Here is a 72,089-nt window from a genome sequence, read left to right as displayed (position 1 = left end):
CAAAATTCACGTGTTTCAACATGCGCGACTTTGCACGTTTCCGACATATGATTTCCCAATAACCTATTTTTCTTTGATGTTTTTCCAAAGGAATTCAACCTACATATCTACTTTATTTAACCCATATTTTATTATCCACATTCTTTCTAACAATTGAATAGTTTATTTATTATTTATTTCATCAGAATTAACAATTTACTAGACATTCCATTTAAACCTATTGCTCTTTAAAACTTATATCCAAGGTTCGATTCCTGCTTTCTCTCATTTGATTTTCATTTTAAGTAATCTCTCTATTTTTTATACTTACATGAAAAGGGGACAGCCCTTATCATGTAACACATTTTTTCTGGGATAAGTACTGAAAACGATGTTGTTAGAGAAGAGTATATAACGCAATAAAATATAGTGATAAACACGTTGCTACATTTAATACGATATAAACCGAGAAAAGTATACCACGTAATAAAATTCCAGTGACAAGTACACTGTTCCCGAGATCAGTATTGAAAACGGTGTTGTTTGGAGACAAACGCATTGCTACATTAAATACGATGTCACTAGAGAAAACAACCAGCAGGAAATGAGTTCCATAAACCTGCAATCATTGGAAAGAAGCTACTAAAATAGGAAGTTGTATTATAATTCGATATCAAACTGCAAATTGATGGAGACTATTAGATTCATGAGTCAAACGAGCTGGGTATGACATAGGTAGCAGGAAATAGATATGACCATTCTGAAGAACACGTGCCATAATAGTATTTCCAAAAAAGACTGAGACTAGCAATATCATCAGAGGAACAATTTTTAAGCAAATTCAACATAACCTCGTTCTAAAGGAATTCCCTAATTACAAACGTTAATTCTCTGTTAATCGGATGCCATGTATTTATTTATTTATTTATTTTTACATTTTCACCTCAAAACAAGACACAGTGCCCCTTTGATGTAGAGGCTACGATAAGGGACATAAGTTGGAAGAATATTATGTAGGGAGTTAAGCAGCAAAATGTCTGTTCACATTACACTTTAACTTCAAGAATTTCAAAGTCTAGCAGTTCTGGGGAAGAAACTATTAGAGTAGAAGGCTTTCTTACATCTAAGGATCTCTAATGTGTAAGGGCGGGACTTTGCTGCTTGTCGGGTTTGTCGGGGTATTTACAGCGAGGGGGTACAAGGACTTGTAGTTCGTCGGAGCATCCATCATTAAAATACTTGTAAGACAGATAAGAGAATGCATCATTTAGTCGATGGGATAGAGATTGAAGCTTAGATGATAGTTCAAGACCTATCAGGTTGGCAACTCTCTTTTGAACCCTGTCCAGGAGATACTAGTGGCAGATACACCAGCCCAAATAACTAGGCCTCTAGTTCTGATACGGACCAAGAAGAGAACAAAAAGGGGTTTATTCATTTAAGATCTTCTGTTCACTGAGCTGTGACCAGTGTAGGGAGAGAAAGATAGGCAGATAGAGATAGAGAAAGGGGTTGATAATTACTACTTAATATCTTATCCGGACATTTTTAAAACCAAAATTCACACGTGTGTGCTTCCAAGCTGCCTTATGACTTTTTTCTCCCACGTCCTTTGTATGGCTATGTGACGTCACACCCGTTTCTATTAATTTTCACAATACGTCGAGCTGACAACCGAATACAGGTTGGAACCATCTACTAGTTGGCCAGTTGTGTACAAATTAAAAGAGCGGTTGGTTCACATTGTGCCACTTTCAAACATGATAGAAATCATGATTTCTACCATGTTTGAAAGTGACATAATGTTCAACGAACGATCCAAGTTATTTTGCGATTGCCAGCACCATCAAAATGCATCGGTGGGTTGCTAGGGACGTGCACATGGTGATGAAAACAAAAGTTCCGGCCACGATTACGGGCTTTAGTGTGGAGTGAGGGTCACATCATGCCATCTCTCATCTTCGAAGTCAGCTTGAAAGTCAACACCAAAGTATACCTGGATGTGCTGATGAGTGTGGTGATCCCTGATGCAATCAGGTGACTGCTGACAAACCCTGAGTGTGGCAGTAAGATTTGGTGCCGGCCCACAAGTCCAAAGAGACCCAAACTTAGATTCAGAAAGAGTGCTACAACGTTGAACCTTCCTCTTACTGGCCCCCTCCTCCCCCGACCTGAACCTGCAGGACTACTTCGTTTGGTCATGCGTCAAGAGCAACATCAACATGATCTCCCACAATACCAAAGCCAGCCTGATCGCCGCCATCCGCCGAGTATTCGCTGAGTTCCCGCCGGCGCAGTTTCGGACACAATCGATGTGGTGATTGAGGCTGAATGCGGCTACATCGAATAGATGTACTACATAATCAAGTTACATGAATTGATTTTTTTCAATAAAACTTTTAAAATAAAGCTGTAGTGTTGTTTTCTTGAGGACGAAATTTTTATCGTTCCACCCTGTACACTACGCTGACCATTATTTTAATTAATAAAATCATGCTTGCTTCATATTTAACTATAAGGTGTGAGTGTCTATAGAGTGACACTTATAATAATCATGACATTGTGTTTGTGGTCTTCTTTCAATTACTACCAAATATGGTGAAATAGATAATAATAATAATAATAATAATAATAATAATAATAATAATAATAATAATAATATAAAATTAATTTCAAAGGAGCTAATCTTGATATAAACTGTAAGAACAACTCCTATAATAATTTCTAACAAAGCGGTCGTTATACAAGAGGAAAGCAAGTTATTTAAGTGGCCTACACCTTTGGGTGTAGGGTGCGAAAAGTTAAAACTGAAGAAAATAGAAGAAAAGGGCAATAAAGTTTGATTGTCGAAAGTTTTCCTGGGGCAGTATATCTTCAAGTGAAGATAACTTTACTCGGTATCTAAGTGACAGAAGCAGAAGAGAATACGTCGGAAGCTCTCTTTCTATCCTGCAATTCGCAAAGGGTTGGATATAGTCCTTTAAAGTTGTAAGGTTGTAATTTATACACGTTAATACGTCCTTGTGTGACTAAACATAGTCGATAAAGCTACTCTCTACAAGATGAAAGCCATGTTAATTAGACAGGATGTATTGAACATAATTATGTCATAATTTGTAAGTTATGAGTTCAATCCTTGTGTACGTGACAGTGTCCAGTTTTCAATTTTTCAATGTAAATTTGATTTTGTGTTATAGAAATCAAGACATTTACAGTAAATTAAATAATTTAATATATATTTAATCGTCAGCATTTTAGTTTGTCTGGGGTTTTTTTTGTCTTTATTTTAATTTGAAGTTTTCTCGTCTTTCTTATCTGATTCATGATTTATAATTGCTTAAATATGTCAATTTTCTACCGAGAAATTTTACATCTTTAAAACAACGTTTGACTCCTTTAAAAAAATATTTCTGATGACCCATTCAATTTGCATTCAATAATATATAGACAAAATTTCAGTTTTAAATCAAACGTGCAAATCAACTATATTATTGATTTATAACTACATTATTGATTTATGTTTTTATGGAGGCCAATGTTACTCGAGGATAATGGTTTATGAGACGGATGGTATTATTTATGACAAGTATTTACTGACAATCGATTTGATGACGACCATGTCATAGTCTACAGAGAAGCAGTCCGAAAATTATATGTTCCACAGATTGGAGTTTTTGGGAAGAAAGTATGCTCATGTAAAGTTTTTCTTGCAACTAGGTACAAGGAGGGAATAAATTACAAGTTATTTTCAATCGTGGTAATAAGAAGAGTTCTTGCCGTGAGTGTCTTACAAGAAAGAGGCAAAGATTGGAGCTCAGTCGAGCACTTTCCATGGAAATAACGATAGAATAGAGAAAGACTATCATGGTCGCTTCCATGAGAAAGAGTCTGTAGAATACGGAAGAAACTTTCTCTCACTAGATTGTAACGTCGGTTTTGGACTTTGTAAAGACAATATAAAAGTTTTCATTGGAGATTAAAGCGATTTTGTTTATTGATCTGCCTTTCCATTAGGACTGGATGAGACACTAGGATGAGTGTTATATGGGGCGTGGACATTCTTGAACTCCACAAGGACAACCATGGCCGGTAACGAATTACCTGTAAAAAATTTGCCTGCTTTGACCAATTAACATGCTCCAATGAGAGTAACTTGCCGACATACGATAAACTTACCCCCTTTCTTTTTTGGAGAAGGAAATGCGTGGGAGAATAATGTTATGTAAACAGAACAGAAATTACTTTACTCAAGGGCCGGATTTTGTATTCATTGCCAAAACAAGAAAGAGTGCTCTGTGCGACACATACTCAGATGTGGCAGCAGTACTCGATCTTATAACGTACCTGACTTTTCGGAGTGCATCAGGTGTTAAGCATGTTGTGTGGCGGTAGAATGGTTCAGCTATTTTATCAGAATCCTTAGCACAAATCGGATATAAGTCTTTCATTCTAGTTCTGATGCGAAAGTATTTTCTGGGACGATAGAATTGAAAAACAGTGTTTACCATACGAATAAACAGGCACTAGAAAAATATGCATTAAACCATAACACACATTAATTGGGGTTGGCAAATGGCAGTGACCTTATGGGAAAGTTAACAATTTGTGAACAGTCACCGTTTTTAAATACTGATGGCTCTTTCGTAACATTTCAGCGCGGTGAGAACGGCCGAGGAAATAGGTCAGCGTTTAAATGGTGAATATATGAATTTGTTAAAGATATAATAATGGAGAATGGAAACGCGTTTTTCCGCCGGAACATTCTATAATTGGAATGTTGGCTGGATCTTATATGAAAGTGTTTTTTTTTTCTTAATAGGGACCGCTGTGTGTTTACTTGTTTCCCAGGGTAGTATGATGTGACACAAGACCCCTGAAGGTGAGTAAAGCTCCAGTCACAAAGTGTTCTAACTGATGTAGCTCTGGACAAACTCGTCGGCATTCCCCGAAAGTAACGCCTCAGAGGATTCAATACTAGTTCCCAAGTTAGGTAGAGTAATGCCTAGGAGCACATCGAACCTTAACTTATCCCCTGGCCCATCGGAATGATGGACGAGTATTAATTCTTGGCTTGTATTAAATCCCTGTTTTTTGTTGATAGAAACAGCTTGTGGTTAATTACTTGCCTCCCCACGAGGGTTGAGTTAGACACAAAGTCAGTTCTTGATGTGGGAAACATCGGCTATCTAACAAGAAGTACTCTTGATTGAGAAAAGAAATTAAACTGCTGCACTCTAAAATGATTTCTCCGTCATTAACCGAAGGCAGAAAGGTGTAGCGCAATACCAGAACAGATACTACAATTTGCTCTTAAGGCTAATCAAGTCAGCTTTTCTAAAACAATTCAACACGCCACTAAAGTGCAAGCAATAGTACAAGATCAAATATAAGTTAGAGCATTTCGGCCCTGACATTTCGTATTGGGCATTGTGCGGGTTGTAGCGCCGGAACAGATGTGAGGTCTCGATCGGTAAGCTAGGCTCTAAGTGCAAATAAAGTTTTACTCATGAATATCCATCTTTGTTTTGTTACCATTTAATAAGTGAGAACACTTTGATCATCGTCTCATCAGTAAGAGGAATATTTCTGAATGGGATTCATACTCAGAATGATTTAACCATCACTCAATACCACGAATTATATTTGTGATGTTATCTCAATGAATGTCCATCAAAACTCCAAATATATATTGAATGCCGTATTAAACTTTGCAATAAAACAAAGAAGTACTTTATTATTTTTTGTATTGAAATCCTTTGAGATGAGTAATTTGTATTGAAATCCTTTGAGATGAGTAATGAGTGTATTTATTTGTGGACTGTTATCCTCATCTTTATATTTGTTGTTGTTTCACCATGTTTCGGCTAACTCTGGCCTTCTTCAGGTGATTAACCGCGACGGGATAAAAATGCTGAGTCTCTTAACTGCATCCTCAGTAATTACTGCCTTCCATAGTTGTTGTTGTCTCACCACATTTTGGCCAACTAAACCTCTGAACTGCTTTGGATAGGATTAAAACCGCTATCTTCACTCAATGCTCACCTGACACCGTAGAGATTCAACATTTCTATACACAGCTCCACGGGCCTCGAAGGTGCAGTGGATGGAGGCGTTGAATCTCTACGATTCTATGTGAGCATTGTCTGAAGATAACGGTTTCAATCCTACCCAAAGCAGACCAGAGGGAGGATTAGTTGGCTAAAACTTGGTGAGACGACAACTATGGAAGGCAGTAATTAATGAGGATACAGTTAAAAGACTCAGCATTCCTATCCCGTCGCAGTTAATCACCTGAGAAAGACCAGAAGATGGGTTGGCCGAAACGTGGTGAAACAACAACTATAAAAATGAGGATAACAGTCTGCAAAAAAATAAATAAAAACAAAAAAGGTTGAACATTCATGTCTGAAACTTGGTGAACAAATCAAGTATGGAACAAATATGTTTTGCACCAACCATGAACAGTTGGATTGGAGAATGGATTGTTAATTTTATTGTTCCACTAATCACCTTGTATCTTAAACTGAACACTGAATTCTTCAATAAGCTACAAAAGTAACGTAATTTTTTATGTAAGATTTTCATTTTTCTAAAATAATTTTTATCTGTCGGTTTTTTATCACTTCTCTTTTAGGTGTACAGAAAAGGAGACCAAGACGTTTGTTTGAACTTTTAGTTGAAGTTTATTTTTTAGAAAGAATTAGTTCACACAAAAGAGATACTATTATTCTCTTAACTAATTTATTAACTCTCTTATCAAGGATAAATAAGCGGGAACAGAAAACAGATCTTGGAAGGCATTTCGTTTTTCGTGAGTATCAAAGGTTTCCTTTCTGTAATCATAACATTATTAGCAATGTGTCTGCGCACGTCCATAGACAGATTCATCTGAAACCTTAATTTCTCTACCAACTCCGATCAGTTTTATTTCCCAAGATTCGTGTAACTTCGATCTGTACTGGACCCTTGTCAATATTAACACTAGCATTATGCAGCAGTAATATAGATGTGAAGACGAAAGAGTAATTTCGTTTCAAGGATATCTCTTTTTGATATAATAGGGTTTTGGATATAGAGTTGTGTTTTTTATGTTTTTAGAAAAGTGTTAAGTCCTCAAATGAGAATACGTGACCTCATCTCTAGTTAAATCACGAGGTTCGAAAGTAGGACCCTTTTCCTTCCTTTGTTTGCTCGCTCATCACTGATTGAACAGACCTACAGTTTCGGTCTGAAATATACGGACGAATATCCCATGGAGCGACTGTAAGTTATTCTTTCATTGTGTGTTTCGCGTGGATTTTTACCTCATCGTTAATTCAATTATTTTGAGACGTGTATCAACTGCATATATAATCTACTTTGTGTGCTTACTTATGTTAGGTTATAGTTTGTGAATACATTTTGTGAAGAATTCGTGAATATTAATAAATGTATATTTTTTTAATCGGATCAGAGTGTCGTCTTCTGTTGTTGAGGCTTGGAGTACTCGCACCCCTCTGTTTAAGAGACTCGTTTGTATTCCCAAACACTGCCTATCTTGATTGGATGAAAACATATTGAAGGAGTAATAAATGGGGAAAATGCGGAAAATATGCCATCTGTAGATGCAGAAACAATGTGCTATCCACTGGGACTTGCTTACGTAGTATAATCTTCTCCAATAACACTGTTTTTTTTTTAATACTAAACCCAGGAACACTCTGGTGAGAACTTCTTAAAATAATATATTCTTCTCTAACTGTTGGATACCTCCCCTCTTGGTGAGGGGGGATAACAAACGTCTTATAGTTCACAATCAATTAAATAAACGAGTTCATAACGTATCTTATTAGTGCAAGCCGATCGCAAGTATAACCGCGTCGTTCAATTTCGTCTCATGTCCGAGAACACTTGCAATTAATTTTAGCAACAGCTTGAGGAATCAAGAAATCATGGATTCGAAAAAAAAGAACCTTTATTGACGGTGTCGATGGGTCTTCTTTCCTGCTAGCGGCGGGGGCGCATTTCTGCGTTAGGGATCGTTGTTTTGATTGTCGTCGATGTTCTGATATTATCAACATGTAGTCCCCCACAATACTTCCACGTGACTCTTCACTTCTTACCTCCTCTCTCACCCAGCTGACGTAACGTCTATTTTCAATACACAGCAGTATCAAGATAACGCCCGAACGTACTTGGCGACCTGATGACCTGTGTACATGTCGAATTAAAATCATGTCACACGTACTTACTATTTTATATGACACTGTTTACAACACCACACTCGGGAACAATGTGTTCACCACTGGAACTTCCTTACGTAGTATACTCTTCTCCAATAACACCGGTTTCAATATTAATCTCTACTACATAGTGATCTTAGCTCTTCCACTGGCTGTCTCTAGCACACCGGTCACGTGATCGGCGCTCATCAATATTCTTTCGATGCGAACTTGTTCTGTCTTGCATTTAGGTTCTGCATTTCAGGCAAAGGCGAGCATTTCTATGGCGGCAATAAACTAAGTCAAGATTATTTCCAACACTTGATTCAGGTTTGTTTTCATCACATCCCGCATAGATACGCTATTCACATTCCCAAGATACAAAAAAATATCACAAGATAAAAACAGTATTGTTTTAAGAAAACATTAACTTCGACGCAACGCAATTCTACGAATAAAGAAATACTTTTATTTTTATTAAACTGTGTTTATATTTGTTTCTTGGTCACAGACAAACTGGACATATACCAAATGGATGCGATCACGTTAAACGATAATAATTCTTAAATAGAATAACAACAACAAAAAAAAGAGCTGGATGTATTCCTTCCAACATAGAAAGAGGATCCGTTTACTAACTGCAGAGTTCAACGTAACCTTTCGAATATAAATACTTACTGACGAGGTAGACAAATAAACACGTAGAACAAAGATAAACACAAAACTCTAATCAATCAGAATGTGTAGAAAGTTCGGTGACCTTCAATAAGCAGATGTAAGGAGTCGCCATTTTGGGATTATACAGACATTTTTTGTGTGTGAAATTCGAATGAAAAAAAATCGTTTCTGTTTTATTTTGTTTTGTTTTCATTCATCCCAAACAAAAGATTACTGTGAAAAGGGACAGATTTATAGTTATAAAATTTGTGGGATGTAAAGAAACGTATTTGTTCACATTACGTTGAAATTTCTGCACATTCTTATGTTCAAGGAAACAGTGACCTAAGTAAGCGGGCGTGAACAGATGTTATTTTGTGGGGATTTTTTGTTGTTTTTTTGTTTGTTTTTTTGTTGTTTTGTTTTTGTTTTTGTTTTGTTTTTTACTCACGTTCACCCCTAACAAGTCATATCGCCACTTGGATGTAAAAGGCTACTATTTGGGACCATGTCTAAGAAGGATTAACAAGATATTGATTTACGTTACGTTTAAACTTCTGCATGTCAGTACAGTCAGGAAAGCAGGTAGCAGCAAGGGAATTTCAGAGTCTAGCTGTTTGAGTGAAGAAACTATTAGAGTAGAAAGCTTTCTGGCATTTAGGGACCTCAACACTAAAGGGGTGTGATTTTGTTGCTTTTGTCAGAGATATGTTTATGATTTTGTCAGAGATATGTATGTCGAGGGGCACAAGTGCAACGAGTTCATCAGAGCACATTCCATTAAAACACTTGTAAAACGGACACAGAGATGCAACATTTCAGCGATGTGATAGAAGGTGGAGTTTGCTTACTAGTGCAGAACCTATTGGGTTGGAGACTCTTTTTTTTAACCCTGTCTAAAAGTGAGATGCTAGTGACAGATGCACCAACCCAGATGTGGCAACAATACTGCATGTATAGGTGAATTGTGGCTTCATAGAGATACAAGATGCTCTAAGGTTTGAACATAACCTTCTAGCACGGTAGAGAAAGCCCACCTTTTTCACAGCAGCCTTGGCAATAACCTCAATATATTTGTTTCAATTCATGTTCCATGTGAATGCTAAGCCGAGGAGTTTGAATCAAGTACTTTCAGGTAGTGTATCATTAGCCATGGTCATCATTGGTTGAGAAGGTGTCTTGTAATTATTAACGGAAAGAAGTTATGTCTTGTCAGCCTTGAATGTTACCATCCATTTACGTTTTCCTACCACTAAAGACTGGAGATCTTCTTCTAAGGTTTCAGCCATTTTCTTAGATATGTGTTCATCCGTTTTCCCCTCATGTCTATTATAGAACGTTGTGTCATCAGCAAATAAACCCATTTCACGGACACTTGTATCAGAGATATCGTTTATAAATATCAGGAATCATAAAGGTCCAAAGATCGACACCTGTCGCATACCCGCATTTATTTCATGTTGTTTGGGCTTACGACCATCGAGGACAACCTGGATTTTTTTGTTATCTAAGAAGAATTTGATTATATTAAATATGTGTCCAGTAATACTGTATGATTTAATTTTTATGAGAAGACCATCGTGACAAACCGTGTAAAAGGCCTTTGACTCGGGCTACTACCCTAACTTCCACTGCTTTTTTCTGTGCGGCGTGCTATATATGTTCGGAGATTACAGCTAGATTATGGACTAGTGATGCATGCACTAGTGTTTAATTGATTAAGAACCCAAAGATTTTCGTGAAGTGAGGGAGGAGACTAATAGGGCGATAATTTAGTGTGTCAGTTTTTTCGCGAGAATTTTTGAAAACTATATTATGGTGTCAATCGACTATTTTGTTCGTGATATTTAACTTTCAGGACGTCAAATTCCAATTTTGTTCAAATTATAAATGTTTTCCAATTAAAAAAAAATATATCGTTACTTTATCGTCTATCCCACTTCATTTATTAAAATAATATCTCGCTTTAGCCAATTTTGGGTCCCAAATACCTCATTATTAATTGAGTTTGAACTGACAAGGGGAAATAACTCCAGTCTTCTATAGGTGAATTAACTCCCTTGATAAGTATTTATATATTAAATTAAGAGAAGAATACGTTTCTCAGGTAGGATTAATTTCCTGAACAAAATATTTTTACACCATTTTATGTCATACAAATGTTAAAACCAAAATGAAAAACCTCATGCTTATATAAATGAAAATCATGATACAAATCCATTACATGATTTTGATTCTAGAAAATGTCAAAAATTGAAAGGGGTCTTAAAAAGAAATGTAATTCAGGGAATCTTGCTTAATTGGGTCTAATACCGATGGATCAAATTTAACGTATCTGATATATTTGAATAATTTCCCCCAAAAAGCTGAAATTTGGGAAATATATAGGTTATTTGATATTTAATACCTATTGTTTAAACTAGTGGTGGGTGGGACGATTAATCGGAATCAGAATCGGAAAAATCGGTCCATTTGGGGAGGGGGGGCATCGGAATCAGAAAAATGTGTGCATATTTTCCGATGCTAAAGCGATTCTTTTAACTGTTTTTTTTTTTTTTTATTTGAATGTGTTTAAAACAAAATCTTCCTTTGCTGGTAATAATAAAATAATAAATATTTATTGATTTTAACTACTAGTTAAACTAAAATCAATAGATGATCATCTACAAATATATTCTTTTTATTTAGGAAAATATCCCCACATTTAGCATGCATTTTTACGGTAATCGCGGGAAAATAACAACTCTATAGTTAAATATTTAGAGGTTTACAAAGATCAGAAGCGGAAGCAAAACAGTATTGTATGTGGATGACTATATATATATATTGGAATCGTTCCATTACTAGTTTAAATATTCACAAAAATTATAGATATCAGAGTTTTCATGGAGGGCTTCTAATTTTTCTTTGCGCTCTTTGCACAATACTAAATTAAACTAAATATAGCTCACATTTCCTAATCCTTATGCCTAACAACTCTGTATCAAATTCATAACGATTGGTAAATTAGTTTAGGGGTGAATCGTGTGTGTACAAATATATAAACATATGTACATGTCTAACTTTATATAAATGGAGATGGCTTTTTAAACAGTGTCCATAGAAGTTCCACTACCGTTTACTTACTATTCTGTGCCGTATATTATTTATCAGCTAATTTGTTTTTTTAAATAAAGCGAAAATTTTACTTTTTGTTTTTATTTATTTATTTGAGTGCTTATATAAAAGAAAGCGACAGATCGATTTTTTTTAAATGCGTGGTTTTAAGCAAAAACAACAGTACTTACTTGTCATGCCGAAAAAAGTAATATGTCCAAAAACTTAGGAAAATACATCAAGCATGTTTAGTTAAAAGTAATTTTTTTATGGAAAATGGGAGGAAATTACATTTTCCCTAGATGTGAAGGCTTTGAAGATCGAGAATACAGGGGGCATACTCATCTCCCTTTTTGCCAGTGTAATGGCTGATATTCTATTAGCCGCATAGCGATAGACTGTTTTTTTACTAAAAACACAGTAGCAGTTGTTCTATTCGATGAAGGTTCGGAATTTTTGGATATATTACTATTGTCGACATTGTTATTGCACCAACATAATATTTAAAAAATCGATCTGTCGATCATATCTTAACAAGCACTGATTACAGAAACAGGGCGCATAACTCAGATTGCTTATTTTAGAAAGCATATATTAAATTAATTTCTTTTTCATTAGAGAAACGTAATATAAATGTTAATACTCAAATATTTACTTTGTTTTTCAATGGAAAATTGGTCATTTTTGTAGCAATCACAGAGGTTATCGGCTGGTGGGATTACTTGTTCTTGTCAGAATGCTATGAGAATAGTACGAAGGAAAAAACTAGATGGTTGCATGTGGTTATGCAAAAACAGAACTTGTAATGAGTCCAAATCGATTTTTTTTTTTTTTCGAAATCCAGAATTCCTCTCAAAGCTTTATAGACGCCAAAACTGGAAAAATATTTACGAACATGTACATATCTTGCTTATTGTTCGTTATTTAATTAAATTATTATTTTATTCCCCCCCCCCAAAAAAAAAGCTTGTTGTTTAATTAAATTACTATTTTATTTAAAAGAAAAAAAAGAAAAAAAGCTTGTTAATACTTTTTATCTCCCTTGTTTGATCTGTCTCCTTTATTTGTACAAACATCTTTATTTGTTTATAGTAACACTTGAAATAATTTGGCTATAGTCAAGTTTGTCCTCTGGTTATAACTTCCTTTTTTTCATAAAATATTGTCTGCTAAATATTCTTTAAATAAATAAAACGAAGATGCATCTTATTTATCTCCTAATTTAAACTTGTAATAAGTTAAATATGTTTAAAACAATATTCTCTTTTTTACAATAAAAAGAAACAAATGATAGCAAAATATTTTCTAAATAAATAAAATGAAAGTTTAAATCTTTTGAGTTATTTATTGTAAAAAATTTTATCGTTTTAAAATGAATACATTATTGCTTCTTGCCGAAAAAATAATAGTCAGCTTAATGTTCTTTAAATAAACAGGAATGTCACTTTTAAATATACATTTTAAATTGTAACAATTTAATGTGTTATTAAAATTATACACAAAATAAAAAGTATGCAAATAGTAGATTATTAAAAAGTCATCAAGTTGAAGGCACAACAGAATTTAATATGAGACTAAGGTTGCACTACTGCCACTCCGTAGTTTTCATACAATACAGGTAAAAAGCCGCACACAAAAATAAGTGGTCGTGTCGAAACTAAGTTATCTCCCCTGCATTTGATGCAGGGGAGATAATTGTGTTTGACTAAGAGAATTACACGGAAGTGGTCGAGTAGTTAATTGAGTCTGTTTCAATTGTTAAATAATTTTAAAAAATAATAAAATAAAAACTAATAAATATATTACATGTTAATTAAAGATATTTCAATATAATTAAAATACCTTCAACTTGGTAAAACTTATTTTTTTAATTATGATCGTTTCAATTATTTTAATTAACAAAGAAAATGTACGCTAATTCTATATATGGTGTTATCAATATATTAATAGGGTAGATGGGTGCGGTGTGTTATTTATTTTGTGTCACGCTTACAGGCAAGTGACAGTCGTTTAATTGTTATGGATTTCCATTTCTTGCAATAAATAATTTTACCAAGAATTCATAAGTTTTGGTTTCGGTTTCGACTATAGCTGATGGTACTCAAGTCATGTATTTTTTTATGAAAAGAATTCTTCGTAAGTTTTGGTTTCAGTTTCGATTATAACTGATAGAACTTAAGTCATTTATTATATATATATATATATATATATATATATATATATATATATATATATATATATATATATATATATATATATATATATATATATATATATATATATATAAATGATTTTACTATGAATTCTTTATAAGTTCATAAGTTTTGGATTCGGTTTCGATTACCACTGAAGGAACTCAAGTTTTATATATATATATATATATATATATATATATATATATATATATATATATGAATGTAAATGTATAAAAAGGAATACGAAAAGTATATAAGTTTATAACTTTTCTTTATTCGTTTTCAATTTGTGATGTGCAGGAATACAAAATAATATGAAAAAAAATTTAAAAACATTTTTTTACAAGTACATAATTTTCGACCAATCCTTCAGTCTTCATCGATGTATAAGCTTATATACTTTTCGTATTCCTTTTTATACATTTCCATTTATTTATTTATATATATATATATATATATATATATATATATATATATATATATATATATATATATACTTTCTAAGGAATACGCGTGGATACAACATGCAATTCGGACTATATATATATATATATATATATATATATATATATATATATATATATATAAGCTTCGGTTTCGATGTAAGCTGATGCACCAAGTAATACGGATATATATATATATTACATATATATATATATATATATATATATATATATATATGTGTGTGTGTGTGTGTGTGTGTGTGTGTGTGTGTGTGTGTGTGTGTGTGTGTGTGTGTGTGTGTGTGTGTGTGTGTGTATATTCGAAATCGCAACTTTATAATATATAAAAATCGATAGAACATTAGCTCTATAATTATATATACGAAATCTGCAAGAATTAAAATATTATATTTAAGCACACTTTACGACCGGGCTACGCCGGGCGTCGCTGCTAGCTTCGATAAATACTTTTGCAGTTTTAACAAAAGAGCTACAATAATATCAGAGCGTCTCCATTTACACTGAACATCTACAGAACGCCAACATCAATATATTATGTATGAATGAGTCCCCTGTGGAATTTCCACGGGTCCCGCTAGTTATCATTATTATCATTATTATCATTAGTAGTAGTAGTAGTAGTAGTAGTAGTAGTAGTAGTAGTAGTAGTTAACAAGTTGGTTTAACTTCGGTGTTTAGGAGAAGTCTGTCACCAGTTATTAGGGATGTGTTTACGTCAATTTGGTAATTTTACTTTAGGGTGTTTTTAATGGGAGAAGTATTTTTAGGGTGAGCCGGATTCAGAGAAATATTTTCACCGAAAAAGGTTTGCAGGATTTATAATCAAATGTGAGAAAAACAAGTGGCATGTCATACGGTAAGCGAAACAAAATAATGAGTTCAAAAGGCACATTTCACAAAAAGAGATATTTTGTACATGTTCAAATGGAAGTTTACAGCAATAGGACAAACCGAATATTCGTGAATAATCATAGTCTATATTAAAACTAGAGGAATTAATTAGCTGAGACAGTGACGTATAAATCGATTAAGAGCCGTGAACTTCAGTGATCGGGAAAAATCGTGCTCAAAACTTCTCAGCTCAATTAAATAAATTATAATTCATCGAAAGTTGTTTATAAGCATTAATGTTCACTTGTTTTTATATAACTAAGATATTTCTGTGAAAAAGATTAGGAATCTTCCAATAAATAAAGTTTATACACATTGACAGACGATAATGTCGATGAGTTGTGTGCGTATCTGTGTGCTCATTAATGTTTGTGTACGTGAGAGAAAAGATGTTCAAAGAAAAGCGCCCACAGTTTAGGCGCCCAGCGACACCGATCCATAGACGCAAGTCAACTGGGTTCCACCGGTTTCTTCAAGAAAAAATTGTCTTTTTAAAGGATTTAGGTAGCTCCCAGAAAGACCATTTCAAATAAATTCAGAAACTTTACCGATTGGTCCAAAGTATAATTATTTATTTTTATTTCAGATAGTGTATGCGCAGATGACAAACACATTTACGCATTTTGACTTTGTACATCGATGTGTAAACACTGACTACTACAGGTGCTAATATAGCTAGGGACACAGGTGAAAAATCATATTTTCAAATAAAATTTTGGTATACTTTCTTATTAAAAAATACGTATCTACACCAAAAATTAGAAAAATAACATCGGGTAGAATTTTAATTAAAAATTAAAAAATAGTTTGTATCGCATTTTTATCGTAGCTTTTTGGCAAAATATGATTAAAAATGTTTTCTTTTTTATATTATTAAAATTCTATACTTGATAAAGTTTTGGGTGCACGTTCCTAATTTTGCTGGATACGTAAGTATATCAATAATTTTTCCTCAATGTTACTAAAAATGTACGACCAAAATTATGCTCGACCAATGTACCACTGATTGCTCCTGCTGTTTGTCATACAGAAACAAGGTGTAAAGTTGCTTGAATCAGCAGAATTCGATCGGACATTTTCGTCGTGCTGGGTTTTAGTCGTACATAATGGGCTTTACTATAAGTTTATGGCTAAAAAATATACGATTATTTGCTCCTGCTGATGATTTGCTATTAAAGCAACCTCGACACGGACGAACTATTGAGTTTGTCAGCGCAAAATATTGTAAAAAGATCTGTTGGGGTTTTATTATTAAAATAAACAATAAGATAATTTACTCATAAGTTTCAGTCAGTAGATTATTTTTTTGGCAAATATATTTAGATTCATATAAAAAGTATTTACAAAAAGATAAATTATTTTTTTTTAAATATTCTCTCTTAACACAGAAAGTGAATATAGATACACAGGTATTTACACAATGAACTTCTTAAAAACTGAAACATTTTTTTTTTCAATTCTCTCTGACACTTTTTTTTTTCTGTAAAAAATTTTTGTAAAAAATAAACAAGTTTATTTATTAGATTAGTCGTGCCTTAATTTTACTAATTATGCACAACTAAAAATAAAACACGGTTTTATGTACGTTTAATTAAATGCTAAATGGCAGACAATTATTTGGCACACTGTATCGGAAAAAAATAATTTTCAGTCGCGCATTTGTGAGAGCAAGTAGCATCGAAATTATGTTCGTGTTTCTTTCACGGCGAAACGTTTGCTTCTTCCCATAGCAGTGAAAGTAGACAAAAGGGTCGGATTCGGAATTCCTCATAACAATCAACGTTCTATTTCTTCTCCATCGCCGTCGCCGTTGTCTTTTCGTCATCTTCCCAACTGACAGCAACCTCGCGTGCGCGAGATAAGTTTCGCCCGGCCCCTGCGGGGGCTGGGCATGAATCTCAAAGACCATATGTGGGGGCAACCTCACATATAAGACCATTGCCCTTGCGGCAATCAGTTATTGGTCAATGTAGGGGAAACCCTTCATACCAATTGTCACTATCCAGTTCCCCACCCCCGGGGTAGCTGGTCCCCACCCCCTTCATTCTCCACATTAAAAATAAACGACCCCACATATAAGACCTTGGCAGAAACCCTGGTTATGGTTAACGTTCGTCACCCGTTGTTTACAAAGCCATTTGCCGGAAGTGACGTTTTATCTACGGATGATCAAAACCGTATAGAATGAACCTTTTTTTTTTATAAGTTTTATTCAAACAGGCTTTATGGACTTTTTTTTTGTATTTATTAACTGTTTTATTCTTTTTATCAACAAAAATAGAATTTTTATATTAACATATTATGGACTGTTTTTTAAACATCGAAATTTTAAAATTAGTTTTATTTAAAAAAAAAAAAAAAAGAAAGACGGTGTTTTTTTTTAAATTAAATTCTAAACTTTATTTGAATTTTTCAACAAACTTTTACAGAGATAAAAAATAGACTTTATAGATATTAACGAAAAGTCTTTGTTTATTTTAACTCTTTAACAAATTTTTACAGACATAAAAAATAGACTTTATAGATATTTTATAATTTATTTTAAATATATTTAATGAAAAGTCTTTGTTTATTTTAACTCTTTAACAAATTTTTGCATTCATATAAAAAAATAGACTTTATAGATCTTTTATAACATAAAAAAAACACCGTCTTTTTTTTTTTTTTTTAAATAAAACTAATTTTAAAATTTCGATGTTCGAAAAACAGTCCATAATATGTCAATATAAAAATTCTATTTTTGTTTGATAAAAAGAATAAAACAGTTAATAAATACAAAAAAAATGTTCATTAAGTTCAAATAAAGCCTGTTTGAATAAAACTTATATAAAAAAAAAGGTTCATTCTATACGGTTTTGATCATCCGTAGATAAAACGTCACTTCCGGCAAATGGCTTTGTAAACAACGGGTGACGAAAGTTAACCATAACCGAAACCCTTTATACCAATTGCGGCCTTGTGTGGGGAAAGCAAACAAATCCAACGAGATAAAAAATGTCACTGCTTCACTATTGAACAAAATAGACGTCTTTTTATACAGCTACCACGAACCAAGATAACACCTAAATTTGCATGTATCTTCTTACATTTCGTCTCAGACGGGTCTCGAGATCGAATGCCGGCGCTTCTCCGTAGAGGGCGCCCACCCACCACTGTGTCTTTCCACGCCGTCATTACATAAAAATCCTACTAAATGAACTTTTACTTATTGTTATAAACTCAACCTAGAAATGAATTTTAACTAAAACAAATACGATCAGAAAGAGTGTTTGGCCCTGAAATAACCCTACAGTGGTTGACCGGTCGCTAAACCCAAACCGAACTTATTGTTGAAAGGCTCCAGCCAGTTTTTTTTTTGGGGGGGGGGGTTCACAATGTAAATTAAAAGTTTTTGCAAATTATTTACATCGTTCCTTAACTTTTGTCAAGTAGTATATTCCCTTTGTTCCATTTAAGTTTTATTTTTAAGAAAAACATTCTGTACAATTTAGTAACGATGTATAATATTTATGTATCCTTATCTTTCTTCGGTAAAACTTTCATTGTTAACCATGCGTTGCTTTTTATTACACGTATTTGTATTTGTTCCTCTTCCTTACTGTACATGTATGTGTGTGTGTGTGTGTGTGTGTGTGTGTGTGTGTGTGTGTGTGTGTGTGTGTGTGCTATGTTCGTAGATTACTGATTTATCTATAATATAAAACTCACCTGCGTTTAAATATAGACATGTATGTATGTCTGCCTAAAACTTTCGACAGAGTCGACGGATTTTCACGAGATTAGTATCGGTTTTGAAGCTCGACACTTCGGACAACAAATATTGGCCAAAAATATTAATCCCTTCTCCCTCAACTGAGTACTTTTCTACAGGGCGGGGTCGCTTTTTTCGCTGATATTTTCGAAATTGATCCCCTCTTTCCGATTGATCAGCCTTAATTTAAACTACGTCACTTCCGGTTTTGGCGATGGGCTTTTTTCTTTTTCTTTTTTTCACTTTCTTTTCCTCTTTCGCGATACAGGTTCGAGCCTGCCTGCCTGCCTACTACCACTTTTTCTTTTGCTTAACACACACCTCCACGCACCCAGGCTAATAAATAATATAAAATAATAAATAAATTTGCCAAAAACCGATAAAAAGCTTGCCCTGCGCGTGAATACACTTAATGTAATATTTCAAAAGTTTAGACAAAAAATATGCTGAGAGGTCAATTTTTTTAACTTTGACCCCAATTTTGACCTCTTAACATTTATTGTTTGGGACTCAAATCAAGTTAAAAGTTTGATACATGTTCAAGGAACCTACATCTAAAATTACAAGTGTTTAGACCAAAAATTGGCGGAGGAGTTTGGTAGAGTTTTCAAAGGTTAAATTGTTGAACTTTGACTCTTTGACAGCCAAATATCTGGACGAAACCCGATTAAAAAGACTTTCCAAAATCTCAATACCCCTTATATCAAATCTTGAGTCTGTAGACTGAAAATTGACAGAATAGTTTGGTAGGGAAATGTACACATACACGCGCGCGCGGAATTAATTTCACTTATATATATATATATATATATATATATATATATATATATATATATATATATATTCTAGTGTTCACGTCAATTTAAAAAAAAATAACTTCAAATAGAGGAGGCAAAAAGAAAGTCCGCACAATGAAAAATTGTTATTTAAATGTAACTTTAGGACATTAATGCAACACAAATACAACAAGAACACAGTGAACTAGTTAATATTTAGTAGCATAGCCCTTCTGCAATTTGACAGCTTGCAATTTTTTGGGAATTCCTTAAATTACACTGCAGTATTACTCCGAGGAAAAGGCATCCCACTTTTGTTTAATTTTTGTCCAAAGCTTTTCCAAATTTGAAATTTTATCATTGCGTTGCTGTTGCATGATGTAATACGTTTCCAATAGGATTAAGGTCTGAAGATTGTGAAGGCCAATCCAAACAAGGAATATCATGCTCTTCCAGGAACCTCTTAATATTGCCAGCTGTGTGAATGGAAGCATTATCCTGCATGAAGATGGGATTATCATCCAAATTCCGACTAAAGTAGTGTAGAAAATGCTCAGTCAACATATTAATGTACTTAGTCGAATTAATTAACTATAGGCCCTGGATCATTCGTAATAATAATGCCCCACACCAAAACTGAACCTCCACCACCTTGCAGCGTTGAAACTGGGCACCTAGGATTAAATTCTTCGTCTTTCCTCCGACGGACGTACTGCCTACCATCACTGCCTAGCCTATTGAACTTGCTTTCGTCGCTAAAAAGCACTTTTGACCAATATGAAGAGTCATGATCTTCATTGCATCTGACGAAGTCCAGACGGCGCTTTCTGTTCTTTACAGAAATCATTGGCTTGCGTCTTACAACATATCATCGGGAATTAAATTCCTTTAATCTGTTCTTGACAGTAGAAAGAGAGCACTTTTTAACAAGATTTCACTATTGTTGGATTTGGGGAGCTGTTTCAAATCTGTTTCTTAGGCTGCGGATCTTGATAGCATTGTCTTCCCTGTTAGAAGTAACTCTATTACGACCAGATTTAAGGGCATCACGAACACTGCCGGTGTTTTGGTTCTTTTGCAGTATTTCGTGCCGTTTTCTCATTACATTTCAATCTGCGATCGATTTCTTGATTGGATAAACTAGACAGGTGGAAATTAATGAGCTCCTGACGATTACTAAGAGAAAGTCGTAACATATGGACTAAATGTTACGTTGTATAACCTGGAACAACAACAATTACGATTAGTGATGCTCTGTTGCCTGTTGGTGGATATTTTAAACTGATTTAAGCGAATGTGTTGCTGCGGACTTTCTTTTTGCCTCCTCAATTTGAAGTTATTTTTTTAAAATTGACATGAACACTAGAATATTTCAATTAAAAGTCAAAATATGAACAGGTAAAATTATTAAAGAATAAAAGGTGAATTAAATGAGGTATAGTTTGTTTAAACAGTTACACTAAATTTAGCTTAAATTTGCAGTTTTTGAAAAAATTACAAGTGCGGACTTTGTTTTTGCTGGCACTGGCTGAGATAATTTTATAAATATTAATTCTTTAATATTTATAATTTACTTTAATTTTACCATCTTGGATCATTTTGGTAAATTCAATTGTAATTTTCATTATATATATATATATATATATATATATATATATATATATATATATATATATATATATATATATATATATATATATATATATATTTATATATAATGAAAATTACAATTTAAGAAATTCGTTTCTTATCGTTGAGCACTTTCAGTTGAATTAAAAGTCGGTCAATTTAGCTCTTATGCGTAGATCATCGTATAACGATTTGATCACTGTCTGTCTGACGTAATGAACATTTAAATTAAAATGTTTAAAATTCAACGCTATTTCACACGGTTAATAGTAGCAGAATGGATACGGCCTCCGCTAATCGAGCCAGAGATGTCTCGTGTCGCGGGGTTCGAATCGTTCGACTGGTAGTAATCGTGACACCCTGCATTGAAGAATCCCGAAAGGATGAAACACTAGTGTCTGTAGGTATTTAATTATTATAGTAAAAAAAATAATTATGACAGCCCCTTTAAGAAATTCGTTTCTTATCGTTGAGCACTTTCAGTTGAATTAAAAGTCGGTCAATTTAGCTCTTATGCGTAGATCATCGTATAACGATTTGATCACTGTCTGTCTGACGTAATGAACATTTAAATTAAAATGGTTAAAATTCAACGCTATTTCACACGGTTAATAGTAGCCGAATGGATACGGCCTCCGCTAATCGAGCCAGAGATGTCGCGGGGTTCGAATCGTTCGACTGGTAGTAATCGTGACACCCTGCACTGAAGAATCCCGAAAGGATGAAACACTAGTGTCTGTAGGTATTTAATTATTATAGTAAAAAAATAATTATATATATATATATATATATATATATATATGCATACACACACATATGCACCACGCAGTGACTTCTGCGCTAGCATGTATAAAGAACTTTATTTTGTATTGTAAATTTTACATTTTAATCAAAATAAAAACAAAACGCAAACAGAAGGTTATGAACTTTTATTAACAGATAGTAAAGTAGTAATGGGGATACGAAGAATAATTTCTCACTTCTAATACATTAGTCATGCGCGTCTATTAACAGAGACACGAAGAGTCCATACACTAACGAAATAGAATAGATAACTATAACAGTATGTGAATTCAATCCAGACGAAAGTCTATATTACAGACTTCAAGATATTGACCATGTTACCGTTTATTTCTTTAAGTATGTTGAAATGCACAATTATTGACAGCACCTGTTTCGAAGCGCAGAATTATTCGTGTTATTATTATGTCATTTTTCAAAATTTATTCCACCCTTAACTCATCAGAAGAAAAAGAACTCATCAAATTTAAAAGAAAATAAAGAAATAATATAGGCATGATTACAAAATCCGAAAATTAATTTGTAACGCCATTTTAAAATTATATATATATATATATATATATATATATATATATATATATATATATATATATAATATTTTAAATTATATATATATGCATGTATATATTATATTGTATATTTATAAAGAAATATTAATTTATATATATATATATATAATATATATATATATATATATTGCATATTTATAGATATGAACAATATAGATATATAATCATTGGCGGAATGTATGAGAGTTCTTGGATTTGTAGATATAGAAATGGAGGTAGCAGAAGTAAGCAAAAAGAAACATGAAAGGAATGGTGAGGATGTATTTGAAAGAAAAGTTAATTTCAAAGTTAATTTCTAAAAAAAAATACTGTGCGTCACGTGCCATGGACGTTAAACCAATGATGATGATGATGATGATGATGATGATGATGATGATGATGATGATGATATAAGCCGTCTAACTTTAGTGACAATCTGTCGGGTACTAACCTCAGCTTCTACGTACTTGCATGTCTTGCTAGACTAAAGTGCTATTATTTCAAAACAGTCTGTTTAGCTGTATCTCAGCTCAATACGGCTAGGCATATAGTGAAACAGGATTTTTTTTTTTTTTACTATATCACATCTCTTCAGGCAAACGCCCAACTCTCAGCTGAAGCTTGATATACTGAATGAATATAAATGTTTATATTATGTATATCTCCACAGACTGGGGGCTCGATTTTTTATTTTATTTTTTATTTTTTTTTTTTTTTAAGGAATAGCTATACATTATCACTAATGACAATCGATGATTTCACTTACCAAAGTGCTCAACTTGCAGAGTTAAGGACATGCATTATGAGTTTCACAACTTAGTGTAGTATGTGTTGATTTTTTTTTTTTTAAAGTTATCCATAAATAACGAAACATATATATGTGAATAAAATCTCTAATACTGTGTCATTCTATTTTGAGAAACTTACGTTTGTTCTAAACGTATTTATCAAAGATAAAAACTAATGAAACACACGTTGCAGCTGTTTGAAGCACACAACGAAGATAAAGATTTATGTAAATAAATAAAACGTAAAACTCATTGACGATAAGAACACATCGACACTGTTTTTCCACGGACATTAGATTGCGGATGTTTATCAATAAGAAACCAACATGGATGTACGACATATTTTCTTGATATTCCTGGCTATTCCTTCGAGTAAGCTATTTTATTATTTGTTATGACTCTTGGGTTCTTTTAAACCTATTCTACAAACAACCTTTATCTTTTATTATTATTCATGAATATTAATTGAGATTAAATGCTTTAAAAATTGGCACAAACCTGTTTTTGTGCGGTTTGTAGTGTCCGGTCGAAGACAAAAAGAATCAAGAAACAAAATAATTGCCGCTGATTCTATTTATATGCTTGCGATCTCGTGAAGTAACAAGAACTCGTCACCTCATATGCAAATGAGCTGCTCCTGATTTGAATAACAAGTCTGATTTTCAAAGCCTGAGTTAATTCGGATTTTGGAATACTGAATTTTCATAGCAGCTTGTCGGATTTTAGAATAGGAAGCTTTAACAGCAGTGTGTTGGATTTAACCCTCGAAATTGTTAGCTGAAAAGTCAAAAATCGAATTGGCAAAGTGCAGAATAGTTAACAATTGATTATTTATCCACAAGCAAGTTCGACTTATTAAGTCACGCGTCTACATCGCCTTCTCCATTAAATGGCCTCAAGATGTCACTCTTTAACACCACATTTGCCCTTTTTCTCTGTTTCACCAAAATAACTTATTTATGCACAGTAATGAAAAATATAAATGATGAAATCCTCTACCTTTATAAAAGTCAGCTGTGTTCTAAAATGGAACATTTCTACCACATTTGCGCATGCGTCGCTGAGAGCACTCTTTATTAATTTGACAACGTTCAAAATCGACTTTGCAATCTAAAGTAGTATGACCCCTTCTTCTTCTTCTTCTTCTTCTTCTTCTTCTCCACGTAAGAGACGTTGCTAGTTTTTTTTTCCATTGAAGGTGCTCGACTGAGCTTCAAACTGTAAAAAATTAATTTTCTAGAACAATCGCAAAGTAGTTTCCTTTCTTTCTCTGCGCATATTTATTATCCGTCATAAAAAAAACTGAGTCTCATATAAAACTCAGATACGTCGTAAGACGGAGCACTGCTATCATATCCGGAGAGGTATACCTTAGACTTTCTCAACTTGACAAGGTACATAAACTTGACAGGGTACAAAAATTACCTTCGCAATCTAATGGGAGTTATTATTTTTTTATAGCTTATTTATCACAGAAGAACCACCTTAATATATAACCTATTTTTAAAACCAAGCTTATGCGCTTTCACCAGCAACGCTCAGATCATCGTTTTGTCACAGAAGAAATGAATGATTGTTTCCTTGAGGGAGACCCCATTTTGATACGCTCCTATGATTGACTTTCTCTGCAGATTTAAAACAGAAGTCCGATCTGTTGCTAAGGCTGCTGGGAAAATCGTTGGATCATTTCACTACTCCCGAAAATATCTGGCTCTCGAAGGCTTTCAAAGATGTTCAGTATTTAAACTGTTCAATTCGGTGAAGTTATTTATTGAATCAGTAACATTTTAAAAAAAAAAAAACTATTAGGATCGTGGATATATACATTAGCCTCTTAGTTATGTAGATGTTTTTCATGTTGAATTTAGTCGACAAAAGTGACTTAAATTTCAGGTTTTTTACATCGTGATGCGAATGGCAAAGGTGTATTAAACACCGCATATTACACAGAAGGGACTCTTCCTGGTTATACAATGTTAAGATTTGGCAAGACTTCCGCTAAACAGAAAGCAGAACTAAAAAAGGAAATACTTTAATACCAGTAACCTTTGTTTCGCGTGGATTACCTTTACAAATTCCAACAGCAATAAAATTACACCCCGACGCCGACTTTAATTATATTCCTTACACGTGTAAGTTATCAATGCATTGTTCAGTTGGTTTTGTTACTCGTTTTTCTTTTTTTTTCTTTTTTTCAGTTTCTTTTTTTACCTAATTATTTCCTGTAATGATTAAATTCCGTGAAAACATTCTGAATAAATTTTCTAATTCTAGAATTAGCTTTGTCAGAATTTTAGTTTCAGATGTGCAGTTTATCTATATTATAGTTCTCTTAATCTGTCCGTCTGTCTGTTTGTCTCGGAAACTACTGTTAGGGATTAATAGGGATTAGTGTTCAAGTTACATTTTCCCCTACTACTGGGCCAATCTGACTAAAATTTTGTACGGACCTTTGGTATAATGAGATGCAGCGAACCAACTATTATGGTATCCGATCGATACACAGTTAGGAATATATGAGGACTAACATTTAATGTAAAAATGAGCACAAATTCAATCATATTCAATCATCGATTTGGCATAAAGCACTCATTTTAAGTTAACGAGCTATAACTTTTGCCCGTTTTTAGGGACTAAAACGTCTTGTAAATTCATATTTCCAATAATCATTATTGGATCTAAAACAATTGTCCCCATTTTTTGTTTGTTAGTGTTATATAATCGTGTACCAAAAATGGCACCAAAATGAGTCATGTTATATTATCCAAACATGAACGGCACCCATGTAAACAGGTGTATACGTTTCCTGTTTTTTATGACGTGTCCTAAATGTGTTACTAAATGTCTATGGTTCTTCACTATTTGAACCCTTAGTTATGTTGTTGCGTGGTATGTATTATCCGTTTTATGTTTCGTGATCGTCTAATGTTCATATGCGTGCGTGTGTGTGTCCCATATGTATCTTCGACATATCTTTATCTTCTCTGTTCACTGAACCTGGTCCATCCTGACTTCATCTTGTTCTTGGAGGGGGCTGGAACCTTTTAGACGAAACACATTGACTCCAAGACGATGATTGGTTTTCATATTAGTTTTTATTTCACTTTCCAGGATGTCATGCAGATGAAAATGAAAAGTGAGTTTCTTTGCTTGTGGTCTTAACAATCTACATTAAGATACACGTCACTCCCTCCCAAAAGGGGAGGAGAGACAACCGTAAAGCCCAAACCTCTCTGCTTCAATTCCAGATTCCAACTCTTCGATGATCTCCAGCTAACCTGATCACGTGACTAACACGTAGATGCGATCAGCTGACCAGACCTTCCGGTAAACTTGTCTATGATCTAGCTTTGTTATATTTTGACAGGTTTTATAAATATTCATCATATCCATCTCTTGTCTACCTCACCAGTTAGATAGATAGATAGATAGGTCGAGATGGACGGATAGCTAGATCGATAGATCGATAATTTGTTCTGTTCTATGTATTTCATAACATTTGTTTGTGTCACTACATGTATGTTTTTGTTTTTATTCGAATTTTCATTGTAGGTTTCTGCAGTTTATATTGTGAGTTTGACAGCAATCTTTGCTCATGGAAAAGCAGCTCGGGATGTGAGTTGAAGCTGATAAGCGGATCGCTAGATGGAGATATAGGTATGTGTTTTTAAGAATATGAAGATTTCGAACGTTACTAAAACAGTGCATGTTTGGATTAATGAATGGGAAGAGAAACAGAGCCGTTCATCCTAAACAAGTTGAACCGGCTTCCTCCAAAGGAGGGAGTTCCATGGGAATATCAAATTAACACGCGGTCTCCAGTTGCATATCCCCGTCATTTTTGCATACTAATTAGGCCCAACGTTGCTTAACTTTGATTATCAAACGAGAACTGTGTGTTGACATGATTATCTTGTTTGGTCGGAGTTTTTGTAACTGTTAATTTCGGCAAAAGGGCTTGAAGCTAATACTCAACTAGTCCAGTGATTGAATTCCTATTCCTTACAAAGAAAGACGCAAATATTTTTATGTTGGAGATATATAACATCCCAAAAAAAAAACACTTTAGATAGAACAAAAATAAAAATTTGCCACTCAAGAAGGGTCTTGCCTTCCCTGATCAAGGACAGAAGATATACTACAATTTAATAATTTATTCGCAAATAAAATAAAAAAGTTTAATTTACAAGTTAGGCACAAGACCATCAAAAGTGAGGGAATTTCATTAGACACCTACCAAGAAAGACTTCCTGGGTTCTAATTTCTCTCTTTTGACCCTTGAAGCTTAACCATTAAATTTAATATACAAGGATTGGTTCAAAAGTAAGGCCTCCTATTTTTTACTCCAAAACTAAAATATTCAAGAGCTATGAAGACGGAATTGGTACCATTAATACGAGCGACCTTTTGTGCTGCAGAATTGACTTTTTTACATAGTTACTACTATTCTTCATGCATTTTGTCAGCCTCTTTTAATATCACTCGCATCTCTGTTGCCACTATGAAATCGATGAACTCATCTCCTAACTGTGCGAACATTAACTGCATAGATTTCATAAGCATTCCTGTTTATCAGTTCAATTTTTTTCTTCATGTAAGAATTCAATAACGCATCTCTGCTTCTGGCGCACAACTATGACAGGGGTAGCTTTTTTAGAGTCTTATACCGTCAATATCTGCAACAGATATATGAAACTTTCAGATCATGAATGCATAAGTTTAGTCATCATAACAATGCAATTTGCAAAGCCCATTTCATCCATCCGGACAGAATAAAAAATAGGAAGCATTACTTTTGGAACGTCCCTTGTATTTTCTAGAATCAAAACAGTGTAACAGATTTTGATCAAAATTTAAATAAGAATTCTAGACATTTGTTATCACCTTCATTTTAATATGGCGATATACAGGCTGTATTTAGTTTTAAACATGATGTATTCAAAATAAAAAAAGACTGAAAGAGCTATCGAACTGGTTTCGAGCCTCGCCCAACAGATAGTTAGGATCAGGATTACAAGTTAGAGAAAAGAAAATATGATATATTGGAGAGTATAGCAAGGGAAAGGAAAAAATCACATTTGTCCAAGAAGATTTTCGTTGTTTTTATAGAAACAAGGTTTCAAAGAATTAATGTAAATGGTTTCTATAAGTTTCAACTAATAAGGCAACTTCGACTTACCGAGAATGAAGAAAAATTTGGCACTGAAATTAGAGATGCATGACCGGTTATTTATAAGGTGTAAAGCCATGAAGGAACGATAGGTGTTATTCAAAATATGGCAAATAATTTACATAGTGATTTTTTGTTGGAATGTGTTGTTTAATCCGGATGTCCGATCGTTGCGACCTCTTCCTAACGTAGTGCAAACCGCTACTACATTAAATTAAATAATGGTTTCTATAAGTTTCAACTAATAAGGTAACTTTGACTTACCGAGAATGAAGAAAAATTTGACACTGAAATTAGAGATGCATGACCGGTTATTTATAAGGTGTAAAGCCATGAAGGAACGATAGGTGTTATTCAAAATATGACAAATAATTTACATAGTGATTTTTTGTTGTAATGTGTTGTTTAATCCGGATGTCCGATCGTTGCGACCTCTTCCTAACGTAGTGCAAACCGCTACTACATTAAATAAAATAAAAATAATATAATTATCAGGAGGTGGGAGAGAACATCTTTTCGATACGACAGCAAAATGGAAAAACAAAAAAATTCCTTTCAATCTTCGTGGGGGTGATCATAAAAGTGGGGAAAAGCTGTTCTCTTCAGGAAATTCATTTTATACGCATCTTAGAATCAATATTCTTCTAGATAATTATTAATTTTGGATTTTAATCATAAAATCGAAAGTATGTATGCGATTTCAAAAGACAAAAAAAAAAAACGTGAAAATACAAGATTACCAGCTACATACATTTTCAATTAATTTTAAGTATCATTCAAAACAAATTTTATTTGGAACCATTGTACTAGACGTACTTGAAAAGGTTGGAGGTTACATCGGCCAAAACGTTGTGAAAATGGCATCAAAGATGAGAACGGTAACCCGAATATAAATAATCGAAATTACCACACCTCATCTAAAAAATTCAATACGTAACAGAATCAATATACAATCAGAAGCATTACAAATATAACTTCTTTATTTATGTCATTTACTTATGTACTTCCTCTCTTTTTAGCGCTTCTCGTCTCACTTATTCATTATTCACATCAATCACATCTTCCCACCACTTAATTCATTTCACTCTATTATGCGTTGGATTCGCTTTTCTCTATAACACCTAAAATGTTAATGCGAATATGATATAACTAAATAGAGTTGCATTAATGTGCTTGCCTTACAAGCACATTAATGGAATGTGCCCCTTCTCAACGTAAATACCCTTATTAACTCGAGAAGCAGCAAAACCCCATGTCTTCACTGCAGAGGTCCCCCGATGTCGGGAAGATTTCTGTAATCCAACAATCACCAAATTCTTTTTATACATACACGTGCAGCATATTTATACGAGTTGACCTTTTTACGCGATTTTCACTTCTTTTCACCGTCATTTCTTTTCGTTGTCGCTGTTTCATCTAGTTCGCATGACTTCCCCAGAGAGACGTAGTTTTCTCTCGCTTGAAAAAAAAAAAAAAAAAAAAAAAAACGTGACGTCATTTGTCATCGTTCGACTCCTTCTTTTTTATTTATTTATTTTTTTTTTGTCTACGGTGTTTGACCTCTGCCCCAAGCCTCAACTCCACGTCACCCGTCTCTGGGAACGATTCTGTTTGCAGATTAAGGCCATCCTGATATGCACTCAATGTGACCCTTGTCAAAATTCACACTAACTAACTTAATCACTACTGACGCAGGATCCGTACGCTGTAACATTTCTACTCTGAAACTTTCTTCCCCCGAACTGCTAAACTTTGGAATTATCTCCCTGTATTGTACTAACATGTAGAAATGTAAGTGTCATGTGAACAGCTATCTCGCTGATCAACTCCCTTCTTAAAGTGTCCCTGTAACATTATCCATCATTCACAAACTCTTAGTCTCGGTGGTAATTTGATTTGTTTAGAGTAAATATGAGTAAAATATAATGTACTTATTGTCTTTGTTTTAAATTTTCTATCGTCAGGATATCTTATCACTGATCGTAGCACCTGCCAACCATCCGAGATTTCATTAGATGTTTTAAATCAGGAAGGGCCTTTCAAATTTAGGTTGAAATACTCATTGATCGGCCCGGGTCCAGCAGTCCTGTCAATTGTGGGCAAATACACAATGAGTGAAAACAGGGAGCTCTGGTCGACCGACAGAATCGGCAACGCAAGCTGGAATCACCAGGACATCGTCACAGATCGTGGAGAGGTAAGTGCCACATGGTTTACTTTGTTCGAGTTTAACGACCTTTTAACCATTATAAAGGTCATCCAAGGACAATGATAAATGGCAGAAATAATTAACGTCACAGATTTCAGAGTTTTTTTTTGGGGGGGGGGGGTTCATTATAACTTTTTCTTTTAATGATAAGTAATGTTGTAACGATTAATCGGAATTAGATTCGGGAATCAGAAAAATCGGAATTTTATTGGGTATCGGAATCGGAAAAAATGTGTGTCTATTGTTTAATGCAAAAAAAAAAAAACGGTTTTTTATTGGGTTTTTTTTTTTATGTTTCTGAATTTTTGAGATGAGGATTGATTATTCGTATTATTTGGATTCTTCGGACTATTGTTCTCATCTTGAGTGTTACTTTCACAACGTTTTGTTCGATGTAATTTCTGTCTTTCTTCAGGTGTATCTTGTCGAACCCGGGAATGCTTCTGTGAAACTCGGGAATCTGGACGAAATTTCGAACAGAAAACTTATTTACCTCACGGGCGTAGAATACTCTCATTCCGTCAGCCTTGACTGGATAGAGTTCCCAAGTTTTGATGAACCTTAACCGTAAGGAGAATATCACTTTTATAATTGATTTTTGCAAGTACTCTAACTACTGCTCCACGAATTACATCGACTGAAACGTTGTGAAATGGCAATGAAGATGAGAACAGTAGTCCGAAGAAGCCAATTAATACGAATTGTTTTTATTGTTTTTTTTATGTACGATTTTTAAACTTAATTAAACTTAATTCTCCATCGCTAGTACTAATGACAAAATGATATTTATTGATTTTAAACTACTAGTTAAGCTAAATCTATAGATCACCCCAACTATATTTCTTTGTTTGCAGAAATATTAGGTTGAGAAGAAAGTTCTTGCGGCATTTTTAATTTTGATTTCAAATGATGTATTTTTACACTAGTTTCCGTTATAATACCTTTACTTTATATATCATTTTAAAGAGGGGGTTTCCTTCTATCTAATCGTTTAAATTACAATCGTTTAAAATAATTATGTCTTCTTTTCTAGAATGATGAATACGAGATGGAAGAAAGACAAATTCGCACAATTTTCTTATTTCAATTTAGGTTAGGCTGATATCAACGAAACGTTGCCCAGCAACCACTACTGAACGGACAAGCACAAAGATGGTTTAAGAAACTTCGTGGCGGCGACGAAAGTCTTGAAGATGATGCTCGTAGTGGTCGGCCATCGGATGTTGACAACGATGAATTAAAAGTCTTAGTCAAAGCCAATCCACGCACAACTGTTTGAGAATTTGCTTCTGAATTAGATGTAACGTATACGATTTCCAACCACTTAAGAGATATTGGAAAGAAAAAAAAAACTTGATAAATTGGTGCTTCACGAATTTAACCGCACCCAAAAGAAACACCGTTATAAAATATAATCTTCCCTTTACGCAACAAGAACAACCCGTTTCTCGACCAGGTTGTGACTTGTGATGAAAAGTGAGTTCTTTACGACAATCGGCGGCGCTCATCTCAGTAGTTAGACGCCGACAAAGATCCACACATGTCTTGATTGCACCATTAAAAGTCAGGCTGACTTTTTGGTGGTCTGCGACCGGTCTTATCCATGACAGTTTTTTTGTAGAATCGGAACTGTCCAAGTGTATGTCTATATAATCGATCCATCTTGGGACGGCTATCCCAGTTGACTATTCCCTAAGAATTAAAAATCTAAATTAAAGTCAGTCTAGCATCAATGAGAACGTAAAATCTATTTTTACAAATCGATTATTTTTTTATTATTTCAGATCAATGTGTTAGAATCGATTTCCATAAAAGCCTACACAAGTGATTCGTCAGCTGTGGCGATCGGATCGATATCAAAAAGTAAGTGTTTATATTTCAGCATCAGTGGAATCTGGTGGTGATGAAGTTAATACAGGCTTGATCTTTCAGCGTGGTGTGTCCGAAACCTTTCGCTATTGGTACTTTATACAAAACTAGTACGTCGCTCAGCGATGCCCGGTTGTAAAATATGCTTAAATATGATATTTTAATTTATGCGGATTTCTCATTTATTATTACATAGCCAATTCCCTATTAATTATTATATTGTACCCAATATATAAGAGTGACTTCAATTATTCGCTAACATTTGAGTTAAGTCCATATGTCTATCAAAACATTAAAAATAACGTTGTTGAGCGTATAAATGTATTTTTGCGCATGTGCAAATGTAACACGTTTAGTTGACTTATACTTGGCAAGTTCAAATTTCGAGTATGTAGACCAAAAATTGACATATGAGTTTAGTAGAGACCGTCCCACACACAGACAGACACGGTCACTTATATATATATATAAGAGAGAGAGAGAGAGAGAGAGAGAGAGAGAGAGAGAGATTATTCAGCACAAGTACAGTTTAGTAAACCAAGGAAAATTATTTGTTTTTATTAAAGAAGAATTCTATTCGAGATAAGAGAAGACAATCACTGAATTTGTAACCCAATTGATTTCTCGCTGACCGCGCCTACTTGTGATTCTTCTTTCGAGTTCTCCGTCGACATTGCTAGTAGGATTGCTATGCTGGAACTGAACGCTTGTATAAAATAGCAATTTTTTTTAAAAATAAAAATAGAATTATTTTACTTTTACAAAATTAAAGATTTTCTTTGTGACTATAAACACGAATGACATAGATAGACACAGACATAAAGCGGAAGAAAGAGATATATAAGGTTGGTGCAAAAACAATATCGTTTTCTCACATACGTTACTTTTATATATGATTTCTGAATAAATTCAATTATATATATATATATATATATATATATATATATATATATATATATATATATATATATATATATAGCCAAGTGCGTTTTTCGCTCTATCGAATCGTGTTTTTCGTTACTGTTCTCTTCATTCATTTTTGCAGGCTTTTCAACAGCATGGACAAAATTCTAATCCGCACGATGTTCTTGTTCCAGTCCAAACTAGGCTGAAAAGCTGCCGAAAAGCTGCCGAGACAGCTCGCTATTTCAATGATGCGTTTGGCCCAGGAACCACTAACGAACGTGTAGCACAACGGTGGTTCAAGAAATTTCGCAATGGTGACGAGAGCCTCAAAGATGAAGACGGTCGCGGCCGGCCGACTGAGGTTAATAACGAACATTTGAAAGCCTTGATTGAAGCTGATCCTCGTAAAACCACGTGAGAAATTGTTGTTAGACTCGAGATCGACCACTCAACAGTCGTTCACCATTTAAAACAAATAGGGAAGTAAAAAAAAACTTGGATAATCGTCGTTTTAAGGTGTCTTCTATGTTCCTTCTGCGCAACAAAAACGACTTATTTCTCGAGCGGATCGTGACGTGTGATGAGAAATGGATCCTCTATGACAACCGGCGACGTTCGGCAAAGTAGTTGGATGCTGGAGAAGCTCCAGACCATTTCCCGAAGTCGAAATTGCACCAAAAAATGTTATGGTGACTTTTTGGTGGTCTGCGGCCGGTCTCATCCATCACAACTTTTTGAATCCGGACGAAACAATTACGGTGGAGAAGTACTGCCGACAAATTGATGAAATGCACCAAATTCTCCAACGTATGCGCCCAAGATTAGTCAATATAAAGGGACAAATTTTCCTCCATGACAACGCTCGCCCGCATGTTGCTTAACTGACCCTGCAGAAGCTGAACGAATTGAACTACGAGACTCTGCCTTATCCGTCATATTCATTGGACCTCTTGCTCACCGATTATCACTTTTTCACGGCAACTTCCTACGCGAAAAATGCTTCAAAAACCGAGATGATGTCGAATCGGCCTTCAATAACTTCATCGCTTCCAGAACTCCGGATTTCTATGCTACTGGGATAAATAAACTTGGCAAAAATGTGTCGATTCTAATGGTTTTTATTTCGATTAATAAAGTTTATTATGAAAGGAGTTATGATCTTTTGAAGTTGAACGTAAAAAAAAACGACTTCATTTTGCACCAACCAAATACATATTCATATAATGGACCTTGTTTGTCTGTGTGAGAAACGATTTCTACCAAACTCCTCTGTCAATTTTTGGATTCCAAACTTGAAACCTAATATATAGGGGATTTGGACCTTTGAAATTCGGTTTCAAGCCGGTAGAAATAGCTTGGAGATTTTATAAACATCTGTCAATCTGAGCTGAGCTGATTTGCGTTGACATTTCGAGATGAAAACAGGACTAACTTTATTCTAATACTAGCGCTCGGCTTTGTCTGTATGTAAAATACGCTTAAATATGATATTTTAATTTGTCCAGATTTCGTATGTATTATTATAGAGTCGTGATTTTAAAAGTAAAGAAAAGTATTTTGATGCCATCAGTTGGAATCGAAACCGAATCTTTCAATACTGGTGACGTTACCACTGTACTAACGTGACACTAATATAAACAGATTAAAAATTAAAAATTAAAACTAAACTAAGATAAATGTACAAATTGTATAACGGTTTTTTTTTCAATTTTGACCCATTTTTGATCCCTTAAAAACTATTTTAAGCTACTAAAGACCCATGAAAGAACGGCCCGTAAAAAAACAAAAACAATTATTGGAGGCCTCTAGCGCCGCTCTGCGACTTTTAGTTTCGGAGGAAATAGTTTGAAAATATGGAGACAGGCAAACATATATCCTTTTATATATTAGATTTTAAGGGTTCCGGAAATGTTGTTTAAAACTAGAAAAATTTGCAGTATTTTATTGCCGTGCTTATAAATATTCCTATTTTATATATATATATATATATATATATATATATATATATATATATATATATATATATATATATATATATATATATATATACCCTCGGTAACGTATCTTTAGAATATATCTAGTTATGGGTATCTATCTTCAAAACTTATCTAAAGGTTTGTGAAATACTTCCATTCTACAGACCTGCGGCACCAAAGTAAACCCCGTGATATTACTGTATCATGTTTGAACAGAACAAACACTACTCTCCGATTTGTGCTCAAAGTCCACGTTAATGTGGCTTTTAATTCATGTTTACCTTTCAAACAAATCGATTAATTTTACTTGCTTCACATTGCGCCTTACGTGATTGGACGATCCTATCTTTTAACAAAAAGGGAGGGAAGATAACGTTCGTACGAAAAAAATTGCCTTTACCTACGTTTTTTCTTATGCTCCGATACCTTGGGTTAAACCAGATTTCACATTCTCATGAAAGTTTTCTTAGCCTTACTACTTCCGTGTTTCCTCCTTTACTTCCGTGTCCACCATAGAGTATCGGTATACGGTACGGTGGAGAGGTACGTCTGTAGATTTATTATATTTCCTTTTTATCTTAACTGATACGACGCAGTGGTCGGAGGATCCCAGAGGAGATAGAACGGAACACGAGCATAACTCAGGGGAAGTTGAGAGAAAAAGGTCTAGGAGGCTTGCGAACTGACCGGTACTATCGGGCACACGGGTGGGCTCGCGGACAATCTGAGTGAGGTCATAGGCAATGGCAAATTGTCTTGTTTCTGACATCATTTACTAGAAAACCAATCACTAGAAATGATTGGCTTAAAGGACTAACCGAGCCTTTCTATACGTTTTTTTTTTTTGTTGTTTTTGTATCTTTTCTTTCCAAAGATGGTTTAATAATATATTGTTTATTTTTGTTTGGTTGGTTGGTTGGTTGTTTTCATAGATGGATTGTCTTCACCGCAACGGAGGAACTCTATATATTTCCTGTATAGTTGCTAGTGATGGGACAATTCCAATATTTTACTGATTCCGATACAATTACTGGTTCCGTGCTAAATTCCCGATTCCAATACAATTACCGATTCTGATTCCAATTCTTTATAAATCTCCAAATATTAAATTATAAAGTTGTTATTTTTTTTCACGATTATCAATAAAAACATGTTAAACGTGCGTAAAATTTCTCAAACATAAAAACACACTTGTGAGAGAATGATGGATACATTTTAGTTTTAAGGTTTATATTTACTAGTTTCTTATTACTACCAGCAGTAAAAGATTACGTTTTGAACAAAATCAAATAAAATATTTTTGGCATCTAAAAATCGGCCATGTTTTTTTTTTATTCCTATATCGATTCCGATACCCCAAAAAGTTCTAATTTTTCTGATTGCTTATTCTCATTCCGATTAATCATCGCAACACTAATAGTTATCATCTGGAATATCAGAGGGAGGTTAACAGATGCCACACTTTGCCTAAGAATGACATGGAAGTATTCAAGGCAGAGGCGTTCAGCTTCATGAACCCGGTTATAGAGCGAATGCAGACCCCACAATATTATTGTACTATCTTCAAATAAAAATATACTTATCTAAGTACGCTGGTAAATATAGTTGCAAAATATATCTGGTTTTAGATTGTCTGTCTCAAAAACCTTTGTAAACATGTTTAACATATTTCCATTCTCTGGATGTCCGGAGCGAACACGAACCCTACGATATTATTGAACTATCTTTGGAAAGAAAAGATACTACATTTTGATCCTGATTTTAAGACTAGGAAAATGTAAAAATATTTCGAGTTTCATGACTGACCTAATGGCTATATCAGATGAAGTTTATTTTTTAGTATTGAATATTCAGCGGTCAAACGATTTCACTTTTTAAAAAGGGATGAATGGTGATAACGTACATACGAACATGAAACTTCTTTATCATAGAGATTGATTCATTTTCATTACATTTGTTCTTTCAGTCGACGATTTGTCAATGACCACTGAATTCAACGTCTTCAGCAACTCGTCTACAATTCGTTTCCAACCAGATTCAAATCGCGCAAACAATGGAACGCAAACCCATTTCGAATATATTTTATCTCGCATAACCGTATATTCCATCGGAGCCGCAGTTGGTTTGGTCTCCGTCATAATCATTACGGTAACAATTTACTGCGTTGCATGTGACTGACATGTATATATACTTTTTCCTTCTTTTGTTTTCACAAGGTTTGAAGGATAACAGAAATTAAATTTTTTTTTATTTTTTTGTTTTTTGTTTTTCTTGTATTTTCCTTTTATTCTGTTTTTCTTTTTTGTTTTTGTTTTCTTTTTTCTTTTGTTTGTTTTATTTCTCGTAATATATTTTTTCGTTTTTTTTACTTGTTTTCTTTTTTCTGTTTTTTTCTTCTTGTATTTTTCTTTTTGTTTTTTCTTTTTAGTTTTTGTTTTTCTTGTTTTTTTTTTTGTTTTATTTCTCGTATTATGTTTTTGTTTTTTGGGGGTTTTCTTTTCGTTTTTTACTTGTTTCCTTTTTATCGTTTATTTTTTTACGGTAATTTATTTTCTTTCTTTTCATTATCTAAGTTATGGCACATTTCATTAAATAAAATAGAAGTTTTTTGTCTATTAATTCTATTTGCGATCCTTTCCAACGTCCGAATAACAGTCTTCACTTCTGGTAGAAACTGGCTGATATATATATATATATATATATATATATATATATATATATATATATATATATATATGTATATATATATATATATATATGTGTGTGTGTGTGTGTGTGTGTGTGTGTGTGTATATACTTGAGTTCCTTCAGCTATAATCGAAACCGAAACCAAGACTTAGAAAGAATTCTTGGTAAAATTATTCATAACAAGAAATAGAAGTCCATAACAATTAAACGACAACTATTCGGATATAAGTGTGACACACAAGATAAATGACATGAACGCTATCCTATTTATTTATAGATTATTATTATAGTAGTAGTAGTAGTAGTAGTAGTAGTAGTAGTAGTGGTGGTAGTAGTAGTAGTAGTAGTAGTAGTAGTAGTAGTAGTAGTAGTAGTAGTAGTAGTAGTAAATAATGATAATAATAATAACAATAGCAGCAGCAGCAGCATATGAAAAAAGTCAGTATAACACAAATAATAGTACAGGGACCAGGAATAATCCCCCAAACTGAAAAATGGAATATGAGAGTTTGGAATCAGCGGGAAGGCTGAGAAGATAAAAAGAATAGTAAATTCTAATAAAAATTCTAGAATGCAAAACCACATAAACTGCGAGCATCAATCAGTAACTTGAAATAAAGCAAAAATAGAAAGAACACAACCACAAGAACCAAGAAAACTGAAAGTGCAACACGAAAGACATTGTGAAAAATTCAACGGGAGAGCACTAATCAGACCTTCACTGTAAAAGTTGCACTGTGATATTAGAGACACTTTTTGCCAACCAAACCGCCGTGCAAAATGGCCATTGCCAACGACAAATTAAATGTAAGTAACTGTTGCAATAATATAAAGTCATCTGTCGTTGTTAGAGAGGTGGTGAGTACTGGAGATCTGGGGAAACATTGTCACTCAGACTTCAGGAAACACCACAAGTTATTGTCAGTGTGAGATCACTGGTTATGATCTGTGTAAGAACTCCTAGTGAGTGAAACACCATAATTCTTAGTTAACCCCACCCTCACCCTTGTGCCGGTGCCTTCCCCCCTTTTTGTGTGTGTATGTCACCATATATGGAAAAAAGACTGAGAAATCAGAATCGATGGGAAGACTTAGATTATGCAACGAAAAGTAATGCTGAAAACAGCTAAAATGTTAAGGAAAATTCTTGAGTGCAGAAACTAGTCCATATGAGCGACGAATTTTAACTACAACAGAAGTGAAACAAAAAAAAAACATTCAAAGGAACTGATACATCAAAAGTGAAAAGTTGCGTATTTCCATTCCCTTTCCCTTTCATTTTCTCCCTTCCTTCCCCCACCAAGAAAAAATATGACGTCAGCACGACCGGCACCGCACCAAATAATCAAAGGTCAAGGAGGATGGAAATATAAAAGAGAGAAAGCACTAACCAGGACTCAAACTGGATGAGTGCGAGGAGGACTGAGATCTTGAGGGGGGGGGGGGCTTATTACCACTCCAATTCCAGTAAAACCCAACGGCTACTACCAAGGAGAAATCGGTGGTAAACGGTTGTTGTGATAACATAAATTAATTTGCAAATGGTATCGAAAGAAGTGGAGACTACTGGAAATTTGGGAAGACTTGTTGTCGCTCAGACTCCAGGGAAAACCACAAGTTGTTCTCAAAGAGAATTCTTTGGTGATAGCCTGTGTGAAAACTCCTAGTGAATAATAATATTATTATTAATAATAATAATATTAATAATAATAATATTAATAATAATAATAATAATAATAACAATAACAATAACAACAACAACAATAATAATAACAATAACAATAATAATAATAACAACAACAACAACAATAATAATAATAATAATAATAATAATAATAATTAGTAAAAATTTTATTATGCATTCAATCACTCTCATATTTCTTTTTCATTTTTATATAATATCTTATTTTTTATTTTAATAATTTCATTTTACCCTGGAGGGCATGTACATTTGTTTATCATCTAATATATGAAATGAAATCAGTCGAGCATTTGATTTCAAGATTAAATAGCAATGCATTTAACAAATCGATAATTTATTCCGCCTCGCCAATTTTTATTGCTTATTATTGGGTAATGTTCTTTGCAATAAGTAGCATAATTAGCTTGCGTTTCTTTTCGAAAATACTTATTACCCATAAAGGTTGTTTACAAGGCTTCTGCCATCCACTTCGTATACGTTCAGTATATCTATCTTTCGTTTATACAAAATAATACTGAATGTAAACATCATAATAAGTAGCATCATCGCGAACAGAGAACCCCCAATGACAACTGACCACCTCAACTCTGAATTAGGTAAAGTTAGTTCCTTTTCTGAATCCGTCTCAGCAGGGGGCAATGAATATATAAGCGTTTCGTTTACGTTAGAAAGCGACGAATGTTTAAGTATCGATTGGTTGATATTATTGATATGTTTTGGCGGCGTCTTACTATCAACAATGGATGTGATATTACGTCTTTTGGGGTAAGGTCTTTTTTTGTCCTCAGTTTGGTCCGGCTTTCTGGTTGTCAACAGAGAAGATGGTTCTGTCGGAAGTCTAGTGATGCTCGTGACCTTATGCCATGATTTAATTTTCGATCTGTTTATTATGATAGGAGTTGAAATCGTTAAGGAAGGTTTTCTTTTGGGGCCGTTTTCTGAAGCACGATGCAGCGAATCCACAGTCGGACGGACTAGGAAAGACGTCCTCGGTCGTTTAACACCTGGTTCCTTTTTATTGCTATGCTTGCGTGCGGGCCCCCTATCAAGTTTTGATGAGACATGACGTTTTTCTTGCTCAGGATCTCTTATAACCTGCTTTCGTTTTATTTTTGGGGTCACCAATAGAGAGGAAGGGTCAACTGGAAGTTTGATAGCCTTGTGCGTGTTTCCGTTCAAAATTCTATTTATCGGAGTACTGATTTGAGGGTGAATTTTTATGTTATGATTTTTCTGTGACCCTCGCACTTTCAAAATTGGTAACAGCTCTTCTTCCGTCTTCAGTGTTTTGTTGGTTATCCTTTGCTCGGCGTCCAGTTCCGTTGAAGCAGGACTCGCAGAACACGATGTTTCCTTTTGGTTGTTTATTGCTGTGGTGATAAATGAATGAAGAAAAGAAACATATTTGAGATTATGATGCTTAACGGTCTTCATTGTTATGCATAGAAATACAAACATATTTGTAAACATTATGTATTATTATACTATGATATTTAATTCGTAACGTTTCAAAGTTAAAATAAAAGCCAATAATATTAGTTACAATTTAGATCGAAAAAATTTCCACCTCGTATTATTGAAATACTTCGGACTACTGCGCTCATCTTCAGTTTTATTTTCACAGCGTTTCTGTCGATGTAACCTATGACATTCTTCAGGTGTATCTTGTCGAATTCGGAAATGTTTTTATCAAACTTGGTAATCTGCACGGAATTTTGAACGGAACCATTTATTAAATCTACAAGGGTAGCATGTTTTCGTTCCATCAGCCATGACTAGGCAGCAATCCTAAGTTATTCACAACTGTATTTGGAATGTTGTCTGCACTCAGGATTGAAACTTGTAGACCCGTAGCGTAGTGGATAAAATACTTGATAACATCCATTTGATAGTTACACTCTCCTGGAGATTGAAGGTTAAATCCTCAGTGCGGGCGACATTCAAAATACAACTGCAAATTACTCAAGACTTTTATCGAATCATGGCTGACGTAACGAGAGCATGCTGCTCCTGTGGATCAAAAACAATATTTCATTCGAAATTCTGCGCAGATTCCCAAGTTCGAGAGAAAGATTCCAGAGTTTTACAAGATATACCTGAAAAAGGTAGGTATTGTTGGGTAATTAACAGTGTTAAAAATTAATTAGCTATTATCGATCTATCTGTCTATCTATCTATTTATCTATCTATTCAATGATATTCTTAAAATAGTTTATATTGGGAATTATTTATTGTTTATAGAATAAAGTGTAGCAATGGGTTTTAGCTGAAGATGTTTACATAAATTAGGTTAAATAAACAAAATAACCTTGGGCAGGCAGACGTGGAAAGGTTACATGTTAGAGACGTGTGCTTTTTGAATGATGACGTAACGGAACTGAGGTCAAGAGGTCGGAAGTTTTAGTCAGACAAGAGTTGGAGTTTGATCACGTAAGTGAATAGACGTACTTGAAGCCAGGAAGCGAGGCTTTGTAGAACAAACATTTAGACAAGAAATGCAGACACTCGTGAAGACCATTTGAGACAACTGAAATAAATTTATATTTTAAAAATATAAAGTGTTGTTCTGTGGTTTCACAAAAGAAGGAAGAACAGATATCTCAATTGGTTGGTGTTGGTTATTTCTTGTTTCATCACGAAGCTCAGCAGTGAAGATGGAGGAACTCTTGAAGAAAGGTACGAAGTATATATTTTTCTTCTTATAAAAAAAATTCATACCTTATGTAAATATGAACTGTAAAATATACCCGTGTGATAACTCTGTGATACAACATGACTCAGTTTACACGTTGAATCATATCGTCTGGCTACACAACAAACATACAATTTATACGTTTATCGGATCCCATTATAAGAACGATATTTCCTACCTCTCAATACAGTATAACTGTTTTGAATATCTCCCACCCACAATATAACAGGTATTACATCGATCAAAACATTGTGAAAATAACTCTTACGATGAGAACAGTAATCAGAAGAATTTTAATAATAAAAATGGTCAATCCTCATCTCAAAAATTCAGAAACGCTATTCCACATGTAATAAATCTTAATTGGAATGCAATGTTAAACACAAATAGGCATGGGTTTTGCTTGTATTTTTATGTTTTAATGCAATGATATAATGTTAATCAAAACAATAAGAAAGAACAAAATAATTAAATAAATCAGAAAAAAAATATAATAATAATAATAATAATAATAATAATAATAATAATAATAATAATAATAATAATCAATTATCCGAACCCAAGATCGTTAACATTATTTATAGTTATGCGTTTAAATCATTAAGGATGGCATCGATGTTTCCAATGTTAGAGTTAAGCCCCTTTATTTCACGGCTTCAAAAATATTCAAATATTGCAAATATATATATATATATATATATATATATATATATATATATATATATATATATATATATATATATATACAGTGATGATCATATTTATTGGCACGGTAAAATAAAAGTTAAATTTTGTCTAATAAATTCTAAAAAAGGGATTAAATTAAAGAAAATAACAAAGTATATTATGTATTTTTAACTGGCCTTTCCGATGCAGCAATCGGATTTTAGAAAAAATAAATAACAAAGGAACAACAAACATAATTGCAAAAAACCCTTGTTCAAAATTAGTGGCACGATTTATTTAATAATCAATTGTATAGCCTTTGGCCTTGATTACCTTCCTCAGTCGCTTTTCATAGTTTACAACCAAGTTGTTGCACTCTTTAGTAGTAATTTTAGCCCACTCTTCCTGACAATAATCCTCCAATTGAATAAGATTCTTAGGCTTCCTTTGCATTACCCTCAATTTTAATGTTCTCCATAAATTTTCAATTGGATTAAGGTCTGGGCTTTGTGATGGCCACTCCAAAACATTAATATGATTGTCCTCAAGCCATTTCTTAGTCAGTTTAGCCGAATGCTTTGGGTCATTATCTTGCATGAACCACCAACGACGACCAAGTGAGAGCTCTTTAGCAGAGTCTTTCAGGTTTTCATCCAATATTTTAACATAATCTTCCTTTTTTATGCTACCTGTGACCTTAACAAGTCGCCCTGGTCCAGAGGCAGCAAAGGATCCCCAAAACATCAAACTGCCTCCACCGTACTTCACTGTGGGTATGGTGTGCTTAGGCAGGAAAGCTTCGCCAGATTTTCTGTAAATATAAGACACTTTATTATGGCCAAATAACTCTATTTTCGTTTCGTCAGTCCATAGAACACGTTTCCAGAATGCAACATCTTTATCAATATGACGTTTTGCAAAGGCTAGCCTTGCTTTCAGGTGCATAGGCTTCAATAAGGGAGTCTTTCTCGGACGACATGCTTTTAAACCAGCTCTCTTCAAAACTCTACCAACTGTATGTCGAGATACATTCACTCCAGAGGTGCTCTGTTCATCAACAATCTCCCCAACAGAGATCCTTGGGTTTTGTTTTACTTGTCGAACAATTTTCCGTTCATCTCTTGGGGAAAGAATCCTTTTTCTCCCTCTACCCTCTAAACTCATAACGTGGCCTTGCGATTTGAACTTGTTTATTATGGCTCTAACAGTGGATTTGGGAAGGTTTAGCTTCTTTGAAATCTTATCATAGCCCTCCCCATTGGTATGACATGCTACAACAAGCTTCCTGACGTCTTCGCTGTGTTCCTTAGTTTTAACCATGGCGATTGAAAATTATAATTTAGTCACTTATAATAGTTTAAATAAATCGCTATCTAAAAATTATCTGAAAAAAATTATTCACTGAATTAGCGTTAAACAAGCATAATATGGCTATAAAAAAGTTCAGAAAGCACGTAAACCGGAAATTGATTGATATTATACTGATACTAAAAGAAAAGCAAAGCCGTGCCAATAATTTTGAACAAGGGTTTTTTGCAATTATGTTTGTTGTTCCTTTGTTATTTATTTTTGTCTAAAATCCGATTGCTGCATCGGAAAGGCCAGTTAAAAATACATAATATACTTTGTTATTTTCTTTAATTTAATCCCTTTTTTAGAATTTATTAGACAAAATTTAACTTTTATTTTACCGTGCCAATAAATATGATCATCACTGTATATATATATATATATTTAGGAAGTAACTAAATAAATAAAAAAGTATTAACATAATATGAAATAAATATATTAAAGTTATACTAATTAATACTGAGCCTAGTTGCTATTTATAAATGTAATATAAAAAGGTTTTTAAAAATAACACGTAACGAATTAAAAGAAAAATATTTTTAAAAAAGTAAGACCAAATTAATATAAAATAAATGTATTGATATTTTTGAAGACTAAAAATACGAGGGCCGTTCCAAAAATAATGCATAATGATTTAATTATAAAAGAAAGTTGAAGAATAACAAAAACGGGAATGATCCTATTAATACAAACAACCTTTTGCGCTCAAAACATAGTCACCACCATTCTTAATGTACTTTTGCCAGTTATTGAGATGATGGCTGTGCATGTGCGTTTGGAGCGTGATTTGTTACTCAAATATATGTCACCACTCTGAAATTGATAGACCCTAAGTTCACAATATATTGCACTGTAAAGAACCTACTGCTGAAATTTGGACTCGTTAGATCCCACTGTCCTATAAAATAGGACAACAAATAATTTCTTGTTAAAATCTATAGGATAATATATTATAATACTGGTTACTGCATAATTACTCTAAAGAAGGTAAAATTCCTCTATATTCATCAACTTCTCTCGGAGAGCTGTTAAAATCCTCGGAAAAATTCTTGTGATTTAATATATAATGGTTTGAATTATAATTTAGAATGCAAAAGTCAAGTGTCATGCTTCAAGTGTGCTCTAAACAGAAGCATTCATTTCGGACGTGCCCCTGTCATATAAAAAAACTTACTGTCGATTTTATATGCCTGGCCTTTTTGCTTGTGCGTTGGTAATGGCAGAATTAAAGTTTTAAATGCATAAGTCAAGTGTTATGGTTCAAATGTACTCTCAACAGAAACATTTTGAATGGGCCCTTGTCATATCAAAGAACCCACTGTTGATTTTATATGCCGAGTCTTTCTGTTTGTGCGGCAATACAACTTCTCAAATGCACTTGTGATGTTAAGCTGTATAAGCTATTAACTTAGGTCAAACTTTGGTGTAAAATTTCATAAAATATCACCCCAGCCGTTTCAGAGTCTATGATGAACGAATTCACACATACCCACAATGTTCCCTTTATATAATATTAGTGATTACGGCGCCAGTATTTTTACTGCTAATGTAGCATGACATATAAACATCTTTACATCATTAGAGTTGCTTTAAGAGTTCAATTAAAGGGAGATAATCGTGGATGTGTTAATCATAAAAATCTATATGAAATAAAAATATGTTTTTTCGAAAAATCTTACATTTTTTAATATCTCCAATGGCGATGGTGGCATCTCCATCGACAACAGCTTCGATGATGATCGTATTCAACTGGTCAAATATCTGAAATGAAAACCAAAATAAATAAAAAGAAAGCGTCACCGACATCTTAATGGTCAAATATCTTAAATGAACGAAAATAAAAACAAAGCGTCAGCGATATGTTAATGTAGGAATGAATGCACAGGTCAACGTAAAAAGTAAATGAAGGAAATTTTTAATTGATGCAAATATTTTTTTAAATCTCAAATTTTTCGGCGGTAGACCGTTCATCAAAGAAAACAATATTTTTTTTATTTGTTTAATGCCTGTTCTTTTGTTTTTTTTTTTGTTTTTTTTTGTTTTTTGTTTTTTTTTTCAATTTTCTTGGTTCTTTCTCTTTCTAAGATTAAGTAGTTCATCTCGCGATGTCTGTCAAGTAATACTTACTGTTACACAGAAGATACTCTACACAAGTAAGAAGCGATTAAAATAGCTTGTGTGAATTTTGATAAGGGCCACATTAGTACAGGTCAGGATAACCTAGCTGAAACGGAACTGTATCCAGAGACTGGTAGCGTGAGGAAGTATGGGGTCAACGATTCAAACTCACTAGACAAAACAACAATGTGGGGATATAATGACGTCACATTTTTAAGGGGGATAAACAGGGTTTCTAATTAGTCCCTCTGCTGGAAGTTAAGCGAACGGACACACAAACGATGTAGAAATAATCTGAGTTGAATGTTACCAATGAGAGTCCACCATTTTGTGAGTTAGAAGTTTAAAGAATTCAAAATTAGTCATTAGCCTCTCTCTCTCCATAAATAAATTTTCTCTTATAAAACCTTGAAGAATTCAGCAGGGCCATCCTTTTGTTTTCATGCATGATTAATTATATGTATAGTTAAACAGACGAGGGGACTAACAACAATTAGACGGTATGGCAACTCTTGAAACGACGATCATAAAACAGCGACGATGCAGAGAATAAAAGATTACGTGTGAAGATTTCCCATGTATGTATAAAAACGCCTTTGATTCTAATCGGTTTTTTGATCGCTCGTTGGTGAGAACATAACCTGCGCGTTCTTTCAAGTGAACCAAAACAATCTAGCGATGTTCATACATTCAACAAATGCCAGTAGATTATCAGTCCAAATTATGAAGAAAGGCCAATGCCTGTCTTAAAAATTTATAACAACGTAGTAAATAATGGTCAACAATTACCCTAGCCTGGAGATTCTCTGCGCAGCAACTGAAAAGGCAAATCTGCTCTGCTTGGCGGTTTGGCTCCGATTTCTCTTTAGATCCAACTAACAATCCCCTGCAAAATTTCCCTTTGCAGACTGAAGCCACACTCGATGATCTGAAAATCACTCCTTCCCGTGGTCGTGATACCATTAAAAAAAACTAGCCACCTCGAAGACACGTGGGCCCAATCTTATTCTTGCTATATCATTTAAAAATTCTATGGTTCTCTTCCAACTCTTTAACAAATACCTTACTGAATCTAACTCCTAGAAAATTGCTTCTGTTGTACCAGTTTACAAACATTCTGGCGAGAGAACTCACTCACTAAATTATTGCCCCATAATCCTCCTCCCGCTCTTTGCCAAAATCTTTGAATTTTTGATTAATGAAGCACAAGTTCGCTACCTCATAGATAATAAACTTTTTGACCAACAGTATGGATTTAGCCAAACCCGAACTACTGCAGATATTCTAACTGTAATCTCGAAACACATATACGATGCATTGAATAAGGCAGGGGAAGCTAGGTCAGTAGCCCTAGACATATCGAAGGCCTTTGACAGGGTTTATCACAATCGTCTTCTCATCAAAATTAAATAATATGGTAATACTGGACGCATACTAAACATAATGAAATCTTTCTTAGATAATAGAAAATTCAAGGTTGTCCGTAATGATCGTACATTTGAACAACATGATATAAATGCAGAAGTGCCAAAGAGGTCAATCCTCGGCCCATTATTATTTCTGATATTCATAAAAGACCTCCCTGATAAAATTGTCTCTGAGATGGGTAGATTTGCTGATGACACTCCATAACAGACTCATAACATAAGTTAAGGAGAAAATGAATGAATACGTATCTATGGAAGTGGTTAAAACTCTAGAGGAAGACATCCAGTCTGTAATGGAATGGGACCGTAAATGGATGGTAACGTTCACTGCCGCCAAGATTAAGCTTATTTCCTTTAATAATTGCTAGAAACCTTCTCAATCACTGATTGCCAAGCTCTTAGGATTAACATTCACAAACATGAAATAGAACAAATACATTGAGATAATTGCCTAAGGTGTTGCTAGGAAAATGGGCTCCCTCTATCGTACTAGAAAACCACTCACACCTAACAGTATCCTGTATCTCTACAGAGCCACTGTTCGCCGATGTATGAAATGTTGTTGTCACATCTGGGCTGGTGCATCTGCCACTAATCTCTCGATCCTAGATATGGTTTTAAAAAAAAGAGTTGCTAACATAATAGACTCAGCAGCCGGCAAAACTCCAACCTCTGTTCCAATGCCGAAATGGAGCTTCATTGTGCCTGTCTTATATACATAATAATGGTGGAATCCAAGTTTAGCGTTACAAATTCCAGAGAATTATTTGAGGATGGGCACTATTGTCAAACGAATTATTTTGCGCTAAATAGAATTTCTTGTTTGAAAAAAATTAACCATTGTAAGCGTAGAACAAAATATCGAAGCCGGTTATTTCGTTTACCTTATCGCCATCATGTAAATCGAAAAATAAAAATGTCAGCCTCCCCTTCTTCATAAAGTGATCCTTTAAATTTATTTTATTCTGTACAAATGTAAAATAAACGTTTAATAATGTTTTCGTTTGTATTATTTTATTTGATTCCGTTCAAATGTAAAATAAATTAAAAGAAAGGGACCCCCGCCCACCTCCAAGGGCAGATCACTCTCTAAGAAAAAATGGACCAATCAGATTAAAGGATTGATCACTTTATAATCAATTTACATGATGGCTATAAGGTAAACAAAATGACCGGCTTCGATATTTTGTTCTACGCTTACAATGGTTGATTTTTTAAACAAAAAATACTATTTAGCGAAAAATAATTCGTTTGGCAATAGTGCCCATCCTCAAATAATTCTCTGGAATTTGTAACGCTAAACTTGGATTCCACCCATAATAATTTATAAACATAATAAACTAGTCATATGGGTGAGAAAAATTAATTTTCTTCACTCTTTTACTGACTCAGCGTTCAGAAGCAAAGGAGAACTTTATTTGCACACACGGATACATATGCATATCATAGTGAATTCAAATGTTAGTCCCAGTAACGTGATTTCTCAGATTTTACACTGAAGTAAAATTTAAAAAACTGAATCAAACTGAATACACAGACATCTTTTTTCTAAATAAAAAAATTGTTACGTTTATAACTGCTGATTTGTTTTTTAGTTAATTCCTGGTTTAACCACTTGTATTTTATTTATAGTTTCATTATTTATTTTTACAACGGCCACTACAAGTTTTAGTGTATAGCAATGAATAATACTTACGCCATCTTTCACAATTATCTGTGCGTTATTCCAGTTTGGTCCCTTTTCATTTCGGCAATTCCAAACATGTCGCGGGCCCGCCATCACATATTCAGCGATGACGGTAAGATATGCATCGCCGGTTCCATTGATAAAGTAGCGCATTTGAAATGAATGTATGTATTGGATGTGCTTAAAAGCGATGGCCGCTTTCTTGCAAGTGTTTTTCGATAACATCAAATAACCTGAAATATGAAGCAACAAAAAAACTTGATATGTAACTATACAATACGTGCAACATAACGATTTACTACATTTCCTGTTGTGAAATGTGGGGCAGGATTCGGTCGGTTAACTAGACTACACTATTTTTATTTTATTTCCTAACTAGTATCGCTAGCGTTGCTCGGCACCGGATAAAACAATGAGAAAAATTAAGTTTCTTTTTTGCGTGTTATTATTTGGAATAAGGCCGATAGCCATTAGTCGCGTGCTCTCGTGTAATGAATGAATGCGTGAATGTAGGATTGATATGAAATTCTTAAAGATAAACTAAAATGACATGCTAATATGCATACGCGCTTTAATGACTGTTGCTGCTAAGTACAACGTAAACAAATTCCTGATGAACCGCCCCTTAAGTGAACACTTCATTAAATCTCCACACTAACGTACTGTACTTGCAATAACCCTTATCCCTGAGTGGCTTCCAAGCCTTGATAAGTGGTGACCACCGTGTAAAAAAAAATTCGCTTGCCAGCTATCCTTCGGTTGCTGCTGATACTTTCTCACGCGCCCACACGCGCTCTGTTAGACTATTACTTTTACCATTTAGCTAATTTTATATCTGCACTATTTTTGAACACCTGGTAACTATACTTATGCTTTCTCTTGCTGTTATCTTGTCTTACTTTTAACCTTTAGACTTTTATAAAAGTTATTGCTTGTTTAGCTTTATTAAACACCGATAGCTATGTTCCATAAAGGATTCATTTCTCTACCAACTAAAATTATTCCAATCCCCCCTAAGACACCTATATTATTGACATTATAAACACTTTTGTGAGGAAAGTCGAAAGAACTGCAAAGTTGAAAAACTATCAGGCATTTAAAGTACATCATCTCCATGTTACCTTAACACATTACGGTGACGAATCCGAAAGAATACCAACAAGGTTTTATTGATTCTCGATAAGATTAATTTAACCAATACGGTTGGTTATAGGTAATGTAGGTTAAATTATTGTTGATTGAATAATTCCAACTCTTAACAATAAAAGTAAATACCCACTTGGGCTTCTCTCAGTCAGGTATTCGTGTGGTACTATATCATAGTACCCCGGTTGTGGTAGTTGTTAACACACCCTCCCCTTGCATGGTCAAGTGGTAATTTGGCTGTAGGCGGAGGGATACACAGAAAAATGCCACCCCATAATTCCCTTTCTTTTATCGATCTCCTTCTGTCCGGACCGCCATGAGGTGAGCACGTATTTTCTGTCCCTCTGTAAATGAGAGAAGGCGAAGCACTCCCTCTCTCAAGTTAGGTTAGTTAGTTTTAACAAAGTAATGGTGAAAATCAATTGTGTGTTCCGTAAATTACATGTCAATATTGTAATATATATATTGTGCACATTTTATGAAATAAATAGTTAATTATATTTCTCACATAAATTGTGACCTGTGTTGTGTGTTTTTGTGTCTGCCATAAATGTCTTAAGTCGATTGAAGCGGCCTGAAGACGAAGGAAGAAGATCCCAGCCAAAATGCCACCAGAGTGATCTTGGGAGAATGAAGTAGCCACACACTTACATCCAACATCTCAGGTATGTTTTTCCTCTTGATACTTATGTCCTAATGACTAACCCACCGTCACATCATCATGGAACCGTTTCTAAGACATTTAGTGTAACACGTGTGTCGGTCACACACCAGTGACCGACTGATCGTGTTATATTCGATTGGTTTAGAAGTTTAAAACTTAAGCATGATACAAAATTCTTAACCCTCAGCATCCACTACTATTACCAATACTACTAAATTATGCTGTTCCATGGCCAAAAAATGCCCCTGACACAATGCCTACCAAAATTAATTAATTATTTGAACTAGAATATCTATAATACACAATAAATATTAGACAAGGAATGATATTCCTTACAATTTCAATAGGGTCTATTGACTCTGTCAGGTTACTGATTTAGTAGGACTATATTTTAATGAGATATAAGAACTTTTTTAAGGGCGATATAGAATAAGAGAGAAGGATTATATAAGGGCGATGCTATTTTTCTTCAATCTAAATATTTTCTAATTTCTTTCCTACCCTCTATTTTTTTACCTCTCCTCACCTATTTCAAATATGAAACTATATTACTTTCAAGGCATATAATTTCTGTTCTGAACTACTTGCATTGCATGCATACAGAGATCCTGCTATTTTTACAGCGTCGGTGACCACGGCTCTCCAAATTATAGAGCCATGAATAATCTCAGGAAGACCAGTAAAGACGGTAGTTTCTCGTCTTGATTCGGGGGGGGGGGTATCTCTCCCCGTGAGTTAAACGTGTCCCCAGATACCAACCTGGAAATTTCTACGACTCGACGCAGTACATTCAGCGTCTAGCCTTCCCAAATGGTCACCCATCTGATACAGGTCAGGCTCATCATTGCTTAACTTTGATGATCTGGCGAGAACCGGTGTGTCAACGTGATTGTGCCGTATATTACATTACTTACATTAGTAGTAGTAGTAGTAGTAATCTGTGTTTATATCATAAAAACCTTTGGTTTGGAAGTAATAATCTCTGATTAGATGAAATTCCCTTTTATGTTGATACTCTTTTATCGTAGACTAATATTGGCTTTTTAAACCTGATAAATTTGATCTCAATCTAAAGAAAACATCCTTTTCATATTTTATGAGCGATCCGGATCATCCGATAATTTTCGAAAAAAATGACCATCTATGATTGTAGACTCAACTCGAATAATAATAGTGGAACTCTCCTAAGATCAAAGGAAAATAAATACTCTATTCCCAAACAAAAAGGTATATTCTAATTCTATTTATTTGCAAAGCGAATCTGACGGATAAAGGGGAATAACTCTCATTAGATTTCAAATTCTATGCCCCAGGAAATAATATTAGTTTCTCACCAAAAACAAACACTACAGGGTAGAACAATAAATGTGTCGCCCTATAGCTTTATTTTAAAACTTTTATTGAAAAAATCAATTCAAAGTAGCCGCCTTCAGCCTTAATCACGGCTTCGATACGGGTCAGAAACTAGGAGTATGTCTTTTCCACAAGTACTGACAAGAGTTCGGCGAATATTCAGCGAATGGCAGCAATCAGATTGGCTTTGTTTTTTTGAGAGGTCATGTTGGTGATATTCTCAACGTATAACCACACGAGGTAGTCCAGCGGGTTCAGTATTAAAAGGAGAAAATGTAATTAAAATACGGTAATTTCCAAAATGTTTTAATGGTTAAACTTGAGCTAAATTGTTTAAAGTAAACAAAGGAAGGACTCGTTAATTATAATATTTTCTAAAAAAATATATTAATTAATTTATTAACATAATTTTTCTTAAAAACAGTTAAAGTGTTATAACCATAAAATACTTCGAACCGTGTTATTTCAAACACAGTACAAAAACAGACAATGACACTCAGTCGTCAACAAGATTATATTTTCATATTGTTTATCTTAATTTAAAAAAAAAACTTAAAAATAACCGTGTTTATTTAAGACACAACACCAAAACAGACAATAACACTCAGTCGTCAACAATGAGATAATATTTTCATATTATTTATATTAATTTTAAAAAATAACTTTAATTTTTTAAGTCTTACTCATTACAAAAATATTTAGAAAATAATTAACCAAACAATAATTGAATTGGTATATTTTCATGTTGTTTTTCTTATTTTTTTTAATAAAATTATAAAATCTTTATAAAAATATTGACTGGCATCGTCGACACCAGATTTTGCATTGTGGGATTGATGAGAGTTGGCTGCGAAGCGGATGTTGACACATCCACAGTCAGAGACTGAATAAAAAGACGTCTTGTACGCACCAGCTCGACGCAGGGCTTCTGGTTGAAAATAAAAGAACAATGATAATTTAAAAAATGATTGCGAACCAATAGGAAGCTTTGGCGCGTTTAAAACGTCGATTTCCATCACTGCTGGGAGCCCGCGGAAAAATATAAAAATCCAAGATTTTACGAACTTGCAGGAGGATTCGAGAGGAGGAGAATGCGTCTCGCTACGTCAGTAAACGTACGGGTGGATTCTCTTACCAAACCTTAAGCGATGTGAAGAAGAAACGAAGAAAGAAAACACCGAAGTGAACTGAAGCCAACTTTGCTCGCACCTTCATTTACTAACCGTTGCTTGATTCACACCTAAACTAATAAGTACAAACCAAATGAACATTCTCATTTTGTTGATTTCTCTCCACGCTGACATTTCTTTCATACATCCACGAACATTCTCCTCCACTACTAAAACGAACACTTTCCACTTAGAGTCCATCAATAAATAAAGCTGTTTTTTTTCTCACTTTTAAAATTTAATGTCCGTCTTATTTATTTTTCTTTTTTATGGATTCAGATAATTACATGTTAAAATACAAATATGATAAACCATGGGCCGTGTTGTACGACCGAGCGTCTAGCTAGTAAGTGAATAAAACGGTAAAATTTCAACTGACCTGTTTCTCCGGCGAGCGGTGTATTCGTGATGTGTTTGAATTTGCATGGGTGAATATTATGCCAACTGCAGAGATCAGAAGCGAAGCTGCAAAATTCTTCGCACTGGTCTGCAATAGAATAAAGACAATATCAAATCATAACATTTTAAAATGCAAATGTCTGAGTTCGAATCTCCTAACTGTTATTAATTGTTACTTCCTACACTGATAATTGCTTAAGCATAAAACACTAGTATAATTATTATTAATTTTAAAATATCATCATATAAAAATAAACTTTAGGAAAATAAAGTTAAGTCACTGTTAGGGAATCATAACATTCCAACTTCCTGTTGTTGAATACTCTCTAACAGCTTACTTTTCATGCTCATTGACATGGTATTTATGGGTACTTAATTTCCCTCAATTCCTGTGTTAATGTCTGGTAGCCTGAAGGTAGAATACCAGCCTGAAGAGTCAAGGATAACTTTGTGGCTGAATTTGAAGCTGACTGGCAATGATTGTCATTTCCCACATTGATGAGTTAATAATTATGAAACACAAACGGCTGTAGGTGAAAAATGTGTGTGTGTGTGTGTGTGTGTGTGTGTGTGTGTGTGTGTGTGTGTGTGTGTGTGTGTGTGTGTGTGTGTGTGTGTGTGTGTGGACACATTCTTGGTTGTCGGAAAGGTGCGTTGGTCACGCGGAATTCACGTTAGACTTTCTGTTCCTTGATAGAAGCGCTGGTTGAGTTGGAATAAAATAAAATAAATACGTATTAGATACGTTTGAAGCCAAAACAATACAGTATTACAAAATAAACAGATATTTATTTTGTTTGAAATTTATATTGAAATTAATAACTATATTTCGAAGATACAACAAACGGACTTCTACTGATTCTATGCTCCAACGACATGGCAAAAAAAAGAAAGAAAGACATACTGATGATGAAGTATATCTTCAAAATAAATTTATAAATTTCAATATAAATTTAAAACATAATAAATATCTGTTTATTTTATAATAATGCGTTGTTTTGGCTTCAAACCTATCTAATACGTATCAATTTTATTCAAACTCAACCAGCGTTTCTATCAAAGAACACAAGCCCTAACGTGAATTCCAACGTATTATTTAGATTATTTTAATTGCTGTTCTTATCTTGAGTATTATTTTAACAACGTTTCAGCCGTTGTAACCTCCCATCTTCTTCAGGTATATCTTGTCGAACTCTGGAATTTTTCTGTCAAACTCAGGAACTTTTTGTCAAACTCGGGAATCCTTTATTTATCCACAGGCGTAGCATGCTCTCTTCCGTCAGTCATGACCGCGTAGAAGTCATACGTAATTCGCAACCTCCAGAAGAGTGTCACTTACAAAAGTAAAGCCAAAGTAAATGTTCAATTTTTGTTGCAATGTTAAATATCTTGAAGATGTCCTAGATACTTCAGTGTGCTGTGAGTGGTGGGGGTAAATTACAGCATTGAATCAGCATTGGTGGCTTTCAGCTCGGTGACAGAAGTTTTGGGTGAGAAGTACAAAAATATAAGAAGACATAGGTATATTGAGTGCATTTTCTTCTCTATGCATCTTAGACATGAATTATGAATCCCAATTCTATGGTTTGTATGAAAAGAACTGACAGATCTATGATTGTAAAAATAAATTCGCCAATGGGGAGTCATCGATGTGGAGTAAATTATCTGAAATTGGTCCGGTTATCTCCAAAGGATATCGTCAAAGAATCTAAGAAAAGTAATTTTAACAGAGATAGATGACCAACAGAAAGCTTTAATTGTTTGGTGGTTTTGTTTTATGGCATGTCAACTGTTTTAGGATCATTTAATGCCGAATCCGGACATTTTGATTAATATATATATATATATATATATATATATATATATATATATATATATATATATATATATATATAACTACTTAATTTACTCACATAAAATTAATATAGTATAGATGTATGCGTAAACTTTAAGTATTTACTTCAAAAGTGCTCAATACGTAGGAAGAGCTAGTTAGTAAGTTATAAAATATATATGGCGATTAAGCTACACTGAATATTCCGCGTTTCATCCACTCTAGGGTTCTTCAGGCTTATGCGCGTAAGCCTGAAGAACCGCGGAATATTCAGTGTAGCTTAATCGCCATATACATTTTATAACTTACTATATATATATATATATATATATATATATATATATATATATATATATATATATATATGATTTAAACTCTGTATATCTTCAAATATTCATTTATGGTGCTTGGTTATTTATGGGGGTTTTGGATTAATACTGGGGGTATTGGAAAACAGTTAGCGGATAGTTTGGATTGACGAATCAAACGCGGGTATGGAGAAATGTAACCCATATAAAAATAATTGTCCAGGGATGAATGTCTTTAAAAAGAGAGAGAGAAGAAAAAGAATGATGATGATGATGATGATGATGATGATGATGATGATGATGATGATGATGATGAACAAGCACAAGGACGAATAAGTACAAAAACAAGAACGATCAAGAAAGAGTCGGAAAGATGCGACTTGAACTATTTAAGAAGAGGAAAATTGCAGGTAGCGCAATCACACTGTTGTTTGGACGACACCCACTGACGATTAAATGCAAATATTCAACGAAAATAACTAATTATTTACTTACAACCGGTAACCAGTGCCAAGAAGAGTACGCTGTATCCAAAGTGCATGTTCTTTAAAAAAATTTTTTTTTTTTTTAGTCAGCACAGGCGAGTCAATTTTTAACGATTTTCGAAGAAATAAAACAGTTTGGTTTAAAAAGTAAACACCATTAAATGTTATCATTTGGCTGTGTTTATTCGCGGCTGCAGATAAAGATTACAAAAAAAAAAAACTCTTTCACTTTTATGAAAAATAGAGTAAGGTCATAAAAGGGAAATAAATGATAACCTGATAAAAATAAAAAAAATGAAAAAGCGTAAAGATCAATTAACAGGTAATCTTATTTGCTTACTTGGTTATCGTTTAATGACTACAAATAAACATGAAATGATACTCTTTAGTTAATACACATGTCGCCATAAATCGCACAAAAGCTAATCACATAAGTACAAATCAAAATTAAAAGCTAATATGAATCCGTAATGATCTATTTATTAGTTTGGTTATTCAGACTAGTGCTCTCATCTTGGGTGTCATTTGCACATGTTATACGGTTGGTGCAAAAATAATGTCGTTTTTTATCAGATACATATACGTCAGAAAACGACATTTGTTTTTGGCAAGTCTTCAGATGTATCTTTCCGAATATGAACACTTCCACCGAGTAGTTGCACATATTTTCTTCCTCTTGAAAAGGAGGTATATCTCGTAAATATGAGAACGTTACACTACATTACCAGTCTGGTGGAATACATTATATTGCTAAATATTATGATTGAAAATTCTTGCAATATTTCACTTTTGTTATTTCTTTTACTTTCTTTGCTTCGTGCCCAACGCTGTTCTCATACGAGACTGCATATATATATATATATATATATATATATATATATATATATATATATATATATATATATATATACAGAGAGAGAGAGAGAGAGAGAGAGAGAGAGAGAGAGAGAGACTACCCGTGACTCGTTGAATCAGTATGTTATATTAGCTATGGAATTAATGCATGAGTGGCCCTGGATATGACCTTAAACTATATCCAGTGATGAGGCCCCAACTTGCGGGCTTTTGGGAGTGTGGAGCCACCCTTTAATTGCCATTGCTCCCAGGTCCACTCTGACCCGGAGTGGTAGTACCTATTAGGGTCCCAACTATGGGTTAAATAGAAACTGGCTTGGAAACAACAAATATTATATCAAAAAAATCTTACTTCAAAATCTTTGGATTCGGCATTAAATAACCTGAAAAGGGTTGATATGCCGTAAAACAATAACCAACCAACCAATATGCATGAGCGTGATACTTGTGACGTAAAGAAAATAGTTTTTTTTTGTTTTTTTTTTTTTGGGGGGGGGGGGTTTGACATAACAGAAACATTTCTATGAAAGTATATTAAAATGAAAAATCACGGACGGATCACTCAAACATGAAAAAAAAATCCTCCCTATTCGTGTAAAGTTACCTATTTTTCCGAATAATCGCTCAAAAATCGAAAATTAAACATGATTTTCCTACGAATCGAACGCCGACGAAAGTCATTTAGCAGCAAAAACGCACACCGATTAGAAAACTAAGAATGAAAAACCCATATTGGAATCCTTCAACCAAGTTATAGAAACGTTAAAAAAAATAATTAATAAAACCTGAAGCAAAAAAATAAAGCCTAAATAAATAAAATAAAATAAAACTAATATTGAAACAGATTAGTATGTGTGTGTCAACAAATTCACCGCTCTCACACAACTATTTTGTATCTAGAAATGTAAACAAAAAAAGAAGAAAGGAAGGAAAAAAAGGGGCGGATAGAGAGTAGTAGTAGTAGTAGTAGCAGCAGTAGCAGTAGTAGTAGTAGTAGTAGTAGTGGCTTTACTACAATTGTCCTTATGTTTGTCAACGGGTTAAAGTTGTTTAGTTGTAAGAAAATAGCGACAGTATAGTTGCAATAAAGAATAGTTGCTAAACACCCCAACTCTTCCCATGTTAAATAATTATTTCGAAATAATAACGTTAATATTTCAGTGCGGAGGTCAAAATCTGCAAAAGAAGCGAGTTGTGTTTATTTGTTTACGTTGTTATGGGTAAATGTTTATGCGCGCATGCAAAACCGGATGTCGTAAACCGGAAAGTGGGTTACATCACTCGTTACAAGGTCATTTGAGTTTTATGATTATATATATATATATATATATATATATATATATATATATATATATACTATGTTTTTGAACCCAGTCAACGACGGGTACTTTTGCTAGTATATATATATATATATATATATATATATATATACTAGCAAAAGTACCCGTCGTTGACTGGGTTCAAAAACAGCCTAGAGAAAATGGACTCTGATTTATGAAAGTATGATAGGTTATGAAAAGGAAGGATTGTAAAGAGAAAGCTTCAAATTTGGAGGTATCAAAACCAATGCAAAATATGATTAAAGTAAAAATAGATAAACCCCATAATTTGTTATACCATACCTGTTCACACTGAAACACTTATCACAATATTCTGTGGATCTATATTAAAAAACGTTGTTAAACTTTGTGACATATTTCCATTCTATGGAGCTCAGGCGTGAACGAACACCCCATAATTTTATTATACCATATTTCCTCAAACTGAAACATAATTATCAAAGTATACTTACGCAGATAGATATGAAAAGTCTTTATGAAAGTTTGTGCCTATTTCTATTCTATGGAGGCTAGGCGCGAACGCAGACACCACAATTTTATCATACCATCCCTATTTAAGTTAAAACATACTTATCAAAGTATTATTATGTACATCTATATCAAAAACACTTGTAAACGTTTTTTTTTTTAATTTTTAAATTTTTTTTTCATACTTTGTGGACCAGGCGCGAACGCAGACCCCACAATTTTAATGAATCATCATTATGCCAGATCAAACATACCCATTCCTGTGCCTCGATACATCTTCAGTTTTCTATAATAGTCAACCATATAGGATTCTATTCGTGACCAGACAAACACACAGACGTTCAACTTTATATTATATATATATATATATATATATATATATATATATATATATATATATATATATATATATATATACACAGTGATGATTATATTTATTGGCACGGTAAAATAAAAGTTAAATTTTGTCTAATAAATTCTAAAAAAGGGATTAAATTAAAGAAAATAACAAAGTATATTATGTATTTTTAACTGGCCTTTCCGATGCAGCAATCGGATTTTAGAAAAAATAAATAACAAAGGAACAACAAACATAATTGCAAAAAACCCTTGTTCAAAATTAGTGGCACGATTTATTTAATAATCAATTGTATAGCCTTTGGCCTTGATTACCTTCCTCAGTCGCTTTTCATAGTTTACAACCAAGTTGTTGCACTCTTCAGTAGTAATTTTAGCCCACTCTTCCTGACAATAATCCTCCAATTGAATAAGATTGTTAGGCTTCCTTTGCATTACCCTCAATTTTAATGTTCTCCATAAATTTTCAATTGGATTAAGGTCTGGGCTTTGTGATGGCCACTCCAAAACATTAATATGATTGTCCTCAAGCCATTTCTTAGTCAGTTTAGCCGAATGCTTTTGGTCATTATCTTGCATGAACCACCAACGACGACCAAGTGAGAGCTCTTTAGCAGAGTCTTTCAGGTTTTCATCCAATATTTTAACATAATCTTCCTTTTTCATGCTACCTGTGACCTTAACAAGTCGCCCTGGTCCAGAGGCAGCAAAGGATCCCCAAAACATCAAACTGCCTCCACCGTGCTTCACTGTGGGTATGGTGTTCTTAGGCAGGAAAGCTTCGCCAGATTTTCTGTAAATATAAGACACTTTATTATGGCCAAATAACTCTATTTTCGTTTCGTCAGTCCATAGAACACGTTTCCAGAATGCAACATCTTTATCAATATGACGTTTTGCAAAGGCTAGCCTTGCTTTCAGGTGCATAGGCTTCAATAAGGGAGTCTTTCTCGGACGACATGCTTTTAAACCAGCTTTCTTCAAAACTCTACCAACTGTATGTCGAGATACATTCACTCCAGAGGTGCTCTGTTCATCAACAATCTCCCCAACAGAGATCCTTGGGTTTTGTTTTACTTGTCGAACAATTTTCCGTTCATCTCTTGGGGAAAGAATCCTTTTTCTCCCTCTACCCTCTAAACTCATAACGTGGCCTTGCGATTTGAACTTGCTTATTATGGCTCTAACAGTGGATTTGGGAAGGTTTAGCTTCTTTGAAATCTTATCATAGCCCTCCCCATTTGTATGACATGCTACAACAAGCTTCCTGACGTCTTCGCTGTGTTCCTTAGTTTTAACCATGGCGATTGAAAATTATAATTTAGTCACTTATAATAGTTTAAATAAATCGCTATCTAAAAATTATCTGAAAAAAATTATTCACTGAATTAGCGTTAAACAAGCATAATATGGCTATAAAAAAGTTCAGAAAGCACGTAAACCGGAAAGTGATTGATATTGTACTGATACTAAAAGAAAAACAAAGCCGTGCCAATAATTTTGAACAAGGGTTTTTTGCAATTATGTTTGTTGTTTTTTTGTTATTTATTTTTTCTAAAATCCGATTGCTGCATCGGAAAGGCCAGTTAAAAATACATAATATACTTTGTTATTTTCTTTAATTTAATCCTTTTTTTAGAATTTATTAGACAAAATTTAACTTTTATTTTACCGTGCCAATAAATATGATCATCACTGTATATATATATATATATATATATATATATATATATATATATATATAGTTTTAGTAGAAATGGTAATTGATAAAAACCTGAAGAAAGTGCTGAATACTGTTGTAGTGCAAATATGCGTTACCATAACATAAACCCACTTAACCAATTCTCCCTACACCCTACTTCACCTTACCCCCTCTCCCTAAGAATCCCCCTAAATCCAACAAAATAACACATACCCTCAATCACCACCAACTCTAAACACCACATAACCTTATCCCACATAACCACCCAATAATCGGCGTCAATTCTCCTCCCCCTAGCCAAACTCACTCGCCCAACCCCAGCACACCCTACGTAACCTCTACGATTTAACACGGGAAATTGTTTACATATAACTATGTGGATTTACACCTGCACAGGTAAGTACGTATTGAAGTACGTATAACTGACCGGTGTCTTATGTGCATAGACATATACCTTGGAGTATGACACCCCAATATAGCCTTCCGCCTAAACTGATCCATAATACCCTAAAAAAACAAATACCCCAACTTAGAACAATGACTAAAGTACTTAATCCCCATAACACTACCTCACTCCTCCCCAAAATCTATAAGTATGGCGACCTAGGACCACTTTCCCAAGTGCGTGTGCGTTTATTATTGCGTATGTAGGTACATGTGTGTGGAACCTATATCCATATTTTACGGCGTGTCACGCTGTATATCTGTATGTATATGCGTGCGTAGATATTGGTGCGTATGTGCGAGTAGGTGTGTATCTTTGCAGATGTATGTATGAGTGCATGTATGTGTGCATATGTGTATGCGTGTATGCATGTATAGGTGTGTGCATGCATGCGTGTGGGGATGTGCATCTGTAAGTGTGTATGTATATGCGTGTGTGTGCGTCGGTGCTCACGTGTCCACCCACATCAAATCATTAAAAACCTCCACTTATGAAAATATTTCGTCTATGCACCTAGGAATGAGTTTATGTTTACATCTATGTATACTCATATCTACGTTCAACGAAAGTATTACGTCTATATATCCACGAATGAATTTAGATTTACATCTATGTAGACGAATATGTCTATACCAATAATTGTCTGTATATCTGGGTATGTGTGTATGTGTATATATGCATGTATGAGTCCATGTGTGTGTTCGTGTGTACATGAGGGTATCGATATATGTACGTACTTATGTATATGTATGTGTATGTGAGAGCATATGTGCCCGCTACCTGCTGTCCACATATGTATGCATGAGCGTGCAGCTGTGTGTATGTCGATGTATGTGTGTTACATGATAAGGGCTGTCCCCTGTTCATGTAAGTATAAAAATAGAGAGATTAGTTAAAATGGAAATAAGAGAAAGCAGAAATCGAACCCTGGACATAAGTTTTAAAGAACAATAGGTTTAAATGGAATGTCCAGTAAATTGTTAATTCGGATGAAATAAATAATAAATAAACTATTCAATTGTTAAAAGAATGTGGATAATAAAATATGAGTTAAATAAATTAGATATGTAGGTTAAATTCCTTTGTGGAAACAACACAAGGAAAATAGGTTATTGGGAAATCAATGTCGAAAACGTGCAAAGTCGCGCATGTTGAGACACGTGAATTTTGCTCACGTGGCCGGGATGCATGGAGTTCTCAATATAGCAGGTGGGAGTTAGTTGGTCGAGAGAGAGTCGGAGAGAGTCGGAGAGAGTCAGAGACAGTCAGTGAGAAAACTCAGAGACAGGCGGACGTCTGAAGCGAGACGTTACTTCAGAAACTAAAATGTGAAACTTTGAGTTCTTAATGAGGAAGTCACGACCGGTCGTCAGAAAATAAATTCACCATGTGTTTTGGATAAAGCTCATCTTTGTGTTGTGATTTCTACAAAAAGGTAAATTGTATCGTTATTATATGTCTGTGTTATAAAATGTCATTACAACAACATCTCTCTCTCTCTCTAAGATACAACATCATATGTAATAAGACAAGAACTCTCACTAAGACTCATATCATTACTAATAAGAACTCTCACAAGAAAAAGCATCACTTATAATAGTCTCTCTCTAAGACTCTTTAATGAAACAACTATATAACATGTGTTCACGAGTATAAGTATCTGTATGTGCGCGTATGCTTGCATATATGCGTGGGAATGCATGTATGTCTGAATCAATATATGCATGTATGCTTATGTATACGCCTGCATGGATGTATGGGTGTGTGTGTATGTGCGCATCCATGCTTACACACACGTACTCAACTTAACACTTAAAGGTCAATTGAGATCAACGGGAGCAATGCATGTATGCATGTATGCATATGCGCATGTGTTTACATGTTGAGATGGAGATGTATGTATACATGTGCGCGTTTCTTTATGTGTATGTGTGTGTATGCGCGCATGTGTGTGCTCGCGCGTACGGCCCCAGGCTAACCTTCTCAAAGTATTTAAGAACAAATAAAAATCAAATAGATAAACCGAATCGTAGACCCCCCGCCTCCCAGCCTAAGCGAACACCCAACAGGTAAAGACATACTTACCAAGAAATCATCTCACTAACGAGACGCCAACAACCTAAACCTTAGAACCCGAAATTTAAAGTAACCCCCTCTTCTTACCCCTACATATCTCCTTCCCCACCTCCATATATCCCTATGTCCTTAGCCACACCAGAGATTAACTTCCCAAACCCCACACAACCACCTAACGTTCTTGAACTCCAAAACTAAAGCACTACCGACCTACCAAGCACCCACCTCCCCTCCCACCTGCTTCCTTTTCTCTTTTCTGCTTTTCTGTCGAATTCGGGAGTCTTATTGAATTTCTAACCGAACCTTGTATTTATTCCCCAGGAGTAGCATGTCCTTGCTTCGTCAGCCATTACTTGCAAGTAATTCCCAATTGTATTTTTAGTGTCGTCTACACTGCAGATTAGACCTTCAACAGAAGGGTGTAACTTACAACTGAATTTGACCAAGTATGTTATCCACTACGCCACGGATCCAAATAATGCGAATATGAAATTGTTTCTATTTCATTCAATGTTTTTTTTTAGATATTAAAAAAAAATCCACTCCATAAAATGGTATTTAAATATATTAAATCAAAAACTCGTGTATTTCTTTGAGAAAAGAAAAAATTCATGAACTGTTTTTTTTAAGGCAAAAATTTATAAATAAAATGTGACTAGTTTTCAGGTATGGAAGCACAAATTTCCTTACGCGCAATGCTAGACGGCTAACGTGAACGTGTGGTGTTTACTTCCATCTGTCAATCCGTAGTTCAAAACAATAAAAAAACTACTTCCGGTTTTGATAAAAACGTAAAATGTTTGCGTTATGGCGGGATTTTACAATAGGCGTTTAAAAAATTCTTTTATTTAAAAAATAAATGGATCTTAAATTAGAAATATGGATAAATTATGAAAACTGAAGAATGGGGCTAAACATTCAATAGTATTTTTATAGGAATTTTTTGGAATTTATATCTATTTTTTATAATCGACGTAAGTTAAATTTCGTTTATTTTCTTCAAATATTTTTAAAGAAAACCGATTTTTAAAAATACAAATTTTGCATAATTTGCTATTAAACCTGTTATTTTTTAAAATTTTGTCTTTGCTCCTTTAATTGAAAAAAAAAAACAATTAGGGTTTGATTTATATATTTCAAGTAGTGTATCTACTACGCCACGGATCCAAATAATGCGAATATGAAATTGTTTCTATTTCATTCAATGTATAGCTTATAGCTTCGAAAGATAGTAAGTTAAATTATTAGTTCTTATCACGTCATTTTTAATGGCCGCTTCTGATACACCGAGCAATTTGTACAGGAACTTTGTACAGTGTATAATAATAACATATATAATAACGACAAGAAACAAATGTATGTGTGCACATACGTGTGTACACATATATATGTGTTCTAGTATGTATATGTATATGCATACATATATAGGTAATTATTTCACTTTGTAACGATAAATTGTCTCATATACTAATTTATTTCGTTTAACATCAATTCTTCGTGCGGAAGAACCTTTGCTACGTAGTTATGATTGTTTCGGTTTTTCAGTTTTGCTTTTTCTTTCTTTTTCCTTCTCTCGTACGCTTACGTTTAACAAAATGTTGTATTTTGTGGTCATCATGATTTATCTTTAAGCGGAAGAATATTGATGAATTACAATGAATTGCGAGAAATAACCTAGCCTTACGCATCAGAAAGAAAAACATAAAATAATGACAATCACTAACCTGCATTTCTTTCCAAGATATCAGGTTAATGATTGCCAAAACAGAAATAATAAAATGGCGCCTTAGGCTGGAATTCTAAGGTTCCCAATTGTTGATTGAATCAATTCATAAATTAGCAAATCGACATTCAACAATTAAGTTCAAACAGAAGTTCTTCGTGATGAACAATTCAAGATGAAATTTCTTCTGGTTGTGTTAGTTTTATACAACTCAAATCCAGCTAACAAGAAGAGAAAATTATACTGTTAAGGGTAAAACCCACCATAAAATTTTTTAAACATAAATGAGTTGTTGTCGGTTCGACGTACAGACAGCAAAGTAAATTGTCGGTTCAATTTCCCGCTTAATGCAACCCTTCAAAACATTGAGAAGGTAGGAGTGGAGAAGGAAAGGGAATAGTCTAAGTCATATTTTAAACAGTTAACTTTCTGACAAAATAAATTTTAAACGGTACAGATATATAATGCATGCATAAATATACGAGGTTCCTTCAATAAGTTTCCAGACATTTTGTATAGCCATTTAAAATTGTCGTAGACTCTTTAAAATTTCGTATGTTATTGCTGTACATCTTATGAGATGACTGACTAATTTTTATAATTTCAGGTTCAAATGAACAGATACAACAGGAATTGGAATACACCTTACGAAAGCCTAATTGTCATAGCTGGTGAATTTAAAAAATGCAATCTGGACGCGAGAACACTTTAAAAGAACAATATGTAATAAAATTATGTTTTAAACTTGGAAAATGCCAAAATAACATATAGAAGTTTCAAACTGCTTTTGGACCATGTTACATGGATCGAGCATCAGCTTTTGTGTGGCATAAGAGATTCAAGGAAGGCAGGGGGTTTGTGAGGGAAGGTGAGGAGTGTGGGAGGAGAAAGGAAGTTAGAACTCCAGAGCTGATTGATCAACTAAAGAATTTCATGAATAAGGACCATCGTGTTTCTATAGAGACAATAAGTGTTGCCAGCGGAAGAATGCTCTCTCTCCCAGACTCAAGAAGGTCAGACGGAGCAAATTTACCCAAAAACTTATGATGCTTCCTATTTTTGACAGCACGAGCATGATCTACATGTACTTGGTTCCCATTGGACAGACAGTCAACAAGGAATACTATGTTGACTTTTTAAGGTAGTTCAGGAATAGATTTCGTCAGAAGAAGCCAGCACTCTTCAAATCGGTTCAGTGATATTTCCACCAGGAGAATGCAGCAGTCCACAACTCCATCATTGCCATATACTATTTGACGAATACAGTTCCTCACCCTATAGTCTAAACTTTGTTCCCTGTGACTTTTCATTATTCCCTAAGCTCACGGAAAACCTTATAGATGAAAGAGGCTGTGAGTAGGGCCATTGACACGCTCACACAAGATGACTTCGATGAGGCTTTCCAGAAGTTGTTGGAACGATACAAGTGTACTACAACGACTTTTTGTCAACAAGTGTTGGGATGGCACCTCTACAGATACTAACAATGAACTATTCCTGACGTCACTTCCGGTGATCAGTTTCTGCCATCGAGTAGTTTGGATCTGAGATTCAATGGGAGTGGGTCGTAACCTTACTTTGTCCTTAATTGAGCAGAGTCCAACTTAACCAATATACGTTTCTGCATTTTCTGTTAATATGTATTTCATTTCAGTGTTTCCATGCCTTCTTATTTTTCTTTTAACATTAAATTGGAATTTATTAATCAGAGGGAGCTTTTCCTCGGTATGACACTGTAAAAACTTGGCAAGACTTCAGTTTTTATTTTATTTACATTTTGTTTAAAGAATTAAATTCAAACACTTGTTATATATGAGTAATTATTTAAAATTTCATTACTATATTTAAGCATTTAATCCGATCATGATGTACGTTTTTATTTACGAACTTATAAGAGGAACTCTAATAGTTAACACTACAATGCAGGTGGGTGTGTAGTAATTAAAACAAATACTTTCCTCATAAGCATTGGTTTCGGTTTCCATTTTAGCTGATGGCACCTTCGTAATCTATTTTTTATAAATAATTTTATCAAGAATTCTTCACAAGTTTTGGTTTCGGTTCGGCTTCGATTATAGCTGAAGGAACTAAAGTGATATATATATATATATATATATATATATATATATATATATATATATATATATATATATATATATATATAAATCAGTCCCAGGTGGAATTTCCACAAGTCCCGCTTGTATGCAATGATATGTTAGTGAATATTTGTGAAATATTTTTTTATCCATTCTTTATAAAAGTAAATCATTTTTTTTTCTAAGTAAAAAAATTCAAATGCGTACGAATGATTTGATGTGAAAAGTAGTTGTTCGGTCGGCAAAACTGATTAATGTTATTTTTTACGTACTTTTAAAATAAATGCAAGAAAGCGATATTGAATCGAAGGTACTTATTTCAAATATGCGATTAGTTTGGTTCTTAGATCAACGATTCAACTGTGATGTCGCGACACATATACACATATACACATATACACATACAATAAAAACACTCAAACACACACTCACATACTTATATATATATATATATATATATATATATATACTAGCATGGGTACTCGGCGTTGCCTGGGTTGACATGAAGTTCCGTTTGAAACACGCCGGCTATACTAATCATTTTCATCAAGGGTAATTTGGATACCCCCACAAGAATTTCAAAAATAAAAGAACGGATAAAAACATGTAAATGTAATCGCCCCCATAAAGAAGTATCTGATACCCTCTCCACCAGATATTTCAGCAGAAGGGATCACTGTCCTAAGAAAACTCACGAGTTTGTGAACCTAAAAAATAACGTTTATAAGCATTAATGCATGCATTTATTTTTATTTTGATAAATGTGTAGTTCAGCGGCGTAAATTATTTGCCAGACAAAAAAAAAATAAAACTATTTATTTTTATATAAAACACATTGAAACACAATAAATGCCACACATTTTTCTATCTATAGGGAATTATTTTTCCAGCTAGAAATTAATGAAATTACCTAATGATATTTGGTAAACGTTTGTTTTTTTATGGATAGCATCTAGGAGCAAATAACTCTAAAAACAAAAAGTTTAAAAAAAAAGGTCGCTGTTGGAAATATTAATTCCAAAATAAATTAAATTAAATATAGTATCAATATAAGTGTTGTTTAAAATTGATTAAAAAATCAATTTTAAATAGAATACTTAAAATAATTCTCTCGCTAAAAACATTAACTAAGATACCGCTATTTAGTAAAATCAATTTTTCTTAATGTCATATGCAAATAAGGTGATCTCTTAATTGTATATTGTTCCAAGTACCATAATATATATAGAAATAAATGAAAGATTAAAGTAAAACACGTTTTGTATATATTAATCAAATTGTTAACAAACAAACAGACAGGATTACGAATTTATATATATATATATATAAAATTAAATAAGATATGTGCTGCATTGAACACTTTAAAGCCAAATAGCTGCAACGCGAGTTTCTTTTTTTTTCTTTATAAAATAAACGGGTGCTTATTTTTAAAAGAGAGAGAAATATATTTCGGAGATATACACTCCTTTTTCAATCTACATATATGTATATATATTTTTTTTCTCTTATTCTTCGCCATAGTGTTGAATGGAAGAATTTGAGTTGGAGTCCACATGATGTTAGCTGCGGATTTATCTGTAGCTGGATAATTACGCGTGGTCGCGCGTGGTTTGAAAATCTGGGTAGGTTATCCATAAAAGGCGTTGAGTGAAATTTGAAAATTAAATAAGATATGTGTTACATTGAACACTTTAACGCCAAATAGTCACAAAAGAGAGAGATATATTTCGGAGATATACACTCCTTTTTCAATATATATATATATATATATATATATATATATATATATATATATATATATATATATAATAAGTTATGAACATGTATATGGCAATTAAGCTACTCAGAATTTTCAGCGTTCATCCCTGTGATAACTCGGGCTAATGTATGGAATTAAGTGTTTACGAACGTTTTATATATACATGTTGTATTATGTTTGCTAGCTAACCAATCAGATTCTTTGTTATTCCCTCCCCTGTTTTCACCCGCCATTTTTTCGGACTTTTATCACACAAACGTTTGGTTGACTTATGTTTCTCGCTGTTTATTTTTGGAGATGAGTTAGACATTTTTCTTTGTGTATTAGAATATTACCTTGTTTAACCTGGGTTTTCTAAGATACGTGCTTATATTTTGTGTTTATATTTTAGGTGTAATATTAGCTTTTTTATTCATTTATTATTATTAATTAATTAATTATTATTATTATTATTATTATTATTATTATTATTATAGTAAGTTTTGAAAACATATAATTAAGCTATTTTAAACTATTAATAAAACCAAAATTACAGATCACTCCCACAAGTGTCTGATATATTTTATGCACATATTACATGTGTGTTTCTGGTAATCTGAATTTTTTTTAACTCCATAGCTAAATCGAGTTTTTAAAGAATTGACACCAATTTTTTAAAAGAATTGACGGTAATTGTATCGGAATCAAAGCAAATACAGGGTGACCCAAAAAAACCGAACCCCAACTCTAATTAGGCCCCGTTTCTTAGTGCTTTGTCCGAATGAAATGAAACTTTGGTGATAACTAGTTTATTATATTCAAAACATCACATCAAAACACTAGGGTCTTTGGCCTTTTTTTCTCCGTTGACTGTAAAATGCTCAGAAAAACAATTGAATGTAACTGTTATCCGGCCACGCGTTGCTGCGGCACAGTTTGTTTAAATGACACCAAAAATGTTTTTTTTTTACACGGTGGTCACCACTTATCAAGGCCCGGAAGCCACTCAGGGATAAGGGTTATTGCAAGTACGTATGTTTCTTATTTGTATGTTCTACAAAATATTTTGAGGTATCCCATTTTTTCTGCGCAAATGTAGAGATTGTCAGATTTTCCGACTGTAGATCATGCAACATGTGAGAATCAATCATGGTGTAGATGTAAGTCACTCAAATGCAAAATTGTCCTTAAGCCATGTTAATAGTTATTGCAAACGCCAAGCGAATTGTGAAGTGCAATATCGTAAACTAAAATGGTATATTCTTTTAAATCATCCAATGCACGTTCACTGTCCGTTCTTCCTGAGGTTGAAATAGGGGAAAACATGAGGGTTTAATTTTACTATAGACATATATGTGAACACGCACTGAAAAATCTCGTAAAGTAAAAAATTTTTGCCGATTTTCTTTTTGTATGAAAGTATAGTATTTTATCAAAAACTAAATCGATAGAAAAATTTAAAAGAAAACTGTTTAAAGAATATACTAACAAAGCAAGTGAGAGACTTGTAATAATTCAGAAGAAAGAAAGAAAGAAAAAAGAAAATAATGTAAGTTTAAAAAAATAGTTTGGCAATTTGTTTTTTATTCAAATAAATATCCTTATTTTTTCACTTTTGTTTTTAGAAAATATATTGCTTTCAAATATAATTTATGGGAATATTCGTAAACATTTTGGTGCTTCTTCGTTATTGTA

The 72,089-nt window shown here is 33.8% G+C and overlaps 2 protein-coding genes across 2 annotated transcripts; one reads left to right on the top strand and one right to left on the bottom strand.

Annotated features, from left to right (window-relative positions):
- The first annotated feature begins 24,024 nt into the window (after window positions 1-24,024).
- Window positions 24,025-38,160, top strand: LOC145293355 (uncharacterized). Its single transcript, XM_080139995.1, has 5 exons — window positions 24,025-24,148; window positions 27,329-27,433; window positions 30,911-31,143; window positions 32,940-33,018; window positions 37,873-38,160. The coding sequence occupies exons 1-5, from the start codon at window positions 24,103-24,105 to the stop codon at window positions 38,082-38,084; spliced, it is 675 nt and encodes a 224-aa protein (XP_079996121.1). The 5' UTR covers window positions 24,025-24,102; the 3' UTR covers window positions 38,085-38,160.
- A 2,267-nt stretch (window positions 38,161-40,427) lies between these two features.
- On the bottom strand, window positions 40,428-57,821 carry LOC145293353 (uncharacterized). Its single transcript, XM_080139994.1, has 5 exons — window positions 57,605-57,821; window positions 54,948-55,055; window positions 50,246-50,469; window positions 46,684-46,765; window positions 40,428-41,666 (listed from the first exon to the last, which is right to left on the bottom strand). Exons 1-5 carry the CDS (start codon window positions 57,648-57,650, stop codon window positions 40,726-40,728), a joined length of 1,401 nt encoding a protein of 466 aa, XP_079996120.1. The 5' UTR covers window positions 57,651-57,821; the 3' UTR covers window positions 40,428-40,725.
- Between the last annotated feature and the right edge of the window lie 14,268 nt (window positions 57,822-72,089).

This window comes from Euprymna scolopes, chromosome 14, assembly GCF_053919585.1.
Source record: "Euprymna scolopes isolate OS-2025 chromosome 14, ASM5391958v1, whole genome shotgun sequence".
Lineage (NCBI taxonomy): Eukaryota > Metazoa > Mollusca > Cephalopoda > Sepiida > Sepiolidae > Euprymna > Euprymna scolopes.
The sequence above is the reverse complement of the archived record's forward strand: the minus strand, read 5'-3'. Positions and strand labels throughout refer to the sequence as shown.

What these genes read in the sequence shown, in the direction of transcription:
- LOC145293355 (XM_080139995.1), top strand. Translation starts at nt 24,103, where the DNA reads ATGGATGTACGACATATTTTCTTGATATTCCTGGCTATTCCTTCGA. An exon ending in ATTCCTGGCTATTCCTTCGA is followed by an intron (nt 24,149 to 27,328) that starts GTAAGCTATTTT and finishes TTTTCATTGTAG; the next exon opens with GTTTCTGCAGTTTATATTGT. An exon ending in GATCGGATCGATATCAAAAA is followed by an intron (nt 33,019 to 37,872) that starts GTAAGTGTTTAT and finishes TTGTTCTTTCAG; the next exon opens with TCGACGATTTGTCAATGACC.
- LOC145293353 (XM_080139994.1), bottom strand. Translation starts at nt 57,650, where the DNA reads ATGCACTTTGGATACAGCGTACTCTTCTTGGCACTGGTTACCGGTT. An exon ending in CTTGGCACTGGTTACCGGTT is followed by an intron (nt 55,056 to 57,604) that starts GTAAGTAAATAA and finishes ATTCTATTGCAG; the next exon opens with ACCAGTGCGAAGAATTTTGC. An exon ending in AGATAATTGTGAAAGATGGC is followed by an intron (nt 46,766 to 50,245) that starts GTAAGTATTATT and finishes TTTTCATTTCAG; the next exon opens with ATATTTGACCAGTTGAATAC.